At 41.1% G+C, this 72,089-nt stretch overlaps 1 protein-coding gene, 1 long non-coding RNA gene and 1 pseudogene across 2 annotated transcripts in view; all 3 read right to left on the reverse strand.

Moving 5' to 3' along the window:
• The window catches only part of LOC128579068 (small G protein signaling modulator 1-like), a 43,707-nt gene extending 36,700 nt beyond the window's left edge, over positions 1 to 7,007 (reverse strand). The window contains exon 1 of the mRNA XM_053581350.1: positions 6,866 to 7,007. Within this exon, the coding sequence (XP_053437325.1) occupies positions 6,866 to 7,007 (142 nt within the window). The remainder of the gene's footprint in view (positions 1 to 6,865) is intronic.
• Positions 7,008 to 9,624: 2,617 nt separating this feature from the next.
• Positions 9,625 to 35,163, reverse strand: LOC128579069 (laminin subunit alpha-1-like; annotated as a pseudogene).
• A 6,128-nt stretch (positions 35,164 to 41,291) lies between these two features.
• Positions 41,292 to 52,531, reverse strand: LOC128579117 (uncharacterized). Its single transcript, XR_008378048.1, has 7 exons — positions 52,425 to 52,531; positions 51,431 to 51,593; positions 49,542 to 49,750; positions 47,778 to 47,892; positions 44,291 to 44,475; positions 43,535 to 43,685; positions 41,292 to 41,409 (listed from the first exon to the last, which is right to left on the reverse strand). It is a non-coding gene; the product is annotated as an uncharacterized LOC128579117 (long non-coding RNA).
• Positions 52,532 to 72,089: the final 19,558 nt, after the last annotated feature.

The raw sequence follows: 72,089 nt of genomic DNA on the forward strand, positions 1-72,089 counted from the left end.
TTTGTTCCCATTTTGTTTTTTACTTCAAAATAAGATATGTGCAGTGTGCATAGGAATTTGTTCATAGTTTTGTGTTTTTTTAAACTATAGTCCAGCCCTCGAACGGTCTGAGGGACAGTGAATTGGCCCCCTGTTTAAAAAGTTTGAGGACACCTGGTTTAGACAAAGTCTCACTTTGCCGCTCTTGGTAGAGTGCCATGGTGTCATAGCTTACAGCATCCTTAAACTTTTGGACTGAAGTGATTCTCTTGCCTCAACCTCCTGAGTAGCTGGGACTGCAGGCACCCAACTGTAGTAATTTAAATTATAAATAATGCCTGGCTATTTTTAGAGATGGGTTCTTGCTGTTGGTCAGGCTGTTCTCAAACTCCTGAACTCAGGTGATCACCTGCCTCAGACTCCCAGAGTACTAGGATTACAGGTGTGAGCCACCACACCCATCCTAATGCCATTATTTTTGTACTTAGAATTGATAAGCTTGTAGTATCGCCTAATTATATGAAAGTGTACTTGAGGTGAACTAGTTGATTTACTTTTCTCGAAGAGAGATGATACTTTACTATCTAGAAGGTATATTCTAAAGCATAGGAAAGATGAATTAAGTCAGTGTGTTAAACTGTAGTTCAAGTGGTCCTGGTCCCCTGCTCACACTACATGCCTCAACACATACATAACTAAAGGAAATTCAAAGTACTTATTAATTTTTTATAAAAATAACTCTCACTGTATTGTTGTCCTTTTTTTTTTTCTGTCTTAATCTTAATCCACGTATTTAGTGAGGAACTACTAGGTTCTGGCCACTCTGTTCTTTCTTAACGTGCTCATCATTTCCTTAACAACAAAGAAATGTCTGTGGAAACTGTGGCGTAAATTCATGGTTTCTATGGAGATAAAGGGGTAGGGAATGGTGAATTATTTTTTTATGTAGTAATTTAAATGTTTAAAAATGTAACAGATGTATTTTGCTATTGCAAGTCAAAAAGTAATAACTTGTTTAATCTAAACACTTCTTCCTTTTTTGCTTATTGGGCCATGAACTTGGAAACTTTGTAGTCTGCTCTGTCACATTAGGCCAAGAATATGAAATTTATTTTTTTGTGCCATAGTTAAACTTAGTAGTTAATTAAAGTACTGAAAAATAACACAGCAGCCAGCCCCTCAGAGTAAACAGCCAGGAAGTTCTAGATCAGTATTTTTCAACTTTTTTTTTTTTTTTTTTATCTCAGAGCATACTTGAACCTATAGTTAAATTACCATGGCACACTTAAATTATGTTGAACAAGAAAAAGAGTGAAAATGACTCGTCGCCTGTAGCTCAGTGATTAGGGTGCCCGCCACATACACCGGGGCTGGTGGTTTTGAATCTGGCCCAGGCCTGCTAAACAATGACAACTACAACAAAAAAATAGCCGGGCGTTGTGGCGGGCGCCTGTAGTCCCAGCTACGCTGGAGGCTGAGGCAAGAGAATCGCTTAAGGCTGGGAGTTTGAGGTTGCTATGACAGCACGACACTCTACTGAGGGGGACAGAGTGAGACTCTGTCTCAAAAAAAAAAAAAGAAAGAAAAGGAAAAGAGTGAAAAAAGAATGTATTTATTGTGCTTTGAACTTCTTTTGAAAAACAATTTTCATATTACTCCTAAGATCCTTTCATGGCACACTGGTTGAAAATCATTGTTTGAGACTCTTTAGTGGAGGGTCTTAATTATTATTAGTATTGTTTTGGGGTTGTCAGAGTTAGCAAATAAAATACAGGCACCTAGTTCTAGTTACATTTGAATTTTAGATAATGAATACTTTTTTAGTCTAACATTGTCCCAGATACTTTGTGGGACAGGATTATACCCAAGAAATTATTTGTCATTTCTTTACATCACCAGTCCATTCACATTTAACTTGTGTCTGGTCTGGTCTTTTATTTGACCACCATAGTTATTTCTATTTTTAAAAAAATTTTTAATATTTTTACTTTTTTTGGAGACAGAGTCTTGCTCTGTCACTCTGGCTAGAGTACAGTGGTGTTATCATAGCTCACTACAACCTCAAACTCTTGGGCACCAGGGATCCTCCTGTCTTAGCCTCCCAAGTAGCTGGCGCTCTGGGTACATGCCAACACGCCTAGCTAATAACTCTTGCTCAGGCTGGTCTCAAACTCCTGACCTCAAGCAATCCTCCTGCCTTGGACTTTTAGAGTACTAGAATTATAGGTGTGAGCCACCCCACATAGCAGTTTTTATTTATTTTATGTTAGATGCCAAGCGGTTCAGGGATGATTAAGGAGTTTTTGAGGGTCTCAAAATCTAACTGGGAGAGGCAAGAAGGAAGAGATGTGGAGAAGAGAACACCAGAGAGGGGAAAACATCACGGGAATCTATGTGTTTGGTGCTGGGGGTCCGAGCCACAGTGGGGGTGAGGAGATTGTTACAGTGCCTTATCAATGCCGAGGAAGGTCATCAGCTTGTTTAGACCCACATGCCATCCGGGTCGGCAAACCGCGCCTGCAAGTGCCTTTGAGTGGATGATGGGAAGGGAGAGAGGAGGAAACTAGAGAGTAATAAAAATGATAAAAAGAAATGAGAATGGGAGAAATTAGAGGAAAATGAGAGAAAGAGTCGAGTCCATCCTTTTTCTTCGGTTGTGGTGTCTCAGAGAAGGAGCCCTGAGAACCCTCGGTGCCTGGCGTGGCGATTCCTTACCTTGAGAAACTAGCAGACTCTGCACCTCAGGCTCCTCACTGGTTAGATGAGGGGCTGGCTGAGACAGTCTCGGACGTGATCTGATTATCAGGCCGTCCACACAACAGAGGCCTAACCCCCGGCTTTCTGTCTTTGAAGAGGCATTATCCAGGTTTTGATACCCTTCCTCCCATTCCCTCAGTCTTGCTCTGTCCTTCCAGCCACTTTTTGGAGGTTACAACGGTGACTTCAAGCCCTTTGTTTGACCCCAACATTCAGTATCTTTGCAATGAAATTGGTTCAGACTGCCTCGAAGATATTTGTTTCTTAATTTTTTTTCTTTGCCCTGACACCAGTGTAGTTTAAAATAAACAGTTGATAAATAAAACCTTCTAATATATTTTAAAATTTCCTTTTGTTCATTGTTGATAATTCAGTTCAGATTGAATAAAATGAAGGCTTAGAGCTAAAGCCTTGTATTTTAACAGAGGCAGTTTGTGAGATTGGAAATATTCAAATGTGTTTTGATCTGTCCCTTGTATGCTTCACTAAACTACCACGTGGTGGGGAATTAGGGCAGGGGTTACTTGTGGCCATTACCTGTTTAATACTCCATTTAAGCCTAGGCTATAAACTCAAAAGTGACTGCCAGTGATGATGGAAGATTTAATAGAAATAAATTTACTATTTAAAGTAGTGTTTTTTAACCATTTTTAGATTTGGAAAGTGTTTTGAAAATCTGATGAAGGCAACCAGCCCTCTTATCTGTTGAAGATAATTCAGGGGATTTTAGAGACGTCCTCCTCTCACTGATGGATGACCAGATTTTAAATTCATGATTTTGGACCTCAACTGTATAGTTAAACTGGTCTGTTCATTCAGTTCTTAAATCATTCATTCATGAACTAAGCTTAGGTATTGTGGGAGGCTCTGATTTTTAACTCTCTCCAAGCAGCAATAATAGTATTAATATAAACAGATTCAAGAGACCATTTTCATCTTGAAATGAGAAGCGTTATCTCACATACTGTGTGTCTCTAGCACGTGCTTTCTAAAGATGTAAGACTTACTTGGTGTGTCCTAAGGGAAACACGTAGCAACAGCGACCTCCCTGGCTTGTTGTCCGTGGCCTTCTTGCTTCCTTTTAGTACCCGCATACGTTATTTATAGTTATAATCACATAGTATTCTCTCGCCTCCCCATCTAAATCTTTATTTATAGACTTTTTGTGCTTCCATATGACTGTTATCTTTTTTTTTTTCTTTTTTTGGGTCAAATATTAGTGTAATGTTAATTTACAAGAAAGTAAACCAAACCTCTCCAGCAGCTCATTACCAACTGGTAAAACATAGGGGTCAGTGTTCTAGAGCTTTAAAAGATAAATATCAATACAATTGAGGAACCCTCCTCTATAGATAAAATGGGATGCTGTATCCATATTGCCAGTGACATTCTCCCCAGGAAATGCAAGCAGCCACATCCACCCTCCTTCAGACTGTAGAGCCATTACATTGTCACTGAAGACTCGGACCCAGCCATCCTTTTGCGTGTGATAAGAGGTCAATCAAACCTCCTGCGCAGGCATCTCTGTTGGTTTGGTAGATGGCTCAATGGGTCAGATCATAGGAGTAACCTTGATCCATGACCTGATAAGCATATACAAAGCCAGAACTCAGAGAGAAGGTGTCTCCCTGAGGTCCAGTTCCCTTCACTATCCACATAGTAGAGGCCGGCAACAGCTCCATGTCTTTGTAAAGATGCGCCCTGTTGGCCAACAGCTTGGAGGCAGCTGAGACCGAGATGCCTCCCTTATTTCAAAGCTTGTAGATTTGATGCTGCTGAGCCAGTAACTACTCCCGGAATCTTCAGGCTGCTGCATTCCAGTCATGGTGCCCAGCAGGTACCTTCTTCACCACCCAGGAGGCTATGTAAGTACCCAGTATAGTCCTGGAGTTGGCTACAACTATGACTGTGACAGAACTTGAAGGTCAGAGTGGTGTTTCCATGAAGCATTTCAATTCCTGTTCCTCTGGGATACCCCAGCTGGGCATGACCAGCCTCAGCCTATCAGCCTGGACTCCTTGAGCCCAGATCCAACAGTCTGCACCACCCCCAGGTCTGAAAAACCCACGCCAGTAGCAGCCTCTAGAGTGCTTACCACACCACGTCTACTGAGGGCAAAAGGAACTGACTGCTATCTCTAATGCTGCGCCACACTCCACTGAGTTGATCTTCCTCTCTAACGCTGGCCATAGATGCTGTGTCCTATTTTACACTTTTTGGAGAACGTTGAAAGTAACAATTTTAAGTTGCTTTTTCAGTCTTGTCTTGGATTAGTTTTTTCTGAGGGTAGATTCTCAAGGATGGAAGTAATGGTTTATTCGTTAACGTTTTTATTAAGTAGCTACTATATATCAGGCTGGGTCAAAGGCTTGGCTATTTCCGTGACAGTTGATATGGTTTGCCATTCTTTCCCTGTGTATGGGAGAAATACTTAACCAGTCAAGTCAGCTCTGAATTATCTAACCCAATAGACATGTGTTTGGTGAATGTTTAGAAGTAAACAAAAAGCATGTCAGAAAGGTAAATTTGAAGAAATGTCAGTATATAGCTAAATGAGATGTGGGTGTTTTTAGAATGATCTGCTGTTTGGTTTATTGACCCAACTTGGCCTTCTTTTGATATGGTAACTGAGTCATGAAACTGATAAGATCAGAGGAGTAGAAACATACACAAAGTTAAACATCCTGATAAATAACCTAGATTTATTTAAATCACCCAGAAAACTTTAAATTGAGTATTGACTGGGCCAGGTGCAGTGGCTCATGTCTGTAATCCTAACGCTCTGAGAGGCCGAGGCCGGTGGATAGCTTGAGCGTACAGGTTCGAGACCAGCTTGAGTAAAAATTGAGACCCTGTCTCTACTAAAAATAGAAAAACTGAGGGAAGAGTATCGCTTGAGCCCAAGAGTTGGAGGTTGCTGTAAACTATGATGCCACGACACTCTACCCAGGGCAACAGCTTGAGATTCTGTCTCAAAATACAAACAAACGAACAAACAAAAACAGCAACTGAATTTTGATTAAAGCAAAACCATAGTACACAGCTTTATTAATATAGCCAAACTTCTATTTTTGAATATTTTTTGAACACAGTATGTTCTAGGAAAACAAATGTTGCCTATTCTTGATTATTTCTCGATTAGTGGGGAGAGACAAATATACAAACAGATAGTTGTGCAGCATGTGGCAGACACTGGAAGAGAGTTTGTATGTCAGAAAATAGAAAGGAGAAAAAGTTTCTGTTTACCCAGATTTTTTACTATAGAGAGGCCTTTCTTTTCCTTTCATGGTTTACTTTTATGTCTTTGGAGAGGAAAAACAACACTTGTTAAAGAGTATGGTAAATATAAGTAACTTAGTTGGGATGAAATTTCAACGAGTTTTTGACATACATGTATAATTTAATGAAGATTCAAAATTGCATAATTAAAGGACCTTTGACTTAATGGTTTGCGGTATGGCTGGCTGGTTGAAGAAAAGTCATGGGTTGATGGTTATCTGAAAAGTAGCTAGTTTCTTCATCAATATAATTTCTAATTATCTTTGGAAGAGAAAATAGAATTGTGCATGCTGTCATTAGCCATAGCAAAAACATATTCTAGGATCTTTTTTTTCTGTCATCTAAATTAAAGAGCAAAAGGGTTGGTTTACCTGCTCTTCTAGAACACTGTGGAGATCTCTGTGTCCTTGGTGGTAAATTGGGATATTAACAGCACACACTTGATAAGGCCGCCCAGTCCACTACTGTGCTGTGTTAGATACAGATACTGTACTGTGCTCATCTTTGTCAACCTCTGAGCAGCTTTTGTTACTCTTGACCCTTCTTTCATCTTAAAGACTCTTCTCATTTAGCTCCTGAGACTGCAAACTCTAATTCTTTTCTTCTACCCCCTGCTCCTTTTCATTTTCTCTTCTTGGCTCTTCTACTTAATTACTAAATGTTGGGTGCCAAGAACCTCTAATCTTTCTGTTTATTCCTTTCCAAGGTGATCCATTAGTCCCATGGTTTTCAGTATCATCTATATCCTGATGAATCTCCAGATATGACCTGTGCAACTCAGAAGTCCAGAGTCCAGTCTGATTACTTCTTAGCTGTTACTCCTTTAATCCATCTCTAAGTTGGTCTCTACATCTGTCCACCAAAACAGCAAACAGAGGTTCTCGTCCTCTGTAATCTCCATGTTCAGTAAATGGCCTCGGATCTGTGACTCGTCCATGATGTTTCCGTCTTTTCCAAGCCAGCGAGCGGCAAGTGCCGTCTCCAGAACGCATGTGTTTTGAATCCATCTATTTCTGTCTTCCCTACCACCATTGTAGTCCAAACCATCCCTTGCCACTCGGCCTTCTAATTTGTCCCTTTCCTGTCTATTCTGTATAGATCTCAAGTCACGTGACTTCCCTGTGTAAGATCCACTAATGACTTCCCATTGCAGTTAAAATTGAGTCTTTTTCCTTACACATCTGAGCTCGGTTTCCATAGCCAGGGAAATGGGGATAACTATAGCTTTAACTAGAATACATCCCTGAGGACATGGATTTTTTTTTTTTTTTTGAGACAGAGTCTCAGTATGTTGCCCTGGATAGAGTGCTGTGGTGTCACAGCTCACAGCAACCTCTAACTCCTGGGCTTATGCAACTCTCTGGCCTTAGCCTCCCTAGTAGCTGGGACTACAGGCGCCTGGCTATTTTTTGGTTGCAGTTGTCATTTTTGTTTAGCAGGCCGGGGCTGGGCTCAAACCTACCCCCTTCGGTGCATGTGGCTGGTGCCCTACTCACTGAGTTACGGGCGCCAAGCCGAGGACATGGATTTTTACCTGCTTTGTTCACTACCGTTTTCTCATTGTTTAGAATAATGTGTACATAGAATAGACAATAAGTATTTGTGGGATGAATAAACAGATGTAGATTGTCTGGAGCCCCCAAAGCCTTTTTTCTTTCCTCTTTGAGAGAAACATATTATAGCTGGTATTTTCCACATTACATGAAAGTCCATCAAAGGCTTCTCGTGCCAGTGTCTCCCTCCTTTGCCTTTCTCTACTTCTCTGCACACTCTCCTCCTGCCCTGCTTGTTTTATTCTTTAGACCTGAGGACATTAGGAGAAGTTGGGTTATTAGTAAGTATGGCAGGAAACAAATCGAAAAGGCACCGTAATATCAATGACAATTTATTTATTCATTTATGTATGTATTTAGACAGTCTTACTTTGTTGTCCTCGGTAGAGTGCCATGGTGTCACAGCTCACAGCAACCTCAGACTCTTGGGCTCAAGCCATCTTCTTGGCTCAGCCTTCCAAGTACTGGGACTACAGGTACCCCCTGCAACACCCAGCTATTTTTTTTTTTTTGTAGAGACAGAGTTTCACTTTATTACCCTCGGTAGAGTGCTGTGGCATCACACAGCTCACAGCAACCTCCAACTCCTGGGCTTAGGCGATTCTCCTGCCTCAGCCTCCGAGTAGCTGGGACTACAGGCGCCGGCCGCAACACCCGGCTAACACCCAGCTATTTTTAGAGATGAGGTCTCACTCTGGCTCAGGCTGGTCTCGAACCTGTGAGCTCAGGCAATCCACCTGCCTCGGCCTCCCAAGTGCTAGGATTATAGGCATGAGCTACCACGCCTGGCCTAACAACATTTTAAAAATAAGCATTTTATTATAGAAATCTTGTCATAAGTAGACAGAAATAGTAGATAATGTAATGAATCCTCATCTCTCTATCACATAGTTAGAAGAGTTACCAGTCATGGCTGTTGTGGCATGTAATTTGATGCCTACGGTAACGGAATGCCTAGAGCCCTGGCCTATAGAGGTTTATATCACAAACATAATCTTACCCTGGGCATCGTGGCCTGCCATTTTGTAAATGAACTTATTGAGGACAGATCAGGAATATTTTTAAGGGTAATAGAAAGGTTCTAAAATATCTCTCCTGATTCATTTTTGTGAATATCTAAAATTTCACCATTAGTTCAACCATAAATTTGCAAATTGTGAATAAGCCTGAGAAGGGAAGGACATGAAGCCCCTTGCAGTTACTTTTATCTTAGTGGAAATTGGCTAATTATAAGCAGGCTTGACAGGTAAGCAAGCAAGAGCAGGCTTTGATGGAAGGTAGAGAATCATGAGGACTTAAGGTGGAAAGGGCCAAATAGAGACAAGACATGCAGCATTCAAGACAGCAGGAGGGGCTGCTTTGCTCCCTTCCCACCTGGCCTCCAGGTGATCCTGTTGGCAAAGCCTGGAGCGAGGGGCCCTTATTCCAGTTGAGGGTGCCCCTCATGCTGTTACCTGGGTTCCCATTAGCTGGCTCCTCAGGACCTTATGTAAAGCTGTCCAGAAGATGCTTCCAGCTAACTCTGCTGCTTGTTTATTTTTAGGTATCTTGCAATATATTCAGAACTCTCCCTCCTAGTGACAGCAACGAATTTGATCCAGAAGAAGGTGAACCTACCCTTGAGGCGTCATGGCCACACTTACAGGTACTTTGAACTACCATTTGTTATAAAAGAAAGCTCCATTAACTCATTAGCTGATTCAGCATGGAAATTCCTTTGAAGGCCGTTATTCACCAAGATATCAAATTAGAGTACATCAATGGAAAATTGGAGAGTGCTTTTTATGTTTTTACTCTTGATAATCAGGATGCCAAAAGAATAAAATAATAGGTGTCAATGTAATGCTTTAGTGTGGGTCCCCCATGTTGCAGGGACAGGCATAGTTCTTACTCTTTTGATAGAGCTTCTCGAAGATCCTGCCCACTGAAGTCTCAAACAAGAACAGCTCTGTTTCCACATTATTATTAGTTGGATGTGATTAGGTAACAGAGTACATATCTCACTTTTAGCAGTCGGTACCCTGGGGACTTTGTATGCCTGTCTTCATGATGACCACTAATATGTTCCTTTAAGGACAAAAACTGCGATAGCTATTTCTTTCAGTGTTGTAAGGGAGAGCAGCAGCTGGGAGAAAGCCTGGGTGAAGGCCAGTTGTGTTCTATGGCCCTGAGAAGGCCATGCTTTGCCATCATACCTGTGTGCCAGGACAGAATGGGGCGTCTGCGTCTGCCTGTCCAGGACAGATCGGGGCATCTGCGTCTCCTTGTCCAGCACCAGGAACACCTGTACTGTAGGTAGTTACTCAGACTTGTTGCTTTGCAGCTCCTTTCTAGTTGCCTTCTCTATGTTGACATTTCTCAAAAGAATAGAACGAGGAAAATTGTACATATTGAGCCCCAAAGCCATCTTTCCATTCATTGAGTCAGAATGTCTTCAGAGGCTGGTTGACCAAACACAAGGACGGAGGATTGGAAGACAAGGACTATGACCTTGTGGGCCGTCTTCACCCCTAGGCAGAAGCCACTGCATCTCTGCAGAAGTGTGTTCACTTTGAAGAGCAAAAAACCACGCAGCAGGGAGCTAGAAGGCCTAGAGATATCTAGGAGTTAATTTTTTCCCCCACTTTGGAATTTTTGGCATAAATCTGCAACTTTGCCTGTCCTGCTTTGGCAACTCAGGGTTTCTACAGATACATGTGTGTGCTGTTTCCCTGGTTATACAGAGAGCCTTGGGGGGCTTTGTTTTCTTATCTCTTACTCAGGCACGTCATACATGGGTATATATTCCTGCTGCCAGTGCCAAGATTGGGTAAATTAGATAAAACACTACAGGTGATTTACTATCTTAGATGTTTAATTTTTTTCTTAAGGTGCTAGACATGTTATCTGCATTCTAAGAACTTTGTAAGACTATTTATGCTTTGCCCAGATTGTGACAAGTTCCAAAAAAGAGTTACTCTTTTGAATGGGCATGTCTTATTTGTAATTCTAGGTCATCAGATTACAGTTTAGTCTGGGAGAAACTTTAAAAAAAAAGAAAGATAATCTCCTCAGGAGATCCCCACATCCTATGGTGGAAGAGGCAAAGAGAGAGATGCCTTTAAACATTCAACTTACTTCCTTCTCTGTATCCCAAAGAAGACCACCTTGCCATTTGTAAGAATTTTTTCAATACCTTAAATCATGATCACCATAGACAACTTCCCTCTAAATTACAAGAAAGTTTAACTCAATATTTCAGTTAATCCTTCCTATACTTAATAACTCTATAAAATATAAGATCAAATTATTTTCTGAACCTATTAAACTAAATTCTGCCACCTGAAAAACTCTAGGACTGTTAATACTGTAGGAAAATTAATCATTAGTTGATCTAAAACCTGAATACCAAAGCGATGATGAGATCTGTGCTCTTTTGGCTATGAAGTCACAAATTTCATTACAAAACTGGCTCTTTCATCTGGGTTGATGTTCTCTTCAAGCCTGAGATCCTTCTGGCCCCTTCTTTAGCTCAGATCCCTAACTAGATCATTTTAAAATTCCCAAACCAACAGGCACGCTACTGCCTCCCGCCTGTTGTTCTGTGTAAATCTTGTGTAAGCTCCTGACTTGTCTCAAGAATCCTGTGTTTCCTTTATATATTCTTCTTCTTTTTTCAATAGTCACTTTTTATTATTATGAGTTTAAAATATATATATTTTTTCATAGCTGTGTACATGCAATCATGGGTCCTGTATATATTCTTAACTGCACAAATGAGTTACCTGTCCATTTGCACCATGGGGTGGTTTTAGCACTGTCAAGAGCATTCATGGAGTGTGTAAGAAATGGTTTTTGTTTACGTATTTTCTGAAATTAAGTCTGTCTTTTTAGTAAAATACGGTTTTGTGGGACTTCCATTTTACAATTAAGGAATTGTTGTTAATGCACTTGAGACTGAAAAATGGGAATGCTGAAATCTTTTTATTCAATTCCTTGGAGAATTCATCTGTGTGATCCTGAGAAGCAGTGTGTCCTTGGCCCTTTAGAAATCGTTCTCTTTAGAAATTTAAGAGAAATTTTTCATTCTGAGGTAATAATGTTTCTCTTAAGCTCAGAGAACATTTATTTATACTTATTAATAAATGTCTGAAGTGTTTCCACCAAACTGTTTTAAGCCACATCTGCTTTCAAGGGACCAGAGATACAGGAGAGCTCTGCCACCCTGCGTGCCTGGGAGATGAGACTCTCCCCATTTTGTGGGAATTAAAAGAGGGATAAAACCCACTTTGAATAAGGCTAACATTCTGTTTGTAAAACTGAGAGTTGGAAGATGCATAAATTAATAAAAGAACAATTCTATGAGGTGTTAGGACTCAAGCATTATTTTGACCAGAAGAACAACATATCAAACTCAGCAACACCCAGATCATTGGGAAAGAAATTTTTCTGACTTCAGAGTTTCAGAGAGAAAAACATAGTTTTATAAAGAAGTAAAACGCTAATGTGAATACCAAATTTAAGTTTTAAGTGGAGTCAGAAGTCACAAGGTCTGATATATAGGAAGCACATAAGTCAGCGGTATCTGTGGACAGGTAAGGGAAGCCCTAGACGTGATTTTCAGTGGCCTGCAAGGTTAAAACTACTTTAATGCTGGGTAGTACTCCCTATGCTGTTTGCCCATGTCACCATATTGACACTTGTACTATTCATTGTAAAACCAGTGGTGCTTCAAAGTGCTGCTGCCTTAGTGACAGGATGATAATTAAGGCATTTGTGCCAAACTGGTCAAGTTGTCATTGCATTCTTTTTTTTTTTTTTGAGGTAGAGTCTCAAGCTGTCGCCCTGGGTAGAGGGCTGTGGCGTCATATCTCACAGCAACCTCAAACTCTTGGACTTTAGTGATTCACTTGCCTCAGCCTCCCAAGTAGCTGGAACTACAGGCGCCCACCACAACACCTGGCTATTTTGTTGTTGTAGCTGTCATTGTTGTTTGGCAGGCCCGGGCTGGATTCGAACTCACCAGGCCTGGTGTATGTGCTCCCCGTCCTCGCCAAGAAAAGCCAGCTTAGGCCTTTGTGCAAGCAAGCAGGTGTCCAAGTCCGCTTGTTCAGAGCCAACTGCACTGGTGAAATCCAAAAGTCTAGGCACAAACAAGGGAGAGTTTCAAAATTAGGATACCACAAACCAGAAACTGTGTCATGTAATTAGTGTACAATTAAAATCCATAAGAAACAATGAATCTGTTTCTCTTGGAGTGATCAGAGTGACCATCCTTCAGCATGCCTGAGAGTCTGGATAGATCATGTTATACACAGGGATGTCCCAAAAGTCATCAAACATAAAAAAAGGAAATTATAGCTGAATGCATCTTTATTCATAAAATGTTCATTACACAATTTTACAAAATATTTACAAAATATTCTCTACATGTTGGCCACCTTTTTGTAAAATTTTGTAGTGAACATTTTCTAAACAAAGGTATATTTAGCTATGATTTTCCATTTTTCCTATGCATGGTGACTATTGGGACACCCGGTACTTTCTTGTTTGATGCTTCTTGAAACACTACCCCAGGCCCTTCCTGTGCGCCCTGCGAGAGCCGCTCCGGAGGTGACACACTTCCTGCAGCCTTCACTGGGCTGCCCTATGGCCACGTTCATGCTCTGGTTTCTACCTGTCTGCATAGTGACCTCAGCTGAACACTGATGTCCCCTCAAGGGAGGTTGTGGGCTTCCCTCGTCACACGCCCCTTCACTACGCAGCTCCAGCACCAAGTCCTGCACCTGCATGTGACCCTGTGGCACTTTCCTGGACATGCCTGGGAACCACAAGAGATGTGGAGTCCACAGCCTCACAGCTTTAAGGAGCATGAAGATGACTCTCCAGTGAGGGAAAGAATAAATAGACAACAGGTGACTAAATATAAGTCTATAGAAATAGCTAAACCAAGGCTCCGACATTGTAATCATGTTGAAATCCATGAATACATTTGTATTCTTGCCCGGTTCAGGGACCCGTAAGAGGTAATTTCATGGGGAAAGATGCTGTGATCTTGAAAGATCCAAGTCCTTGCTAAAGATCGAGTGGCAAGTCAGTGGTTCGGCGGGAGAGATCCCAATCTCATCAGCTCACATCCAGTTTCCCCCAAGCAGACAATGGCCCTGCAGGGCAGAGCATGTGTTGGGTCTGCTCAGCACGCTGACCGTGGGCAGAGGGTCAGCAAGGAGGAATGAATCATCACAAGCCCACCACACATGGGATGGAGGCTTCCAGTTCTTAATTATACAGTAATTGCTTTCAGGGGAACCATTAATAATCTGAAGCTGCTAGTAGCCTAATTGTAAAAACAATTCAGAAATTTGTATTACAAAATCTATCTTCTTTTAAGTGCTTATCAAAAATATATTTAACCCCAGCTATTTATGGATAATTGTGTGTGGAGCTAAGATTCCATCTTTTATTTGAAAGTAAGGTGACTGTACCTGTCAATCATTTGAATCCAATAAAGTCCATTTGTGGGGATTTCTATGATAGACAAACGGGGTTCGTATGTTCTTCAGGAACTTTTAAAATTTTAGGCAATTTCAAACAACAAAATTAGACTGCAGGTTAGCGTTAGCACTCACTGTTGAAGGTCAGAAAATGCAAAAACATGCAGAGAGCACAGTTTCACTTACTCCAGGTTAAAGATCAGATTTCTGATGCAGCCATGGAATGAACGAGCTTCTCATTCTGAGCACCAAGGTCCCCTCACCCTCAGGAATGCCCCCTATGTACAGGTTGGACACATTTATAGTCCTGCTTTCTGCTAATGGACCCAAGTTCATTTCCACAGGATTGGTCTCAGCCAATTTAACAGTGATAATTCTAAAAGATCAAAGGAGAAAATAAACGAAAATCTTTAACTATAATAAATCAATGGCCCATTTTAACACACAATCCCAGCAAAGTTCTTACTGAATAATAAAAGTTCCTGGAAGACAAATTTTAATATGACATGTCAGAACAAAAGGTGAATCTTAAAGATTAAAACTTACAACTGAAAATTCTTCAGTAATGAGTGCAATGTTAACAAAAATCATTGAATTTGACTGCTTTTTTGAGAACAGTATAATTTTACCTCTTTACCTATGATGAAAATGTCCAGTATACTTTTAAAATGTTTGCTCTAGAGTTCTGGAGGGAAATATACAGGAATGTTGACATAACCTACTTACTACTGAAATATTTACTATTGATATAATACTATTTATTGATACCACAATGCTCTTTGCCACAGAATTAATCCAATATAATTTATATTGAGTTTCAAAAAAGGGCAAGGATAAAGTTGTTCAATTATAGAAATAGCACAAACATCTCATAAGGAGCTGTCTGGCAAGGTTTGGCTTCTACAACTATTTGGAATGCTAATCATGCCAGTCATTTAACTGCACAGGGTGCCAGGACAATGTTTCTGCTGGAAGCCCTGGTGAGGTCCCCACCCCCTCATGACACACGCCTTGCTGTGGGGACAGTACCTCCGATTCCTACAAGGAGATGAAATGCGGCTGTCCATCGCTGTAGGTGCCTGTGGGAGAGTGTAGGAGGGCTTTCCTCAGGCTGGACCTGTCCCCAAGACTGATGTGAACCTCAACATGGCCCTGAATCAGCAGAATGGAGAAGGGCTGGGGGCAGGAGTGTGCAGAGAATTAGCCAGAAAAAAGCTCGTTAGTATAGGATTTAAAAAATTTCCATCTTACCAAGGTAACATGGGAATATTAACATCAAGCAAGCAATTCCTTAAGACTCTCATCATTGAACACAACTATTTTAAATTTATCGTGTTACTTTCTAATCCCTTCATGTAATTTACATTCTGCCTTATGCTGTTACCACTACACATACCACCACATGTTTCCATGTCTGCATTGCCGTCACAGGGATTCTTTATTGCTACATTATGTACAATAAGTAGACAGATTATAAATTTGTCACTTTAATCAATAACATTTAAAGTAGTTTCAATTTAATAATTGTTTATTATCATCCACATGAATATTTAAATTTTTTTGCCCATGAAATTGTTTCTAACATTTCTAAAAGTGGAACTAAAGTTTGACAATGTTTAAAGCTCTTAAAATCATTTTGCCATATTGAAAATAGGTATAACAATTCATAATGCCACCAGAAGAACTGGAATGGGGGTGTTTCACAATACCCTTGTTACTACTGGACGATACTACTCTGTTTTTGCTGGCTCAGAAACAGTCTGGCAGGTCTTCCAAAAGTCAAATATACAATTACCATATGACCAACAGCTCTTCTCCTAGGTATGCACTCAGAAGACTTGAAAACAGGGCCTCAAACACTTCCTGGCAGCATTAGTCATAATAGTCAAAAAGCAGAAATAATCCCATGTATCAAGGAAGCAAATGATAAACTGTGAGAGGTTCACACAGTGGGATACTAGTCAGCCAGAAAAAGGAACGAAGATCTGGGTGGCGCCTGTGGCTCAAAGGAGTAGGGTGCTGGCCCCATATGCTGGAGGTGGCAGGTTCAGACCCAGCCCCGGCCAAAAAAAAAAGAATGAAGAATTAAGACCTTACATATGACAGTGTGGACATACTCAAAGACGGGCTAGGTGAACGACACGATCACACGTGGTGTGACTCTATTCATATGGAACATCCAGAATAGGCAAATTCATCCTTAGAGACAAAACGCAGGGGTGGGGAGAGAGGGGCACAGGGAGTGACTGCTTAATGGTCCCAGACTGCTATTTTGGGTGATGAAAATGTTTAGAAATAAACAGAGAAGGTGGCCTTGTGGCACCGTGGGTGTGCTAAATGCTACTGACTTATTTACTCTACAATGATTAATTTTATATAAATTTCAGGCTGGTTGTGGTGGCTCATGCCTGTAATCCTAGCACTCTAGGAGGCTGAGGTGGGGGGATTGCTTGAGCTCATGAGTTCGAGACAAGCCTGAGCAAAAGGCGAGACCCCGTCTCTACTAAAATAGAAAAACTGAGGCACGAGGATCACTTGAGCCCAAGTTGAAGGTCGTTGTGAGCTGTGATGCCACGGCACTCTACCCAGGGTGACAGCTGAAACTGTCTCAAAACAAAAAAAAAGTTTTTCAGTTCAACTTTTTAAAGAAGAACTGAAAAAATATTTTAAAATGAAATGATCAATGGAGTCCCAAACCAATGTTAGTCCTTATCAGCCCTTCTTCGCCAAGTGGCTTGTGACATGCTTGGCGTCTATAAACAGATGTCACAACAGCTGTGTGACCTTGGGCACATAAACTGGGCTCTCTGAATCCATTTCTTCCTCAACAAAATGTAAGCATCAGCATCTGCCTTGCAGGTGGCTATAATCCTTATGCAGCAATGTCTGTAAAGTGTCTTGTACAGTAAAGAAGGTCCCCAGTACACTGCGGTTAAGACAGGCTCCACTTCGTTAACACAATACACTAGCAATCTCTAAGTTTCTCCAAATCATGTGACAGGTGCAAGTTTGAGCAGAGGGTAAGGTAAGTATCACCTACGCTCCTAAAATGGAATATAAATATGGCAACATGAACATGGAACCCTGTCCTCGCTCCTCTCCTGGCGCTTGCTCAATGTGCTCATCACAGGCTATGACTCTCTTCTGCTCTTTCTTTTTTTTTTTTTAGAGACAGAGTCTCACTTTATTGCCCTCACTAGAGCACCATGGTGTCACAGCTCACAGCAACCTCCAACTCCTGGGCATAGGTGATTCTCTTGCCTCAGCCTCCTGGGTAGCTGGAAGTACAGGCGCCCATCAAAAGCCCGGTTATTTTTTTGTTGCAGTTTGGCCGGAGCTGGGTTCAAACCCGCCACCCTTGTATATGGGGCCGGCACTCTACCCATGGAGCCACAGGTGCCGCCCCTTGCTGCTCTTTCGATCCTTTCAAATTGTTCAAGCAATGTGTTTCAACCTTTTTTTATCTCATGTCATACTTGAACCTATAGTTAAACTTCCACGGCATACTGAAATTATGTTGATCAAAAGAAAAGTAAAGAAAGAGAATATACTCACTGTGTTTTAAACTTCTTTGGGAAATAATTTAATTCATTATCTTTAAAATTTTTCACAGTACTCTGGTTGAAAATCACTACTATAGCAGATGAAGAAAACCCTGCCTTAGAGCAGTAGACTGAAGATCTGAACAGCACTGAAGGACTGCTGTTTCACCTTAGAATGAAAACTAAGGACCATGACGCATGGAGGACAACTCAGTGTGTGCTCGCCGAACGTGTTTTCACAAAAATTATAGGTGGATGGCAAGTGTCTTTTCCTAAGTCACTGGACAAGAAGGATGGATTGCACAGCACAGGACATCACTGATTCATAAGGGAATGGCACTCAGCGATGTAACTTTTACTTATTAAAAATACATACTCATAAACAACCAGGAACACACCAAAAGTTTAGGAGCATGCAGCCGGGCGGCAGGGGAACTACTCACCACGTGGGCCTGCCCAGGACCCTGAAGCTCCACGTCCCTGCCAAGGGCAGCCAGGATGATGCCACTGCTGTTCTTGGTGGCAAATATGGCCAGCAATTCCGATTCTGGGGTCAAAGACTTGGATGGCAACTCAACATAGCTGCCTCTTAAGAGGCTAACACTTCAGATGGGTTGGTCAGAGGGGATAAGAGGAGCCGTGAGTTTCCAGCCACAGGCCGACTCCCCATTGCCGCTGGGCTTCCCCATTTTCTCCATTCTATCCACCCCACTGGTTTAGATTTTGTTATGTTATTATTTTGCTACATCAGTGGATATTTATAAAAACTCATTCCAACATCAATTAAATGTTTCCTACCTCCAACATACAACCTTTTCTCACTCCATAGGAATTTCTGAGTAAATCAAAGGTCGACCTGGATATTTCCAGGTTCTTTTTTTTTTCTGTTGCATAATTAATGTATTCTTAAATATTGAGTAATAGTATGATAAACTTACATTTAAATCACTGTACAATATTGTAATCAATGTGATTATAATTTGGATTTTAGCTTCTAAATGGACTTTTCCTCATCTTTATTTCAGTTAATCAAGCTGTAATTGGTATTTTAATGCATAAAATATTAATTATAATGACCTTGATATTAATAATTATATACCTCAAAGTATTTTATGATTAAGAAAAATTAAGTTGAATTTAGCATAATGTTATTAGCATTAAAGGCATATTATATATATAATATTAATTTAAAATGGAAATTATTCTGGATAGAGTCAGAGAACATTCTCCCTAATAAAGTATCACAAGAATGGAAAAGCAAGTATCCAAATGTACTTAATACTAATATGAAACCCGTAGATGAACAAATACACGAGCACATGGAGAAAAACACAATTAAACTCAAGTGAGGGGGAGGAAAGGGATGGTGGGGGGAGTATGGAGGGAGATTGGTGTGCTCTCGCGTAACAGGCACAATGTAAGCGTATATTATGCCCTGGAGGAGGGGCACAACTACAACCTGGACTTTACCTAACAAATGCAAATAATGTAACCTAATTGTACCCTTTAAATCTAAAATTAAAAAAAATTAAATTAAAAAAATTAAATGTAATTTATATTCTACATATTTATTATTTTATTAACTATACTTAGTGCTCCGATTGTTCTAATAGAGAAAATTGAATTTATCACAAACTTAGGAGGAAAAATGCAAATTGGAAAGCATGAAATTTTTATTCTAATATAGCATCTAAATGTAAAAATGAGATAATAGGAGATAAGAAAAGGAAAAAATAAAAATTTCAACAAATTTTCATATTGTTAATCCTAGATGTACTACATGCTATTAATTTCAATGCCAAGTAGTTCATTCTACTTTCTAAACCTAATACCTAGAAGAAGGCTCAACGAAATTAATAGACCTTTTCATTTTAATGGAAATATATTACAATGAGAATGACTTTATGAATTCATTCTGCATGAATGATTAACACCTCATTCTTTTCACTTTCTCTGTAGGTAAAGCAATAAATATTTGGTGCTCACTGAGTAGTTTATAATAAAAATAATATAAAATATTACAATATCTACTTCTCTCTTTTATTTTATTATTATTATAAATGCCCACCAACCCAGGAATGGATTAACAAGCTGTGGCATATGTATTCCATGGAGTACTATTTAGCTATTAAAAAAAATGGAGACTTGGGCGGCGCCTGTGGCTCAGTCGGTAGGGCGCCGGCCCCATATGCCGAGGGTCGCAGGTTCAAACCCAGCCCCGGACAAATTGCAACAAAAAAAAATAGCTGGGCGTTGTGGCGGGCCCCTGTAGTACCAGCTTCTCGGGAGGCTGAGGCAAGAGAATCACTTAAGCCCAGGAGTTGGAGGTTGCTGTGAGCTGTGTGAGGCCACGGCACTCTACTGAGGGCCATAAAGTGAAACTCTGTCTCTACAAAAAAAAAAAAAAAAAAAAAAAAAAAATGGAGACTTTACATCCTTCATATTAACCTGGATGGAAGTGGAAGATATTATTCTTTTTTTTATTTTATTTATTTCTTTTTCTTAATTAAACCATAGCTGTGTACATTAGTATGATCATGGGGCACCATACACTTGGTTCATATATCGTTTGACACATTTTCATCACATTAGTTAACATAGCTTTTGTAGCATTTTCTTAGTTATTTTGCCAAGACCTTTACATTCCACATTTACTAGGATTCACATATACCCTTGTAAGATGCACCGCAGGTGTAATCCCATTAGTCCCCCTTCTTCCGCCTCCCTCCCCCCTCCCTCCCCTCCCTTTCCCCTTTCTCCCTATTCTTAGGTTATAACTGGGATATAGCTTTCATGTGAAGGTCCTACATTAGTTTCATAATAAAGGTGAGTACATTGGGTACTTTTTCTTCCATTCTTGAGACACTTTACTAAGAAGAATATGTTCCAGCTCCATCCATGTAAACATGAAAGAGGTAAAGTCTCCATCTTTCTTTAAGGCTGCATAAAATTCCATGGTGTACATATATTACAATTTATTGATCCATTCGTGGATCGATGGGCACTTGGGCTTTTTCCATGACTTAGCAATTATGAATAGGGCTGCAATAAATATTCTGATACAAATATCTTTGTTATGGTGTGATTTTTGGTCTTCTGGGTATATGCCCAGTAGGGGGATTACAGGATTGAATGGCAGATCTATTTTCAGATCTTTAAGTGTTCTCCATATCTCTTTCCAAAAGGAATGTATTAATTTGCATTCCCACCAGCAGTGCAAAAGTGTTCCCTTTTCTCCACATCCACGCCAACATCTCTGGTCTTGGGATTTTGTGATATAGGCTAGTCTCACTGGAGTTAGATGATATCTCAAAGTAGTTTTGACTTGCATTTCTCTGATGATTAAAGATGATGAGCATTTTTTCATATGTCTGAAGGCCATGCGCCTTTCTTCTTCAGAGAAGTTTCTCTTCAAGTCCCTTGCCCAGCCTGCGATGGGATCCCTTGTTCTTTTCTTGCTAATGCGTTTGAGTTCTCTGTGGATTCTGGTTATTAAACCTTTGTCGGAGACATAACCTGCAAATATCTTCTCCCATTCTGAGGGCTGTTTGCTTGCTTTACTTGTTCTTGGCTGTGCAGAAGTTTTTTAGTTTGATCAAGTCCCAATAGTGTATTTTTGAAGCAGCTTCAATTGCCCGGGGGGTCTTTCTCATAAAAAACTCGCCCAACCCAATTTCTTCAAGGGTTTTCCCTACACTCTCTTCTAGTATTTTAATAATTTCATGTCTTAGGTTTAAATCTTTAATCCAGTGAGAGTCTATCCTGGTTAATGGTGAGAGGTGTGGGTCCAGTTTCAGTCTTCTACAGGTTGCCAGCCAGTTCACCCAGCACCATTTGTTAAATAGGGAATCTTTTCCCCACTGAATGTTTTTAATTGGCTTGTCAAGGATTAAATACCGGTAAGTAGCTGGATTCATCTCTTGGTTCTCTATTCTGTTCCAGACATCTACTTCTCTGTTTTTGTGCCAGTAGCATGCTGTTTTGATCACTATCGATTTGTAGTATAGTCTGAGGTCTGGTAGCGTGATTCCTCCTGCTTTGTTTTTATTTCTGAGTAATGTCTTGGCTATTCGAGGTTTTTTCTGATTCCATATAAAACGAAGAATTATTTTTTCAAGATCTTCAAAGTATGACAGTGGAGCTTTAATGGGGATTGCGTTGAAATTATATATTGCTTTGGGTAGTATGGACATTTTAACAATGTTGATTCTTCCCAAACATGAGCATGGTATATTTTTCCATTTGTTAACATTCTCAGCTATCTCTTTTCTTAGAGTTTCAGAGTTCTCCTTATATAGATCTTTCACGTCCTTTGTTAGATAAACTCCCAAGTATTTCATCTTCTTTGGCACAACTGTGAATGGGATAGAGTCCTTAATTGTTTTTTCAACTTGACTATTGTTGGTATATATAAAGGCTACCGATTTATGAATGTTGATTTTGTAACCTGAGACACTGCTGTATTCCTTAATCACTTCTAGAGTTTTGTAGTAGAGTTCCTAGTATTTTCCAGATATACAATCATATCATCTGCGAAGAGTGAAAGTTTGATCTCTTCTGACCCTATGTGGATACCCTTGATCGCCTTTTCTTCCCTAATTGCGGTGGCTAAAACTTCCATTACAATGTTAAAGAGCAATGGAGACAATGGGCAGCCTTGTCTGGTTCCAGATCTCAGTGGAAATGATTCCAATTTAACTCCATTCAATATGATATTGGCTGTGGGTTTGCTGTAGATGGCCTCTATCAGTTTAAGAAATGTCCCTTCTATACCAATTTTCTTAAGTGTTCTAATCATGAATGGATGTTGGATGTTATCAAAAGCTTTTTCTGCATCGATTGAGAGAATCATATGGTCTTTGTTTTTTAATTTGTTTATGTGCTGGATTACCTTTATAGATTTATGTATATTGAACCAGCCTTGAGACCCTGGGATAAAACCGACTTGGTCATGATGTATGATTTGTTTGATATGTTGCTGGATTCTGTTTGTTAGAATCTTGTTGAATATTTTTGCATCTATATTCATTAGTGATATTGGTCTATAATTTTCTTTTCTTGTTGGGTCTTTTCCAGGTTTGGGGATCAGGGTGATATTTGCTTCATAGAATGTGTTGGGTAGTCTTCCTTCTTTTTCTACCTTTTGGAACAGGTTGAGTAGTATAGGTACTAATTCCTCTTTAAAGGTTTGGTAGAATTCTGACGTGAAACCATCTGGTCCCGGGCTTTTCTTTTTGGGGAGATTTTGTATGGTTTATGATATTTCTGAACTTGATATGGGCCTGTTCAACATTTCCACTTGTTTTTGATTAAATCTTGGAAGGTGACGTGTTTCCAAGTAACGGTCGATTTCCTTCAAATTTTCGTATTTCTGAGAGTATAGTTTCTTGTAATATTCATTAAGGATTTTTTGGATTTCTGAGGAGTCTGTTGTTATTTCATCTTTGTTATTTCTGATTGATGAGATTAGAGATTTTACTCTTTTTTTCCTGATTAGGTTGGCCAAAGGTTTATCTATTTTGTTGACCTTTTCAAAAAACCAGCTTTTTGATTTATTGATCTGTTGTATTATTCTTTTGTTTTCAATTTCATTTAGTTCTGCTCTGATTTTGGTTATTTCTTTTCTTTTACTGGATTTGGGGTTGGATTGTTCTTCCATTTCCAGTCTCTTGAGATGTCCCATTAAGTTGCTTACTTCCTCTTTTTCCATTCTTCTGAGGAAGGCTTGCAGTGCTATAAATTTCCCTCATAGAACTGCCTTTGCTGTGTCCCAGAGGTTCTGATAGTTCGTGTCTTCATTGTCGTTTTGTTCCAGAAATTTGGCAGTTTCCTTCTTGATCTCATCTCTGACCCAGCTATCATTCAGCATAAGGTTATTTAACTTCCATGTTTTTCTATGTGTATGCAGATTCCTGTTGTTACTCATCTCAAGTTTTATTCCATGATGGTCCGAGAAGATGCATGGAATAATTTCTATTCCTTTAAATTTACTGAGGTTAGACTTGTGACCTAAGATGTGATCGATTTTGGAGTAAGTTCCGTGGGCTGATGAGAAGTATGTGTATTCAGTTTTGTTGGGATGAAATGTTCTGTAGATGTCAGCTAAATCTAAATGCTGGATGGTTAGATTTAAATCTAGAATTTCTTTACTCAGCTTTTTGTTGGAGGATCGATCCATCACTGCCAAAGGAGTGTTAAAATCTCCGACTATTATAGAGTTGGAGGAAATCAAGTTGCTCATGTCTGTTAGAGTTTCTCTTATAAATTGAGGTGCATTCTGGTTGGGTGCATAGATATTCACAATTGAAATCTCATCATATTGAGTCTTACCCTTAACAAATATGAAGTGACCATTTTTGTCCTTCCTTACTTTTGTTGGTTTAAAGCCTATTGTGTCCGCAAATAAAATTGCAACTCCTGCTTTTTTCTGGATACCATTTGCCTGAATTATGGATGACCATCCTTTCACCCTGAGTCTGTATTTGTCTTTTAAGTTAAGATGTGACTCTTGTATGCAACAAATGTCTGGCCTGAGTTTTTGTATCCAGTCAGCTAACCTATGTCTCTTTAGAGGGCAGTTTAAGCCATTCACATTAATGGAGAGCATTGATAAGTTTGGTGAAATTTGGGGTATTGAGTTTTTTGAAAGTCCAGTGGGCATTTTTAATCCTTTTGCCATTGTGGAAGTTAGAGTTTGATCAGAAGTTTCTGAGTGAGTTTACTTTTGTAGTAGAGGATTGGGTTGGTTATTATGGAGGATAGGTCTGAGAATATCCTGAAGAGCTGGTTTGGTTATGGCAAATTTCTTTAGCATACGTATGTCATTAAAGTATTTAATTTCTCTGTTGTAAATGAAACTCAGTTTAGCTGGGTACAAGATCTGGGGTTGAAAGTTATTTTGCTTGAGGAGATTAAACGTTGATGACCACCCTCTTCTGGCTTGAAAAGTTTCAGCAGAGAGATCTGCAGTCATTCTAATGTTCTTCCCTTTGAAGGTAATAGATTTCTTTCTCCTGGCAGCTTTGAGAATTTTCTCCTTCATATTAACTTTAGTGAAGTTAATTATGATATGCCTGGGGGATGTCTTATTGGGGTTGAGTCGTGCTGGGGTTCTGAAGCTGTCTGCAATCTGAATTTCAGGTTCTCTAGGCATGTCTGGAAAATTCTCTTTCATAATTTCATACAGAAGGGCCTCTGCGCCCAGTGAGGCCACTTCATCTGTTTCAGGAATTCCTATGAGACGGATATTTGCCTTCTTCGAGTTATCCCAGAGCTCTCTGAGTGAGTGATCCATTTTTGCTCTCCATTTCTCTTCCTCTTTGAGAGTTTGGGAGCGTTCAAATGCTTTATCTTCGATGTCGGAGATCCTTTCTTCTGCTTGGTCCATTCTGTTACTAAGGGATTCCACTGTATTTTTCATATCTTTGAGGGCTGCAAATTCTCGTTTCAGTGTGTCTAAGTCTTTTGTGGTTTTGTCTTTAAATTCGTTAAATTCTTGAGACAGCTTTTGAATTTCTCCGCGAATTCCTAATTCCATTTTGTTAATCTTGTTTGCCATCCAAATTCTGAATTCGATTTCTGACATCTCAGCCAGTTGTTTGTGAATGGGATCTTCAATTACATCTGCTGTATCTTTCCTTGGGGGGGTTGATCTATTCTGGTTATTCATGTTACCAGTGTTTTTCTGCTGATTCCGCCCCATGATTGTTTTACTCCCTTTGATTTTCCTCTAGTGTTTTGTCGAGGACCCGTACAGTGCTGTGGCCTGAGAAACTGGGGCCCTGTTTGGTGTAGAGGGGCTAAGTGGTTCTGACTTGTTTTCAGCTGGTTTCTATGTGACCCTAGTGAAACAGTTACTCTGGGTTGAAGTCTCAGCTGTGGAGAAATACCAGCAATTAAGTCACCCCACCCACCACAGGCAACAAATGGAAAAGGAAAATCAAACCTTCCTACAACCACACACCCAGGGCACCACCTGGATAGTCCCCAGGTGAGTGACTCAGTTCAAAAAGTCCAAGTCAATTTTCTCAGTCAGCAGCTCCTCGGGTGGGAGAGTTCAAGAAGTCCCTGGGAACTGGGTCACAGGGTTCTGGTGGCTGCTCTAAAAGGCTTGCTCCAGTGCTGCGTGGAGTCAGGAAGAGCCACCAGTAAATAGATCAGTCTGGGAAGCATGATGCCTCCTTCCCCTCCTTGCAGCTCTGTCACACCCAGTCTCTGCTAGCCGCACAGGGCTGTGACCCAGTCAGTTGTCTGCAGTAAGCAGATACTCCAGGGGTTTGCACCTGCCTAAGTCACAGGGTAGTCTGTGTCTGCTCGACTAGGCCACTATTCTCTGTCTTTATCCAGTAGGGAGTGGTGTGGCCTGTCAACCTCGGGCACTTGATGGAGGCTGGAGGTGTTCACTCAGTTCCAGCCCCACCCTTAGTTTATGTTACTGGGTGAAGGGAACAACCCTGTGGGAGTTTGTTTCTGACCTTGCCAGATTCCTCTGCAGAGGAGAGGCTGATTTGAGTTCCCAGAACCTGTGTCTCAGGCCCTGTCTTTAGTCCTGCGGGTTTGTATTCGCAGCACGATCAGTTGTTGGCTGTAGCCTCTTGACCTCCTTTGTCTATGGGCTGGTGATCCCCTAAGGGCCAGGTGCGTCTTAGGTTCAGTAGAGCAGTTCTCTGGATCAGCCCTACCCTAGGAGTTTCCCGGCTCTGCGGGTGTGTTTTCTAGTCCCGGTGTTCCACCCAGGTCAGTACCGTCTCAGGAAAACCCTTTACTCACGGGGCCTGTGTTTCAGTCCCAGGCCCGTTCCATGGTGGTTGCCATCTGAGAAGATACTCGGCCTCATCTGGTTGCCCAGGAAGACAGGAGGAGAGGCTATGGGATATCTGGGGGTGGGCCTTGTTATTGCTGAAGATGGCTGTTGCTCTGCACCTCGGGGCACCACCGCTCCAGTCTAATTCCCTCTCAGCCGACCGTTGTCTTCTTGCTCCTTTGCTACAGTGTCAGCACTGGCCAGCTGCAGTCCAGGTCCTGTCTATACCTCTTGAGAGTTCAGCCAAGAATCTGGACTCCTGAGGGGGCAGGTCTCCAGATCACGGAGTGAGAGAGGAGGGGGGTGTTAGGAGCTCAGGGTTACAGGTCATAACACCAAGCTCATTGAGTCCAAATGAACAAATAAACAGATACAAAGGTTACCAGGCACATGGGCCCATAGATACAGAGATAGACGGAAACACATAAACATACAAGCAATAGCCACAACAACAGCAATATAAGAACAACTGCAATAAAAACAGTGATAATCGTAAAATAATTGAAAGAAAGGAAAAAAAAGAGAAAAAAGTGGTGTTAGAAGGAATGTTAAGTGAGAAGAAAGAAGAAATTAAAATTAGAAGATATAGAAATAAAAAATGTATCTATATAAAATGTAATAATAAAAAATTATCGAAATCTCCTCTAAGAAAATGGTGAGGAAAAATCAGACAAAAAGAAAACAACAGCAAAAAAAAAAAAACCCATGAAAACCAAAAAAAAAAAAGGCACCAACTGAAAAAATATTCTTGTGGTAGAAATATACCTATAAATGTCTATATATAGTCTGCTGTAGGGATCAACTTTCGTAGGAATATATTCATACTGCAATATACTTTCTGGACACCAGGTGGCTCTGAGAGTGGTTTTGAGACTTATACCTGGTTTATAGTTTATACCGTTACCATGGTAACCACCTTCTATGGCCGATCGCCATTTTGGAGTTTCTGTAAAAGTTTGTCGCCTAAGAATTGTGCAACCTCGGCTGTTCTCCTCGGGACAGCACTTGCGACCGACTCTCCCACTCAGTGCAGGTGTCCACGCTTCCTAAGTTCCTCCACTCTGCTCCCAGGTTCCCCTGCAAACTGGCGACTGCAATTGGCCATAAGGGGAGTGGTGCTGAGTTCCCACGGTGTCTCCTGTAGCTGGTTCCCGCGGCTTCAGTTGCTCCGTGGCCCCAGAAGCCAAAGCCGGTCCTGGGCTTCAAGCCGTTCCGTGGTTGGAGCGCTTGTGGGATTTATTCTGAGTTTTATGGTTCAGAGTTTTGGATGGGCGGCCACCAGTTCGCTGCACAGTCTGAACTGCCAGCCCCCTCCAACACCTGGGGGAAAGGTGCCTGCCCTTTTGGGTAGTTCAAAATGTCTGTTTCCCGGGCAGGATCCCTTCCCTTCAATTGTCCAGCAGTTTGCCCAGCTCCCTGTGGTTTTGAGTGGCTCTCCTTTCGGATGCCTCCCTCAGTTCAGGATTAATTACTTGTCAATTGGATTTTGTCAGCATTTACAAGCTGCTGACCTCCGTTGGGGAGGGGCCTGCTGGCCGGCACGGCCAAGCAGGGAAGATTCTCTACAACAGAGTGTGTGATTTTAAATTACCCCTCATATATAGCAAACTGCCAGTTCGCTGGGCTTCTCCAGCTGTCTGTCCACTCCAATAATCCACACACAGGGAAGGTCCAGACTGCCTTTCCTCACCTGGTGGCTTGGGAGAGGTGGGCTACACGTCCGTCCTGTCCGCCATCATGCTCCGCCTCGGAAGACATTATTCTTAGTAAAGCATCACAAGAATGGAGAAGCATGAATCCTATGTACTTAATTTTGATATGAGGACAATTAATGACAATTAAGGTCATTGTGGGGAGGAAAAACAGAGAGAGGGAAGGAGGGAGAGGGGTGGGGATTGATGTGTGCCACACCTTCTGGGGGCAAGACATGATTGTAAGAGGGACTTTACCTAACAAATGCAATCAGTGTAACCTGGCTTATTGTACCCTCAATGAATCCCCAACAATAAAAAAAAAAGTAATATAAAAAAAAGATATTTCCAGGTTCTTGATACAGCCCACATAGCTTTTGCTGGTGATTCCTTCCCTGCAGGGCAGGATGTGAGAAAAATCATAAGGAAATTTGGATTTCATAATGCCACTTTTGAAAGAAGGAATAAAAAAGGACCTATATTTATAAAAACATCTGTTTCCATGGGCCACGCAGCAGAAACGTCTAGGCCTCTCTTTAATAATGGTATTGATGGTGAGAACTTCAGGTCAAAGGAATACTCTCCTAAATACTAGAGAAAGGGCTTAGTTATACCAGTGAATGTGGCCACTTTGATGGCTGCCTACAAACAAATACATTTAATATTTTAAGAGGAACTCACTTTAAGTTGTGACAATTTAAATAAACTCATGAAAACACAGTCCAATTATAATAAAGGCAATACATTGTCATAAGTAAATTATAGCCCACAGGTTATAATCCACTTATCATGTAGAATAGAACATTTGCCTCTCATGAGGATAGGTGTAAGGGGTGCTAGGATCAGAGGCTAAAGACGTCACGAGTTTCTGTCCATACTATGCACCCATGAAGTCTGTCCTAAAGGAAATAATTGCATTTGGGAAAGTCTGAGATTGCCCAAGACCCTATTTCTTAGCCTCCAAGTCAAAAGCATATTTTTCTTTCCAGAAGTTGCCCCATGCCAGGCCGGGGTCAGGCTCTCATTTCCAAACACGGAGACTGCTGACCATCTCCAAACTTCACGCATCAGCTTGTTACAAGAAAGCTTTGAAGTGAGGTGGTTTTCTCTTACAATGACAGCTCTTTTTTTTTTTTTCTGTCTATGTTAAATAATCAGCTGGGGACCTTTAAGCAACTGCATGATGTGGGGCAAATTTCAACCTTTCTGGATCTTTGTTTCTTCCAACGTAAATAAGGAGGTGGGCCACGAAGATACTCAGGTGTCTTCTAACATGAACGTCTGGGGTCTGAACTCCTTTCCTTTTCTCCAGTGTCTACCCTGTGCCGTGTGGGCAAAGTACAGACGCACGTGACACTGATGAAGACTCGGATGTTGATTCCTTGTAGCCACCTCTCACGAGGCTAAACTAACCACAGAAGGAACAGGGAATGACACCTGGGGTGGGATTCAGAGACATCCACAGTCCTGGCTCTGACTTGGCAAGTGACCAGCTCCCCAGAGGTTTCCAGTATTCGCGTCTAAGACCAGGAAGTGACTGTGGTTGCAAACTGTTTCTCCTGAGCCCTTTTCCAGATGCCTGGCAGAGGGGAGGGGCACAGTGGGAAGTGGACCCTGGGCTGCTCACGGCCACTGTATGGCTGCTCCTCTGTGTCACACATCGGCCTTTTGTAAAAGAACTGGGTCTAAAGACAAGGCACTGCCATGGATAATTTGGAAGCCACTGGGCTGGGTGATCCAGATTGGACATTTGATGACTCTACTCCCCGGAAGCTATCTTGCCTTGATTGCTAGACTTACACAAATGACAAATGGGTTTAGGTAAATTATTAAAGTCACAAAGCTAAACGTGAATCACTGTTACAAAGGATTCCTTGTCTCTCCCCTGCCCCATTTCATCCGGGCTCTCGATGCTGGACTTTAAACTTCCACGTACATTATTCATTCTAGCTCACAAAAGGGGAATCCAGAGAAGTTTGCGGAAAGCAGGATTACTTTTTTCCTGTAATGAAATTCTACTTTCTGACTCAGCGCCGATAGCACAGTGGTTATGGCACAGCCACATACACCGAGAGTGGCAGCCCGGGCCAACTAAACAACCGCAACAAAAAAATAGCTGGGCGTTGTGGCAGGCGCCGGTAGTCCCAGCTACTTGGGAGGCTGAGGCAACAGAATCGCTTAAGCCCAAGAGTTTGAGGTTGCTGTGAGCTGTGATGCCTCGGTAGTGAGGACAACATAGTGAGACTCTATCTCAAAAAAAAAAAAAAAAGAAAGAAAGAAAGAAATTATACTGTTCTGTTATTCTGTACTGGCCATGGCAGCTCATGGGTGGCTCTCAGCACTTTAGAAGGTCAAGGTAAGAGGATTCCTTGTACCCAGGACTTCAACCCCAGACTGGGCAATAGTTAGACCCCCATCTCTACAAAAAGGAAAAAAAAGTAGGCGGCACGGTGATGCATGTCTGTTATTCCAGCTACTTAGGAGGCTGAGGCTCCTAAGCTCATCTGAATCCAAGAGTTTGAGTTTTCAGTGAGCTAGGCTGATGCCACTGTACTCTAGTCCAGGCAACAGAGTAAGACCTTGTCTAAGGAAAAAAAAAAAAGAGAGAGAGAGAGAGAGAGAGATTCTACTACTTTAAAATGTCCAGGGGCTGTTCCTGTGGCTCAGAGGGTAGGGTTCTGGCCCCATATACTGAGGGTGGCGGGTTCAAACCAGCCCCTGGCCAAACTGCAACAAAAACAGAAAAATAGCCAGGAGTTGTGGCGGGTGCCTGTAGTTTCAGCTACTCAGGAGACTGAGGCAAGAGAATCACCTAAGTCCAGGAGTTGGAGGCTGCTGTGAGCCATGTAACACCACGGCACTCTACCGAGGGCAATAAAGTGAGACTCTGTTTCTACAAAAATAAAAATAAAATAAAATGTCCAGATAGGGAGTGGAGTATGACAAGTGGGGTCCCCAAATATTGCACAGTAAACAATATTTAGATGTTCTACTGGTCAGCCAGGCTCCAGTAATCCTAACACTCTGGAGGCTGAGGCAGGTGGATTGTTTGAGGTCAGGAGTTGGAGACCAACTAAGCAAGAGTGAGACCTCTGTCTCTACTAAAAATAGAAAACCTAGCTGAGCATTGTAGCGGCACCTGCAGTCCAGCTACTCAAGAGGCTGAGGTGACAGGTTCACTTGATCCTGGGTCTTTGAGGTTGCTGTGAACAAGGCCGATGCCACAGCACTCTAGCTGGGGCAACAGAATAAGACTCTATTTCAACAACAACAACAACAAAAAAAAAAGGATATTCTAATGGCAATGAATATAAAATAATTAATGTTTTTGCAAAAGGCTTGCTTTATTTGCCAATTAATATGGTGTAGAGTACTTTGAATAAAAGCATGATGGGTTATGAGTCTGAACTGAATTGAATTGAATTGAATGGTGTCCTCTCAAAAGATGTTGCAGTTTTGGCCTCTTCATTCCCTCACAACCTGAGATTGTGATCTTATTTGGTAAAAGGGTCTTTGAGGAGTTACTCAAGTTAAAAATGAGGGAATTAGGGTAGGTCCTGATCCAGGATGACTGGGGATGACTGGGGTCCTTATCAAAGGGGAAATCTAGACACAGAGGGACCGTGGCACAGAGGTGAAGCCACAAAGAGAACGTCATCCACAGGCTGAAGATCCCTTGAAGCCACCAGAAGCCAGGAGGGTGGAGTGGGTTCTCTCCCACGGTCCTCCAAGGGACAAAGCCCTGACAACACCTCGATGTCAAAATGGAACGGGGAGAGATTAAATTTTTTTCTGTTTGTTCCTTTGGTGTTTTTTGAGACAGGGTCTCACTCTGTTGTAGAAATGAGGGACACAGAAGTGCTGCAGTTTAACATCATACCTTACAACTCTTGACCGAGGCAATCCACCCACATAATTGGGATCCTTATCTAGATGATTGCGGTCAGAAGATACTCCCAGAGTCTCGCCTTGCTTAGTCTCTTTGTAACTAGTGTTGTACGTGATGACCGCTAGGAGACCAAAAAGGAGGTTGAAAGGAAGAGGCAATGAAATGAAAATCACTTTCTATATTAAAGTAAAATGCACACATCTGCTGACAAAGTTCATTTACGAAGACATCAACTTTTAAATTCTGCAAATTTGACCAGCTGATGTTCTGGGCTATTAAAAGACAAGTGAAAAATCTTCTTGACCAAAGTCAATAAATCCAATATACACGTTGATAAATGACAGCAGTACGGGTGTGGAAGAAAACAGAATGGATTCAATGTTTGATCTCAATTCAGCATTTAATGTTAAATAATGTACGTGGGGGCTGCGCCTGTGGCTCAAGGAGTAGGTCCTGGCCCCATGTACTGGAGGTGGCTGGTTCAAACACGGCCCCAGACAAAAACTGCAACAACAACAAAAAAATGTAATTGGAATCCACAGCTAATTATTATACTATTCCTCCCGCAAACTGTGAATTTTGTTGCTTAATATACCAAAGACAATGGCTTTCAATTAGAATATTATTTAAGAATGCCTAGGAAACTAAAGTAGAATAAGGATTGCTGCTTTTAGAAGAATTTGACGGGCAGAAGCCAAATCCATTTGGGCACCTACCTTGTTTCCGGTTTCACTGAAAGGCAATTTTGTACCAGGTCATGTTGCTGTAACATCTGTCTGTAATAAGAGCAAGGGGTTCCGAACCCAGGTAAACAGTAACTTTCACTCTGCTGTGGACCAACTCGATGGATATAGTCTTTCTGTAAAGAAAAGAACACATTTCCCCATGGCTATATCTGGATCCAACGTGTCCCTTTCCCTTCAAGTCAGGAATGGCAGAAACCCAAAATCAAACTCAGAAAACTGGATCTGGCCCCATCACCAGACGTCTATGCTATAAAACTAAAAATGTCCATGAAGGTTTTCTGGAATACTACACAAATAAGAATGAAAACATCCTAGTTGCTATGAAAATCTACACAAATAAGAATGAAACCATCTTCGTTGCTATGAAAATTTACACAAATAAGAATGAAACCACTCTTGTTGCTATGAAAATCTATGCAAATAAGAATGAAACCATCCTCATTGCTATGAAAATCTACAATTTTCATAAGAGAAGTGGAATCTCTTTGGATCTTTTTTATTCAGACTGATAAATGGGCCAGTCCTAAAAAATAAAAGTAGAAGACGGAGAGATGGAAATTACCAGCACATGAGAGGAAGCTGGGATCATGACATTCCTATGAGTGCAATTTAAATAAGGTCCCTGTGGTTGCAGTGAACATAGAACAAAATATATTATTTGAACTCAAAACTTAATAACAAATGTTTAACTGATATGTGTAATGACTGGAAGACTGGTTTCCACTTGGTGCTCTTTTATACGTCCCAAAGGTTCTTTTTCTTTTTTTTTTTTTTTTTTGGCCAGGGCTGGGTTTGAACCCGCCACCTCTGGTATATGGGGCTGGCGTCCTACTCCTTTGAGCCACAGGTGCTGCCCAGTCCGAAAGGTTCTATAGCAGTGGTTCTCAACCTATGGGTTGAGACCCCTTGGGACTGTATTAAAGGTTTGCAGCATTAGGAAGGTTGAGAAGCTCTGTTCTACAGTAAATTCATATTAACATAATAAATAAATGATGCAAAATGGGGATATTGTATGACATACATACCTATATATTAGTATATGTTCATAAACTTGCATGGCGTACAAATGTATGATTTAATTAGAAAATCCTCACTAAACAAAAGTAAATTCATAGCAATACAAACGTGTGTACATGGGAGGGCTTTGTGCCCAGACTCTTACTGTGCCGTTGGAAGCCAGGTAGAGAAGAAGTCCATTGGGTGAAAAGGTACTGAAGAGCATTATTATCTGAGTCACAGTCGCCTGAAGCGTCTTCTCCACAAAAGAGTACCCACTCCCATCAAAATGGAAGGAAGAGTCTTCATTCTGGGAGCTGCAAAGCAGAAGAGACAAGATACAATCCATTTTCAAGACAGTTAAGAGAACAAACAATAGGTTTATTGATTTCTCCCTCACAAAATTTACGGTAGAGCTATTAGTCATAAATTGATAACATTAATACTTTGATCACATTAATTAGGTAAACCAGCATACATTAGAACCTCTTGAAGTTGACCACTCAAGGGAGTGTAACAAATTGGTCAACATACAGAGGTGGTCACCATAAGAAACTAGGCCTACTATACTGATATGTACATGTGGTGCATGTCCTGTGGTCCACCACCTCCCTACACTGACCACTCCCTTAAGTTGCCCTAATTTTCATACACCAGACATGCATCACAGGTACTCAATGTATAACAGGCCTAGGTCTTTATGTTGACCACCTCCGTATGTTGACGTGTTTGGTGCAGCCTCTTGAGTGGTCAACTTACAGAAGGTCTACTACCACATGCTTGCCTGAGTTTAAGCCAGTTGCTTTATAAGGAAAAGCAAGTTAATGTAGGCAGTGTTCACTCTAGTAAGAAGAAAGTTTTTCACAGGAGGATAATGCTATAAATATTTCTACTTATTTAGATTTGTTTGTTTGTTCTAGTTTTCTTCAATGTAACTATCTTTTCTTAATTCCAGTGCCCTCAACAGAACAATTTTTATATTGGCATTTATCATCTTGTGCCGTTTTATTTTTTAACTCACTTCATTTATTTATTTAGAGACAGAGACTCACTCTTTCCCCAAGCTAGATTGCCCTGGAAATACTTTAGCCTACAATCTCAAACTCCTGTACTTAAGTGATCCTCCTGCCTCAGCCTCTCCAGTAGCTGTGACTACTGGCTTCTGCCATCATGCCTGGCTAATTTTTCTATTTTTAGAAAAGGCAGGGTTTCTTCTTATTCAGGCCGGTCTTGAACTTCTAAGCTCAAGGGATCCTCCCACCTCAGCCTACCGGAGTGCTAGAATTGTAGGTGGGAGCCACCACGCCCAGCCACCCTCTGCTGGTTTTAACTAATACATCAGGTAAAATAGTATTATATGGAAAACAAACATGTACCAGAAGGATCATTAAAAAAATCATTGAGGCTTTGCACCCGTAGTGCAGTGGTTACGTCACCAGCCACATACACCGACATTGGCGGTTTTGAACTCGGCCTGGGCCAGCTGGACAACAATGACAACTGCAACAAGAACAAAATGGCCGGGTGTTGTGGCACCGCCTGAAGTCCCAGATACTCGGGAGGCTGAGGCAAGAGTTTGAGTGTGACGCCACAGCACTCTACCAAGGACAAGATAGTGAGACTCTGTCTCAAAAGAAAACAAGAAAAAATCATAGATATCCTCAAAAATCTGCCTGATGAGTTTAAAGACCTGCTTTACTTTGTGGGGTGAATGTATGGCTTACACAGACCTGCACCGGAGGGCCAGGGCACTGCTCAGATAAGTGTGTTCCACACCACAGCTGCACCGGAGGGCCAGGGCACAGCTCAGGTAAGCGTGTTCCACACCAGACCTGCACCGAGGGCCAGGGCACTGCTCAGGTAAGCATGTTCCACACCAGACCTGCACCGGAGGGCCAGGGCAATGCTCAGTTAAGTGTGTTCCCTGGTCTTCCTCCTATACTTCAAAAGGCTGACTGGACTCACTGTTCATTTAGAGTAATTCATCTGGGACACAACATAGTTATGTTTTAAAAATAATTTTTTGGACTGTAACATAGGGCTTGAGAGTAAAATCTGGATTAGGATGGTTTGGGGGTAAGAATTCACCTTCTCCCTAAGTGAAGGTGTAACAACCAAACCCAGTGCCTCATGTCCCAGCAAGACAGGACATCCAGTGAGAAGAAAGAGTCCCCAAGCTGAGGAAACAAAACAAAATAAAGAATAGCAGTGCTTTGTAAGCCTGAGATTTCACATTTACAGCTACCTGCATTCTTGCTTTTTCAAAAACTTCCATCATGTGATCTCTTTTAGGAGGTGTAATTCCCAGGAAATGCACTCTGCATAAATTCTTAAAACAGTGTGGTTTGATTCTGAAGTTTTTGTGCTAAAACTTTTGGCTGCAGTCACAGACTCCAGAACCAGATGCCTGGAGTTCACATCCCAGTTTCCCAATTTACTAGCTGTGAGAACTCAGAAAAGTTACTTAACCAGTGTCCCATTCTCTTCATCTGTAAAATTTCTAATAATAGAACCTCTCTGGGAGTGCTATGCATGAGTTAGAATACATAAAGTTCTTGAACCGGTGCCTGGCCCCCAGCAGATGCTCACACTACATGAGCTCTTCTGACTCTGCTGTGTTCCTAGCTCCTCCCTACACTCCCTTCATCAGGCCTATTAAAAGCTGAGCCACCTCAAAGAATACATGCCTTGCCACAGACACACCCCAAGAAACTGAAGTTTCAAAGAAAACTCTGGATATCTGTCTTGTCCCTGTGCAGACACCTGCTCTCCCAGACCCTGAAAGCAATCTTTTCTCAGGAAGGTGAGTCCTGAGCCCTTCCCTCAACAGGGCCTGTTCAAGCCAGGCAGCTGTGCAGGATGAATTCACATAAAATGATGACTGATGAGACTGTCTGCAAGCTCGTTCCCCTGGGGGCAGTGTCATGTTTCTGGGGCCTCCCCACGTCCCCGGGTTCTCAGGGGCTACTGCAGGATTTTGTTCTATGACCAGAGGCTCATATGAGTCTCCAGTTAGCCCCGGGGCCTGTACCCAAGGGGGCCATAGGAAGATGGCTCCAGCCTTGTGCCCAGTTGAGGGACACAAGACAGCACTTTGTGGATAGCTCTGTTCTTGAATTTGGAAATGTCCCCATTATTCTGAGGGCACATGTGGGAGCCACATAGTCAGCAAACCCAGCTATCAGTCCTGTGAGTCTGGAGGACTCACCAGCCCTCCCTAATCTCCAGCTTGTCATTCCTGAGATTCAGATAATCCTGTGTTGACCTTAGAGCAAGTGTGTGGGGGTGATGTGGGGTGTGAGATAATCCTGGGCCTTGTGTTCAGGCTGCTGCCTCTGCTGCCCTTCACACACCTTGGCACAGCCCCTCACAGCTGCTTTTTGTATACAGGCCATTTCCCTAACCATGAGCTATCCCAGGAGACAGACTGTGTGGCTGATGTAGACTCAGCCAGTGCCTAAGAAAAGGCCCTGGTCCAAGGTCAGCTGGTGGCCAACACTGTCACCACAGCCACTCTTTTTTTTTTTTTTTTTTTTTTTTTTTGTAGAGACAGAGTCTCACTGTACCGCCCTCGGGTAGAGTGCCGTGGCGTCACATGGCTCACAGCAACCTCTAACTCTTGGGCTTACGTGATTCTCTTGCCTCAGCCTCCCGAGCAGCTGGGACTACAGGCGCCCGCCACAACGCCCGGCTATTTTTCTGTTGCAGTTTGGCCGGGGCTGGGTCCGAACCCACCACCCTCGGCATATGGGGCCGGCGCCCTACTCACTGAGCCACAGGCGCCGCCCCACAGCCACTCTTAAGTAATGCAAGAATTGTGCCCATTAACTAAATAAAAATTTTTTCTATATTCATTTTAATGAGAACTGTTAGAATTAGTGATTAATTTTATAATATCCTTTTAGAATTTAAGGGATTGTTCACAATTATAAACAGTGATCCCACATAAAGAAGTGTAAAAATGTAGTCAAGGAGGAATAAAAAAGAAATCAGCATGTTGACTTGCTATGTGAGTTACACTTATGGGTTAACACTCATAAACTTTTTTTTTTTTTTTTTTTGTTACAGACAGAGTCTCACTTTGTCAACCTCAGTTGAGTGCTGTGGCATCTCAGCTCACAACAACTTCCAACTCCTGTGCTTAGGTGATTCTCTTGCCTCAGCCTCCCGAGTAGCTGGAACTACAGGTGCCCACCACAACACCCGGCTATTTTTTTGTTGCGGTTTGACCGGGCTGGGTTTGAACCAACCACCCTCGTTATATGGGGCCAGCGCCTTGCCCATTGAGCCACAGGCCCTGCCCCACTCATAAATTTTTTAAAAAATCTAAAGGATATCAATGGAGCACCCTCATGATTTCATAATGGTAAATTACACAAAGAGGAAAAATGCAAAATGAATTCTAATCACAGTCAGCCAAAGTGAATTATTATTAAAATTAGGTTGTTATTCCTTCTAAAGTTTTTGCCTAAGGTCAGGGGAAGGGAGTGGGGTTTATAATGAAGACAGCTCAATCCATTCACAAACAGACTCAAAGCCCCCCATCTGTGTCTATATCAGTACCTGCTAAAGTATTTTCTGCATGCTCCTTTTAAAAAAGGGTTCAGGGTCGATTCATTTGGAAAATTCTGCAACTCCGCCTTATCCTCAGGACTGGGTTACCATGCATATTAGCACACCAATGATAAATACAGGCTCAGATAGCCTTGCAGCAAAAAAAGTTTAATTTTTTAACTTAGTGCTTCCAAAACATTCGTGATCAGGATATCTATTATAGGCTATCTATTCATGTCCTACCAAACTGGTATTCTTTACAAATACCAATTACTGGAAATGTTGGCCAATAAACACAAGAATAGCCTGCTGACTTGTTCAGTCTGCAGAAAAGTGCAATTCACCAAGCCCTAGTTTTCTTTTTTTTTCTTATTTCTACTTTATTCTTTAATTTTTTTTTTTAGTAATCTCTGTAATTTTAAAGAGACCTTTGTACATTTTGTTTTTTTTCCAAAGACCTGGTTCTTGGATGTATTTTTTTTTTTATTAAATCATAACTGTATACATTGATATGATCATGGGGCATCATACACTCGCTTCATAAACCATTTGACACATCAATCCTGTAATTCCTCTGCTGGGCATATACCCAGAAGACCAAAAATCACAACATAACAAAGATATTTGTACCAGAATGTTTATTGCAGCCCAATTCATAATAGCTAAGTCATGGAAAAAGCCCAAGTGCCCATCAATCCACGAATGGATTAATAAATTGTGGTATATGTATACCATCGAATACTATGCAGCCTTAAAGAAAGATGGAGACTTTACCTCTTTCATGTTTACATGGATGGAGCTGGAACATATTCTTCTTAGTAAAGTATCCCAAGAATGGAAGAAAAAGTACCCAATGTACACAGCCCTACTATGAAACTAATTTGGGACTCTCACATGAAAGCTATAACCCAGCTACAACTTAACAATAGGGGGAAGTGGGAAGGCGGGGGTGGGTAGAGGGAGGGGGATCGGTGGGATCACACCTGTGGTGCATCTTACAGGGGTATTTGCGAAACTTGGTAAATGTAGAATGTAAATGTTTTGGCACAGTAACTGAGATAACGCCAGAAAGGCTATGTTAACCACTGTGATAAAAATGTGTCAAATGGTTTATGAAGCCCTAGTTTTCTTGAGCTGATAAGTCTCTGTGGTCCACCAGCTGAGTGTGGCAGCTGCCCTCTATCCACAAGCCAGGCCGTGTGTTATCAGGAGGACACAGCTTGTCAGGCTCCCTCCTCCTCCTCCTCATCAGTCAAAGGTCCTGGGTGGGTGGGAATCTGTGGGGCAGGTGTCTCAATGAGAACAAAACTGACCACACAGAAAACTGACTTCCTCCTTCCAACAAAAGACAAAAAGAGCCAGCAACCATCACCTTCACTCAGGGCTGTAACTGGAGGTCAGGGGATTCAAAATAACCCTGAAGATGACAATGAAAATAGGGGACATTGTAACAGCTAAAGTAGGGGGACATTTTCCAGATTAGAAACATTAAAATGTTCTGATTAGGAAACTGCTGTTAACAATTTTCCTTTCTAACCGTGAGGTTTCAGCAGGGGTGGGAAACCTGCAACCTTAGGGAAACTTGTGGCCTTCTAGATCCTTAAATGTGGCCTTTGGACTGAATCCAAATTCTACAGAACAAATCCTTTAATTAAAAGGGCTGCAGCAGGGAAAGATGATGCTTTTCTTAACTCCTTTGGTGCTTAAAAACAATCATGAAATCAGAAGGCTATAGGGTGGGGTTGGGGCATTTTTCACATTACAATTACTAAATTGCTGGAGAGTTCCTTGGTAGGAACTCTGTGTAAGAAAAAAGAGACAGAGTCTCACTATGTCCCCCTCAGTAGAGTGCTGTGGCATCACAGCTCACAGCAACCTCAAACTCTTGGGCTTAAAATGCCCTGCAGTTTTTCTATTTTTAGTAGAAATGAGGTCTCCCTGCTGCTTGGGCTGATCTCCAACTCCTGAGCTCAGGCGATCCATCCACTTGGCCTCCCAGAGTGCTAGGATTACAGGTGTGAGCCAACTCAAGTTGCTTTTAACTGATCTTGTTACACTTGCTGTTAATTACAGATATTTATCTGAACAGAGCAGCCCCTTAGATGAGATAACTTAGATGTCACAATTCTCTAATAGCAAAAGACAATTTATTGTCTTAATTATTACAGTGCTAGAAAGCAGACCTTACTTACTTAAGGGACTACAGCTACTTTATTACAAAATAACAGGGCAGGTATTGAGCTTGGTGAGATTGAGTTATTAAATGCCTCCTATTATACTAATATGTGCAAAAAGATGTTGTTCTCCACTTATAAATGCATTTCATTTCTAGAATTATACAACTTGGTTAGTAATAGGAAAGTATTTATCTGTAAAAATTGTGTACACACATACCCCTCATTCTTGGAGGAATAGTGTTTTTTTTTTTTTTTTTTTTTTTGAGACAGTCTCAAGCTATCGCCCTGGGTAGAGTGCCGTGGCCTCACAACTCACAGCAACCTCCAACTCCCGGGCTCAAGCGATTCTCTTGCCTCCACCTCCCAAGTAGCTAGGACTGCAGGTGCCCTCCACAATGCCTGGCTATTTTTTGGTTGCAGCCATCCTTGTTGTTTGGTGGGCCCAGGCTGGATTCAAACCTGCCAGCTCAGATATATGTGGCCGGCGCCTTAGCTGCTTGAGCCATAAGCACCGAGCCTCTTGGAGGTATTTTCAAAACAAAAATGTACAGTGATTTCCCCACAATTTAACTGTGGCTCATTGAGACAGAGGTTGTTTGAAGAAAAGTCTGAAGCTTTTAGAGTTTATGATCCACAAACAAAGCATATGGTACACATACAAGATGCAGCAAAAAGAGCACTTCTTTTTAAAGAGTTAAAAATTATGCCCAAGAGATAATCTATTTCATATCCTTTGCAATAAAATAAACAATAGCACAAACCCTCTGATGTGCATTAAGTTTTTTCCACAGCCCTCAGATGTTAACAGAATGACACATCACGTGTAAAATTGTGGTGACATCTCACCTTCCAAAGCAGCCGTGACATTTACCCTCCTTTTCTAGGTGGTTCCACAGGCTGATGGATTTTCCATTTAAGAAAGCTTCTCCCATGCAGTCTCTGAAATGGTTACCTTCACGACAGGAGATTTCTGATGTAAGGAAACAAACACATAAGCTACATTTAGTTTACTTGATGAAGTGAAAAAAATACTCCCAGAGCACAAAACTCCCTGAGAACGCAAATGGAACAAATTTAAATTTTGAGAGAGTAACATTCAGAAAAACGGCCAGTTTGTAATCACTGGATTTCCTTTTAGTTATGAAGTGGGATTTTAGAATGAGCAGGAACTAGACAGGATCTTAAGGATCATCTTGGTTACTGCTGGAGAAAGCTTCTTTTACATATGAGGAAACAGAGACCCGGGGGATGTGGTTGGTCTGCTGAGGGTCCCCTACACGATTCCAGGTCCAAGGAGCTCAACTGCATTTAACAGGGGAGGGTTAACAGATGAAATAAACATGGTAGGCCCCTTTGCTAAGCACCAATCAGTATCAGTCAACCATTAGCTAAAGAAACTTTATAGAAATTAACACGGAATATTGAATTTCCTGTTTTGCCATTAGAAAAGAAACCCAAAACAACAAAATGAGCCATTGGCTTCCTGTCATTGATTACATCATTGAACAAGCACCAGCCTAGGTCTGCAGGTGAGTTGTTACAAAGCAAAACAATAGAAGTAGACAAATCTTCATCTGCCTGATACCTACTCAACAATTTAAAATATTAATTTTGTAGATGGGTAAAGTCAGCCAATCGGTCCTGTTCAGATCAACTTTCAGAACGCTACCTTGATTTGTCCTCCTAGTCCTCCAACGAACATGAGTGTTGAATTGTTTATATCCAGAACCTTGGCTGTTCCAGGGGATTTACTTTTTTTTGATGGTGGCTTTTGATTTGAGCTCATTTCCTTTACACTCAGTGAGACAATGTTTACAAATGTACGGGTCACAAAGAATCATAAAAAGAACTTTCAATGGGAAGAATGATGTGTGTGTCACTGAATAATCTGACACTTCCCTTTTCCTTCTACAGATTAAAGTCGTTATGTCTGCGGACAGAGACTGCGTCAGGATTATTCAGTGACACACACAGCAAGCAGCAGGTCCAAAGTGCTATCCTATAATGAATTTTCCATGTGGGGCAGGCTGCTTCTCTTGATAATGCACACTACTTTGTGTTTCAAAAAGTGAGCAATCAGATGATGGTAAGAATGATTTTGTTTGGTAACATGTTTACATATGGGAAAATCCTCTTTTAATAGGGTATCATAGGAAACTGTCTCACTCACATGAGATTTAATTCTTTAAGGACAAGGAACTTATCACCTTGAAATCTTTCCACCTGAACAAAGAGGATATTTGATGATCATCTGGTAAATTGAGAGGCTCATTTGACAAATATTTATAGAACAATTACTGCACTTGCCACATTATTTCTTGGATTAGTAATGATTTGCATATGTATCTTACATTAACCTTAAAGATTCTAAGTTGGCATTAACTTTTGCATTCAGAGCTATCCTTTGGGCTGACATTTGTTTGTTTTTGCCACTGTAACTGAAGCAAATGGAAGCCAGAGGTCATGGAAACCCACATTTCTTTTCTGATAGTGAGGGCAGTGAGGAGGGGTCACAGAACGCCCAGAAAATCCCCTCCCCCAGAACACAGCCAGCACATGTCCTAAGGGTGGCTGTAAAAACTCTCCTGAGCTTTGAACTTCTCCAGATGCCCAGCAGCTTACGAATTTAGTGACCTGGATTTGTATGACATTTGTGTGTCTACAAACTGTCTCCTCAGACTCCTTTAGAGGACGAGGCCAAAGCCGCACAGACGTTCTGAAGAGTATTGTGATTATTAAAACTAAGTTGGTAGAATGAAGAAGCAGCACCATATAAAACCAATGAAACTCAGAGGGTCGGTAACACTTGTATCACCGCGTTCTGTTCCCTCGAGGCTGATGTAGCCGTAAATCTAGGCCTACCAATAGCTCTCCATAAAGACATGGAGGTTTCTTGGCTGATGATGTTTGGAAACATGCTAATAAAAAGCAAATCTCAAAGAAAATGAGTTGGGTCACTGGTTTAAATACACCAAGATGAGGCTGTGAGGACCTGGGGTTACTAGGACCTGGTGTGCAGGAATTCTGGGGATGGGGCGCGACCCAGCCAGGCTGCCAAGAGCCAGGGATACAGAGAGCCCGGGGCCCTGACTCACAGAAGCTGCTTGTTTCCGGGCCTGGCTGATCAGCAGTTTAATTTCGGAAAGGTTTCTGTTCAGATTCTCTTCTAAAATCTTCAAAGGTTTCAACTGATCAAATAGAAGGTTGGCTTGTGTTTCCACATCTTTTTTCTTTCCACTAACAGAGCTGGCAAATGCAACAGGGCAAGGGGTGAAAGGGAAGGAGGAGAGGGGGAGAAACAAGATAGTGAACTGTTCATCACTAATGCACCAGGAAAACAGAATATCCTAATAATCATTCTGTGAATTATTGGTAAATATTTGAAAAATGCACCAGTAGCATGCATTTACCCAAGGCTCTTCTTTATAAATGCTAATCATATGTTAGCACATTTTTCCTTTTAAGGACGGTTATGAGCAAGTCCCCGTTGCATGTTGAGTGAGCACGATGCAGATTTAAAAACTGCGAGGAAGGGCCAGGTGCCGTGGTGGCTCATGCCTGTAATCCCAGCACTGTAGAGGCGGGTGGATGGCTAGAGCTCAGGAGTTCAAGACCAGCCTGAGCAAGAGTTGAGACCTAGCTACCAAAACCAGAAAAATTAGACAGGAGATATGGTGGGCACCTGTAGTTCAACTACTCAAGAATCTGAGGTTAGAGGATCGCTTAAGCCCAGGAGTTTGAGGTTGTCATGAACTATGACCCCACAGCATTCTAACACCCATGGTGACACAGAGAGACTCTGTCTCAATAAAAACCCCCAAAAGACCCTCCAAGGAAGGACACTGACGTACTGGTCAGGTTCGAGTCATGCAGGAGCTTGTTTGTCTCTCGCAATGTGGCGTTGACCCCGGACAGGCCAGTCGACGTGTCGAGCAGCTTCCAGCTCAACCCCCTGCCACATCTGCCAGCGTGCTCACAGCGCTCCTGTTTACAGATGTGGCCAGCTCTTTAGTTCTGGCTCCTTGGTGTCCCACATCTAAAATAAATATATACGTGAGCACTCTGCTGATTACACACAGGGAAAAGAATAAAAATGTGACAAATACAACTTTACAGAAAAATATGTTATGGTAGTTTACTGATTGTTGAATACAAACTGAGCCTTCTTTGCTTTTTTTTCTTTTGGGCAGTGGTCAATGGTCTACAGAGCTTCTTGTTTTCCATGGAAATACACCTGCATATAACATGCTCTACTACTTCTCTGTAAAAGAAAATAAAAACCTCAATGTCACATCCCCACCATCCCCTACAACTAAAGTCTGTTTGATTCTGTGCTAAAAATGAATTACAAGTTTATCTGCACAGGGAGAAGACCAGAGAGAAGAAGGATCAGACTTGCTTCCTGAAATTAACATTCTTACTAAAATTAACAGAAAAATATCAATAACAGAAAATTATCTAACTCATAGTTTCTCAGTAAGGGATCAATCATATTACCCATGCCCCTCCCGCTCTCCCTTGCTGACAGGCATGGGGTGGGGGGGTGTCTCTGTTTTCACAACATCTGGGAAGAGCTAAACAGAAAGAAAAGAAATGTGCATTTTTAGACCTATTGACTTGAAACTACTTTTGAAATTCTGTTTTACAGCCTCAAACAGCTCCTGGGCAGACAGCTTAGGTGTGAGCTCCTACTCAAAAAAACAAACAAAAAAACCCACCAAAAACCCCCTACCACTACCTCTGGGGCAGAATTACTAAGATCACAACCACCACTGACAAACCTGTCCTTCCCTCTGCTGGGGGCCTGCCACTAGGAAGAGGGACGGAGCCGATGCTGGGTCCACAGCAGCCTGTGGATTCAGCTACAGCCATAAATCTTCTTCACCCGCTTTACAACAACTGAAGAAAAAGCCAGAATTCCTGGTTATCTCAGTCAACAATATCTCTCTGTCTTTCACTGTGTTGGCTATTTTTCCTGTCTACATAAAGTAAAATAAACTTTTTCTTCTTTCTATCCTGATCTTTGTCTGGAGAAATCATTCTCAAAACCGGCCTGCTCTAGAGCAAGGACATGTGTGGAACCGAGGCTTCCTTCACTCCCTCCCTCTTCTCATAGCTCCCTTGTCCTGCGTAAAAGGTACATATTCCTGGGGGTCACAAGAATGTGACTACTTTGTCTCACTACAGCTGCCCCCTCCCCACTTTTTTTTAATGCCCTACTCCCCTTTAAATCCTGAAAACTCCAAATTCCACTTTGGAAAAATAGCCACAAATCTAGAGGTGGTCTGTGTTTGTCCCAGGCATGTCTTCAACTTGGGCTTGAAAAGCCTCCATTGATTGGGATTTGTCCTTCAGTCACTTATTTGGATTCAATACTCTTTCAGGGACAAATTAAATATATATATATACATACATACATATATATATATATATATATTTTTTTTTTTTTTTTGAAGACCAAGTCTTACTTTGTCATCCTTGGTAGAGTGCTGGGGCATCTTAGCTCACAGTAATCTCAGATTCCTGGGCTCAAGTGATTCTCTTGCCTCAGCCTCCCAAGTAGCTGGGACGTGCCCACCACAATGCCCGGCTATTTTTAGAGACGGGGTCTTGCTCTGGCTCAGGCTGGTCTTGAACTTGTGAGCTCAGGCCATACACCCGCCTCAGCCTCCCAGAGTGTTGGAATTACAGGAGTGAGCCACCACACTTGGCCTAAATTAAATAATTTTTGATCCCAATTCTTTGGAATATGATTTCAATATACAATGAGATCATGAAAAGTATGGGCTAATAACCCCACGCTTGGTGTCTTATATATTAATAAGCTAAATTTCTTTACTTGGGTTCTTTTATCACCCCTTGTTGCCACAATTAAACACATTCTCCACCTCAATTCATATCTGGTTAAGAAAGCTTTGTAAAGAAAGTCTGCAGTCAAGAAGGACTTAGGATAGAGGACTGGCCTTTGCCACAGCATCAACTGGATGCAGAAATAATAGCAGAACAAAGACTAAATACCCATTCAAGGTAAACTGGAATCAGCTGTACTAAAAAAATCTGGGTAAGGATTTTTTTTAAAGCACTATTAATTTTTAAAGTGTTTTATCACAAATAAGGTGAAACATTAACAATAGAAGAAGCCAGATAAAGGGTATACAAAATGGCCTTTTTATCCTCCTTGCAATTTTTCTTTAAGTGTGAAATTATCTCCAAATGAAAAGTAATTAAATTGTTTAATTAAAATATTAGGTCAGGCACACTGGCTCACACCTGTAATCCTAGCATTCTGGGAGGCTGAGGCAGGTGGATTGCTTGAACTCAGGAGTTCAAGACGAGCCAGACAAAGAGAAAGACCCCATCTCTACTAAAAATAGAAAACTTAGCTGAGTATCATGGCAGGATTCTGTAGATGCAGCTATTTGGGAGGCTGAGGTAAAATGACTGCTTGAGCCCAAGAGTTTGAGGTTGCTGTGAGCTACGATACCACAGCACTCTAGCCTGAGGCAACAGAGTGAGACTCTATCTCAAAAATATATAGAGATCTACACCACATTATCCTTTAAAAAAAAGGAAAGGAAAAATGCACTTCCAGATCAGAAAATCCTCTATTGATTCAAAGTAAGAGATAATTCCAGGGCTCCCAGCACATCTCTGCTGGACACGCTCAGACTATGTCAGAAACTTAGCAGGCACACCTGGGAGCAGAGCTTCTGCACCTTGTTAAGACTTTCAAAAAATGCGTAGAAAGAACCAAGGAGAAGTTTGAAGTGGTATAAATAATGAACTGCAGCACAAATCATTCGTATTACACTTAAAAAACTATTCTACTTAAAATGCTAATGAATCCTGCATTACCAAACCATCAATATGAAGGTGATGGGTGGGCCTATTTCAGAATGTTTGATTGCCTCATGAAGGAAGATGACCAAGTCAGAATTCTTCCGCTTACTACATGTATAATAAACCTGGCATTTTCTCTTCAGGCAGGTAAAGGGCAATCTGGCTTCCTTCCTTACTCATCTTTTTGGATGCCTCTTCTTTTATCGAAGTGCTATGTCAAGCTCATTTCAAAAATAATCAATTAAGATGGCTCTATAAAGTCTCTGTTCTAATATTCTACTATGTCAGTGTAAATGTTCTGAAGTTATTTAAAAAGAAAGACCCGGTGATCTTCACTTCTCAATCATATTCCTTTACAGATAAAACCTTTATCAGTCTTGGTCTGATTTTCCAGTGGGGACTCTGGTTGGACTGCCTGAGGCAGGCCTGCCTGTGCTCCTGTGTGGTGCTCTTACAAGGAGAAGACATTGTTAGATCCATAAACTCCTTTCTACTTACCTTCAGGAATTGCTCTATGTATCGAGAGTGATTCATTGGTCTGCCTGGTAATTTTATCAGCGTTCTTTTGAAATGTTTGCTGTATTTCTCAATTTACTCAGTTCCGATGCAATACCTATTTAAAGAGAAGGGGGTGGAAATGTTCTCTTTTAGGTTAGCCTACTAAAAAGTTGCCTAGGAAACAGCTTTCTTTATCACTTCTGACCCATCTACTGAATCAATAGCTTAATATGGAGAATCGCAATATGGAAAGTTTTCCAGCAAGACTTAGCACCATCCATGATGGAGAGTAAGAGTGTGTTTTTAGCCAGCTTGGTCTTTTTTTCCACTTTGCTTATTGCACTTTCTCACTGATATTTCTTCTTAAATTTCATCCCCAGTTTTGAGCTAATAAAATGAAGAACTGTGTTTAAATCACGCAGTGTTAACCAGACTCACCAGCTCCCTGTTCACACTTTATCATGGTCACCTTTCTCCTCTGAGCTATGAACCCCAAACATGGGATTCTATCGGGAGCTCCTTGTCCTCTCTCTACTTCCCTGGCCATCCTGCTGCCCCTTCCGGACACCCAACTAGGACTCAACTCAACCTCCTTCTCAAGTTTGGTAAAAGATTTTACTTTTAAAATTTCTTTTTTTTTTTTTCTTGTGGTTTTTGGCCGGGGCTGGGTTTGAACCCGCCACCTACGGCATATGGGACCGGCACTCTACTCCTTGAGCCACAGGCGCCGCCACTTTTAAAATTTCTGTTCATAATATACAATCACATTTACATTTTGAACACAAGGTTAATGTAATTTCTTTCTTTTTTTTTTTTTCTTTGGAAACAGAGTCTCACTATGTTGCCCTCAGTAGAGTGTTATAACATCACAGCTCACAGCAAACTCAAACTCTTGGGCTTAGCGATTCTCTTGCTTCCCAGGTAGCTGGGACTACAGGTGCCTGCCACAATGCCTGGCTATTTTTTTGATCCAGTTGTCATGTCACTCAACCCAGGTCAACAGAGTTAAGACTGTCTCAAAAAAATAAATATATAATGGTACAGGGCACAGTGACTCACTGTGCTAGTAATCTTAGCACTGTGGAAGGCCAAATCAGGTCGATTGCCTGAGCTCAGGAGTTTGAGACTAGCCTGAGCTAGAGCAAGACCCCATTTCTAGTCCCTGTGGCTCAGTGGGTAGGGTGCTGGCCCCAAATAACAAGGTGGTAGGTTCAAGCCCAGCCCTGGTCAGCTAAAAAAAACAGCAATGACAACTACAATGGAAAAAAAAAAAAAGTGGGGCATTGTGGCGGGCTCCTGTAGTCCCAACTACTTGGGAGGCTGTGGCAAGAGAATCACTTAAGCCCAAAAGTTGGAGGTTCGAGGTTGCTGTGAGCTGTGACCCCACGACACTCTACTGAGGGTGACAAAGTGGGACTCTGTCTCAAAAAAAAAAAAAAGACCCCATTTCTAAAAACAGCTGGGCATTGTGCCGGGCACCTATAGTCCCAGCTATTTGGGAGACTGAGGCAAGAGGATCACTTGAGCCCAGGAGTTTGAGGTTGCCATGAGCTGTGATGTCACAGCACTCTACTGAGGGTGACGAAGTGAGACTCTGTTTAAAAAGAAAAAGAAAGAAAGAAAGAAAAACAGAAAGAAAGAAAAATATACAAGTAAGGTAAGTTAGTGTTGGGGTTCAAAGTTTTAAGAAGCTAAAAATGATGTTGACACAGGAGAATTTGATTGCCAGTTCTAACTATGCAGGATGGAACATGTCAGACTCACCTCAAACTCTCTCAGGTTGGCGCTGGCCACGAGCAGCAGACGGTCGCTTTCCTGGCTCTTTCCCTCTGCGTCCTTCACTAGTGTCCTGGCCGCCTGCAGCTGTCCACTGCTCGGCCAGGAGCCGGCTTGCTATTTCTTTCAACACTTCCAACTCTTCCTGTGGCTTCTGGTATGCTTTCTGAATTTATGACAGTAAGTCTTGAGCAGCCCTGATAAATGTGAATAGTCCCCACAGTAAGCAAATGAACAGCAAAACTTGTTCTTTCACATGACAGCAGAAGGAATTTTTACATATTCACACCATGTTTCTCCCTGAAATCGTGACACAGCATAACTGTTTAAGCATGGAAACTATTTTTCCAAGATAGCTACAGATATGGAAGATTTACACTTTATCCTTAACAAATTACTTTTATTCACAAAATTCCTAACACATTTTAGTAATGGAATCGAAATACATAGTCTCAGTGAATCTGGATTTAGAAAATTAGGACTGCAATCTGTGTTAATGTTAGGAACTGCAATCTTTCATCAGAATACGATCAGAGATTAACAGGAGGCTAATCAGTGATTTGCTGTGAATTCACCAGTTTATTTATATGATATAAACGGTTTTCTATATCTACTTAAGAAACAGATTTTATAAAAACTTTCAAATTCAAATTGCTAAAAAGATGTAATTTTTACCATGATAAAAGTAAGCATTAGGAAATGGAAAGATTTTCTCCTATTATAAGGAGAAAATGCTACCAAATTGTTTATAAGTATGCTACCAAATTGTTTATTTAAATTAACTTTGAATTCATGGCAGTGTGAATAAACTTCATACAACAAATTCTTGCAGTGGTTGAATACAGCCCATTAACTCTCTGCTTCAATTGGTCAGGAGAACTTGGAAAAACTGCATGGAAAATTCCTTATAAAACATCCTCACCTTTCACAGATACCAGATCTCTGGGTCAAGTCATATCTGACGGTATTTTTCAAGGATATATATTTTAACTCTGACATCATTAGAATAATATTAGGACTATTTACACATACTTATAACTTCTACTTATTATAAAGATGTTGGTCTATGAAACAGGTAATAAGATCTAAAATAGATACATGAAGAACACAAATAAAACCAATATATTTCTCTACTGTCTGATCATGAATCTGTCATTCCTTATCATTAAATAAGGTATCTTGGGTTGGGCATGGTGGCTCATGTCTGTAATCCTAGCACTGTGGGAGGCAGAGGTGGGAAGATGGCCTGAACTCAAGAGTTTGAGACCAGCCTGAGTTACAGTGAGACCCCCATCTCTAACATAGCTGAACATTGCGGTGGGCGCCCGTAGTCCAAGCTACTCGTGTGGCTGAGGCAAGAGAATCACTTGAGGCCAAGAGTTTGAAGTTGCTGTGAGCTATGATGCTACAGCACTCTACCCACATGAAAAGAGTGAGACTCTGTCTCAAATAAATATATAAATAAATAATAAAGAAAGAAAAAAATAAGGTATCTGTCTGAGCAAGTTTAAGATGAGGTCAAATTTTCACGTATGACGTGACTTTACTCTCTCAACTATAATGAGATGAAGTGACAGTCCTTCAGTGGCAGGGACAGGATTAATAAAACCCTCGGAACATTTTGTTGGCTTTTTCTTTTGTGTTCAGTTAACAGAATACAACAGTCTTTTTGAAACTGTGTTCCGCCACAACACTAGTGTCCCGCCACAACACTAGTGTCCCATATAGTTAGAGGGGTCTGTCCCCATCTAACTTACTTGAATACAGGGACCCTTTACCTCTCTTCCGACATCCCACCCCCAGGCCGCACTGTTCTTTCCATTATGCCTTCTTCTCCTTTGGAGATAACACCCAAGCTTCTGTCCCTGGGAACTTACTTGAGTTCCAGGGTGACATTTTGGTACAACTGCATGAAGTGCCTTTTCTGTATGGTTTTGAGCAAAGATGAAATGTTCTGCTGCATATTCTCAAGCATCAAGCTGGGCAGCTGGAAATCTTCATACAAAGTCTGATTCAAAGTTGTTGCCTTTTCAACTGTTTCTATGGAGAAAATCATCAATTATATAATAAATCTCTCAAAAGTGAACAGAAATAAATGAAAAACTTAGAGCCCTCTTTGATAAGTGATGTTCTGTTCACCTAAGCTGGGGTGGACCTCCAGGCCTGGCCAGGGACTTAGGATAACCAGTTTATTGAATGTGAGTCTTGCCAAGTACTCATCATCTCCCTAAGGGCAGGGTCCATTGTGTGTACCTGGCACAGACGTTGACACATAAAAGTTCTTAATAAATAATTATTTAACTTAATAGCACATGAAGAAACTACTGATACTTCACAGTATTATTAATATGATTTGTTTTAATAATTTTCTTACCTTTGTCCTACAAAGTCGGACTTGCATAGGATTCTATACTTTTAAGCCTTCTACCATAATCCAAAAAGAAAAGCAAAAATATGATTCTAGCAGCCAGAAAATTGAAAATAGCATGCTAAAAGCCAGATTAGATCCCACTGAGGAGTGACTAAATTTACTCCAATGTGGAGGATAAATGCTGGCACCAAATGGAAGCCCCAAATCGTACCAGCTCCTACTTTGTGCAAATGGATGGGGAGATATCTGACTTTACCATAATGGGGCTTGAGAATTAGCCATGATACAGAAAATTTAAAAAGAAACATGCATTTTTTAAAAGCTAAAATTCTCAAACACTACGGCCTGGACATTTCAAGATCCCCAAACTGTGGCATATGCCAGTCTTTTGGTTCCAGGAAGCCCAGCACAAGACACACACAGCTGTACATTTGAACGCAAATGTGACTCTTCTTTCTAGAATAGCACAGAGTCCCCAAACCAGACACTGCTCACACTACCTTGGACGTTCCTCTGCAGCCTCTCGATGAACGTGCCAGGTCCCGACTCTCTTTGAGGATTCGCTCAGTTTTCTTATTCTCCTTTTGGCTACTTGTTACCACTCTAGTGAGCTGGCAGAAAATTAAGGTCTCCCATTAGTTTGATTGTCAATAATATGGAAGGTTTGGTTTCCAGTCGTTGCCTCTTCCAAGCAAAAAAATTATATAATCCAGAATAGAGAGCAAAGATGTACACCGTCACGTGAACCAAGGTTAATATCTGGGATTACAAATGATTGACTAAGTGGTTAATGAAATACGTAATTTACAACCCACCCAGCATGAGAGAAGATGGTATACTTTTATTTCATTTTACTTATTTTTCTTGAGACAGAGTCTTACTTTGTCTCTCTTGGTAGAGTGCTGTGGTGTCGTAGCTCACAGTCGCCTGAGTAAGGCCTGAGTGAGGCCTCATCTCTAAAAATAGCTGGACGTTGTAGTGGGCACCTGTAGTCCCAGCTACTGGGAAGGCTGAGGCAAGGAGACCGCTTGAGCCCAAGAGTTTCAAGTTGCTTGAGCTCAAGCGAACGACCTGCCTTGGCCTCCCAGAGTGATAGGATTACAGGCATGAGCCACCATGCCAGGCCTGATGCTGTATTTTTAAAAGCAGTGGAATTGGCTGTCAAACCACAGATTTTTCCAGAGTCTATACTGAGAAGACCCTCTATTCACTTTAGGACCCAACTATGCAGAATACAGAAAGCAAATTTTACTAATTTGTATGGCCTATGAGACTATAGTCTCTAAGGGATTAAGAACATGGAGTCAGGCAAGGTAGAAGTTAGACCTGATTCTGCCAGGCCGAGGACCTGGGTTATCACCAAGCTCTATGTGTAACAATGGGGTGACAGTAACACTTGCCTCCTGGGGCCATCATGAGAACTCAGTGAGATGATGTGTAGAAGCTGGGGCTTAGCTGCCCTCAGCCGTTACTTTTATTAGGAATTTTATAATTGGTTGAAACAAAGATTGTTTGTAATTTCCAAGAATGTAAAGTAATTGAGATAGGGTCTAAAATTGTTTTCTTTTTTTTTTTTTTTTTTTTTTTTTTTTTTTTTTTTTTTTGGTTTTTGGCCGGGGCTAGGTTTGAACCCGCCACCTCCGGCATATGGGACCGGCGCCCTACTCCTTGAGCCACAGGCGCCACCCTAAAATTGTTTTCTTTTTGCATCACAGAAAACATTTTTCTTTCCTTGAAACTGTCATTAAAAAAAAGGAAAATAGGGCCAGGTGTGGTAGCTCACTCCTGGTTTTCTAGTTTAAGACCAAAGAGAATCTCCTTTAATAAACAGAATATGTTTTAATTAGCTTATCACTCCTACCAAATGTTTACTTGATAAGCTGCTTAAAGTCCACACTTAAACCCTCAGCCATTTTCCAAAGCATCAGTAATTCTGAATTAACAGGAGGCAAGCTAGTACTTTTTACGGCAGGTGGTAGTGTGTGTGTGTGTATGTGTGTATGTGTGTGTGCGCGCGCTGAGAGACGGACCAGATACACCCATGTGTATCCGTTTACACAGATACACTATCGCATTTTATACACAAAAATGTGCGTATGCATGTGTACACACATGATTCATAAGTGAAAAATTGTCCTTCCCTCCTCATCCGCAAAAGAGATTTGTTTTTAGGTCACTAAAAGCCATTCATGTGCCATAGGCTGAACAGAATAAGTAATTCCCCCAATGAAATAAAAATGAGCTCACTTGCCTTTCAAAGTCCTAAACTCCGAACTGCACTGAATCCTGAATGTTGCACAGACACCAAGTCCTAAGAACCGTGCCCTGCTGGCTCAGCCCAGAAGTCTCCAGAGTGCCTTACAGGTGTGTAGTGGTGTACCTCGTGCTCACCATGTGCTCAGTTACAGACTGAATTTAGCAGAAGAAATCCCAGTGATTTTCTAATCATGTCCCACCTCTATGTTGTGGTTCAGAGGGGAAATCAGAAGTCCACGAGCAGAGTAACTGCCCAACTCTTTCCTTAGCAGAGGTGACAATAGAAATTAAGGCAGAAACCTCTGAACAAAAAAGTTGCAGAGGATATAAACAAATATCCTGACTTAGTAGACACAATAATGTTAAAGCATCAATACTACCTAAAGTGATTAATAAATGCAATGCAATCTCCATCAATTTGCCAAAGTCATAATTCACAGATAAAGAAAAAAAATATTTTATACTTTGTTTGGAGCCATAAAAGAGCCTGAATCTTAAGCAAAAGAACAAATCTGTAGGACTCCCAGTGCCACACTTGCAGCCATACTATGAAACTATAGCCTTGTAGTTTAACAAAAACAGCATGGTATTTCTACAAAAATATGGAAATACACCAATGGAACAGAGGACCCAGATATAAAACCACCTACCTTCAACAAAGTTATCTTTGACAAAGCAGGCAATAACATACACTGGGGAAAAGAAGCCTTATTTAATAAATGGCTCTGGGAAAATTGGATTGTTACATGCACCAGAATGAAGTAGGACCACTAGTCCTCACCACTCAAACTCAGGATATACAAAAGATTTATGGCACAAAATCATAAGTATTCTGGAGGAAAATGTAGAAAAAGCTCTTCTAAATATGATTCTAGGCAAAGAATTTAAGAAAAAGACCCCAAAGGCAATCATGACAAAACCAAAACTGGGATTTGTTTCAGCTAAAAAGCGTCTGCACTGCTACAGACACAATTAACAGATCAAAATAGACAACCAAAAGAATGGAAGAAATATTCACAAATGACACTTCCAATAAAGGACTAGTAACTAGAATTTACAAATAACTCAAGCGACCAACAGGAAAAGACAAACCATCTTATAAACAAGTGGGCAAAAAACGTGAAAAGACAATTCTCAAAATAAGAAAAAATGGTCATTAAACATGTGAAAAAATATTCAATTTCATGACCTATTAGGGTAATGCAAATTAAATTCACAATTACATTTTCACCTTATTCCAGTTACAATGGAATTTATTAAAATTCCCAAATCAATAGGTGCTGACATGGACACAGAGAGAAAGGCATTTTTGTATGCTGTTGGTTAGAGTGCAAATTTGTAAAACTTCTATGAAAATGAGAATGACGTTTTCTCAAAGAACTAAAAGTAGACCTACAATTTGACCCAGCAGTCCCACTACTAGTTATTTTCCCCAAAAGAAGAGAAATTATTTTACCAAAAAGATACCTGCATTTGAACGATTATTGCAGCACAATTCATTATTGCCAATATGTGGAAACAAACCAAGTGCTGACAAATTCATGAGTGGACTAATTAAATGTTGTATATGTATTCCATGGACTACTACTCAACCACAAAAAATGATAAATTAATACCTTTTACAACAATCTGTATGGCACCAGAGACCATCCTTCTAAGTAAAATACCTCAAGAATGAAAAACAAACACCACATACAGTCACTATTAAATGGGAGCTACTGATGAGCTCACATGTGCATAGAAGGAAGTAAAAGTCTGTGGAAATCAACCAAGAGAAATGGGTAGAGGGAAGGAGGCAAATGGACTAAGCCAACCTAGTGGGTACTATGAATACCATATGAGTGATGGGCATACCTATAGTCAGGACTGTAGCATCACAAAAATGATCCATGTAACATGAAATATTTTTACACCAGTAATATGTTGAAACAAAATAATCCATTCATTTTTGTGAAAATATAAAAAATCTTCTAATCTATTTTCAGTCCATAAATACCCAGATGTGTTTTAAAAAGAATAAAGAAAGGGAGGCTCCATGATGACAGACTAGAGACATTTCTTCATCAGCTGATCTCAGTCAATTGATGAGCGGAGTCTCTAGGTGCCTCCATCTGGATTGTCCTGTCCAGAAACAACATTGCAAAGGCACAGTGAGACAGAATGGAGTACCAGGAGCAAAACGTTAAGAAGGGTGAGAGGCACACATGAAAAGCAGATGCAAAGGACTGCAGCAACCCAGGGAGAGAGAGAGCCTGCATGTGGAATCCCTGGGGGTTCAATTTTGCAGGTGATTTCCCCACACCGCACCATGGCATTCTGTAGGAGTGGACTGGGAATTGAACTGAACTCTGAGAGGGCCTGTCCATCCATGCCTGAAGACTGATACGAAACAAGCAGGAATATAGGTCCCACAGGACGTTCAGGTGCACAGAAGCTGCCTTTTGTTCAAGGCTTGGAGAGAGCATATTCCGCCTCTTAGGGACAAAGCCAGAGGCCTGAACCCAGGCTATCATTTTACTGCCACTGGCTGGGCAGATCTGGTCCTGGAGCCTGTTCAGTGGGAGGCCTGGCAGCCTGGTCCCCATTGCCTAGGGAGACTGACAGGGCAGGTGTGGATAATGCTAAAACCTTGAGCTGGCTGACACCCAAGGGAGCCAAGCTTGGAGCAGCCTCACAGTACCCCATTATGTTAATGCTTCTGACTCCAGCAGTTGGAGCTACCCCAGGGCTGACTTCCTTGGACACATGGGCAGAGGTGAGCAGATTATGCCTACGACACCGCTCCATCTGTGGCTGCAGGGATCTGTTTGGATGGCAGAGTCTTCCCTGCCTCCCCACCTCATAGTCTGGCATAAGCTTCAAGAATTTGCCTCTACCACCCCCATGGGGATTCATCTCTCATACAGTTAGCTACCAAGCCCAGAATAACATCAATGAATCAGGAAAACAAGACTGGATCTCTTTGGCAACTAGCTGATAACATCCCACCTCTACCACATGCAGAATACAGAGTACTGGGTTTTTTTTCCCCCCTCTTAACCAAGAAGTGGCACGTATTGTCATTAGGAAGAAAAGGTTTTTTCTTTTTCTTTTGCTTTTCCTAATCTGGGAGCATTACTTACAGACCATGCAATACATGTATTTTTGATTTTTTTCCTTTTTTTTAACTTTATACTATTTCTATTCTCTTCTCCATTTCTTTTTCTTTTTGTTTATTTTTCTACTTTTCTAATCTTTCTCTCATAACCTTAAGTAACAATCAAGATAATCTCTCTCTTTTGAGTGTGTTTTGTGTTTGGTTTTTTGGAAGACCATTTCTCTAAGGCCTCCATGGCAGTGTTGCAGCAATGGTCTGGCTCATGGTGGCCTTCAACACCTGGATTTGGAAATCCCTGCTTTGACCTCCTGAGGAGTTGCAACAGCTGTTCCTCACTAAAGTTCATGTTTTTGTTGGTTTGTTTGTTTTTTCCATATTTGATGGAAGTAGGGTCTCACTCTGGATAAGGCTGGTCAGAATCATCTAACTTTGGGTAATACACCTGCCCTAGAGCCGCCAGATCACTGATAATTGCTGGTATGCTTCACTATGCATGGCCTGTTACAATTATCATCATTAGCTTTCTTCTTTTTATCTCTCATTTTCTCATTCTTTTACTCTCCTTCCTTTTCATTTTTTAATCCTTGTACCAAAAGACAACTTTTTTTTTTTTTTTTTTTGTAGAGACAGAGTCTCACTGTACTGCCCTTGGTAGAGTGCCGTGGCATCACACGGCTCACAGCAACCTCTAACTCTCGGGCTTACGAGATTCTCTTGCCTCAGCCTCCCGAGTAGCTGGGACTACAGGCGCCCGCCACAACGCCTGGCTATTTTTTTTGTTGTTGTTGCAGTTTGGCCGGGGCCGGGTTTGAACCTGCCACCCTCGGCATATGGGGCCGGCGCCCTACTCACTGAGCCACAGGCGCCGCCCAAAAGACAACTTTAATCTCAAAGCACAGAAACAAAGAGGCTTAAGGACAACTAGGAAGTGCGAAAAGTTAAGTAGGGGAAGGAAATAACAAGAAGTAACAACACATGCAGCGGATCCAACAAATAAAAATTATATCAACTTGAAAAACTAGAATAGACCAATTCTGCAAGGGATTACCAAGCTGCTGTCAAAGATGAAAAGACAAAAAGAATTTAGATTATAGATGTCCAAAGTGATGAAGAGAATTAAAGGGCAAGTGGAAAGTCACCAAACAGAAATAAAAAAACTGACCCAAGAAACAATCAAAAGACATGATGAAATTAGAAAAGAGTTCAAAGTATTGAAGGAGTCATTCAAGGAGTTTAAAAATGCAATAGAAAATTTCAATAACTGCATAAACCTTGAAGAAGAAAGAATCTTAGAACTTGAAGACAAGGCTCTTGAGCTAACTCTCTTATTTAATGAGGCAGAAAAGAGGAGAGTAAAGGTCAGGTGTGATGGCACACACCTGTAATCCTAGCACTCTGTGAGGCCAAGGAGGGTGGATTGCTTGAGCTCACAGGTTTGAGACCAGCCTGAGCCAGAGTGAGACCTCATCTCTAAAAATAGGCATTGTGGTGGGCGCCTGTAGTCCCAGCTACTTGGGAGGCTGAGGCAAGAGGATTGCATGAGCCCGAGAGTTTGAGGTTCCTATTAGCTATGACACCACGGCACTCTACCTCAGGTGACAAAGTGACAGTCTATCTCAAAAAACAAAACAAACAAACAAATCCAGGAGAGTAAAAGAATAGCAATCTTAGAGAATTATGGGATTTTATAAAGTTTATAAACATACAAATTATAGGCACAGAAGACCTATTGGAGGATATCATAAATGAAAAATGTTTAAGTATTACCAAAGATTCAGAGAAAGTCCGTTGAGAAATATCAAAGCCCAGTTTATCTCAATTCAAACAGAGCATCTTCTAGACACATTGTAAAAAACTTGGCCAAAATGAAATAGAAAATTTTGAAGGCCACCAGGAATAAGCACCAGTTGACCTACAAGGACAATTCCATCAGAGTGACAGCAGATTTCTCAGCTGAAGAACAACAAGCTAGAATAGATAGGACTCTCATTTTCAATATACTCAAACACAACAACTCCCTGCCTAGGATTCTGTATTCTACGAAACTAAGTTCCATATTCAATGGATACATCGAATGTTTTCCTTGCAAGTAAGCATTGAAGAAATTTGCCACTATAAGACCACCTGTCCAGGAAGTATTCCAGAGTAATATTACACATCAAACATAACAATGTACCACAAGCAAAGACACACAGAAATTAAAGGTCATAGCCTAACTTCCTCAATGGTACAAGTGATAAATGTAGGTGGCAACCTTCACAAAAGACAAACACAAATCCATCATAGTCAAGCCATAGTGAATGGCTTGAATTACCCACTGATGAGACACAGACCAGATGACTGGATCAAAAGCACAAGCCAACTCTATGCTGTCCTCAGGTAACATATTTAACAGCTAAGGACAAAACAAGACTCAGGTCGAGGGATTAGAAATCAATATTTCAGGCAGATGGAAATCAAAAGAAAGCAGGGGTCACAATTTCAAGATACACTGGGCTTCAAACCACAAAAGGTAAGGAATGATAAAAATAAAGTACTCTATTTTCTTGTCAAGGGAACAATACCAGAAGACATCTCAATCCTAAGTCTTTATGCACCCAAATTAATTAAATGTTTCCAGATTTACAAAATGAACTCTAACAAGTCTGAACAATATAATATCCTATAACAGCATAATTTCTGGGGACTTCACACCCTATTGACAGAACTGGACAGACCCTCCAAACACAAACTGAGCAAAGAAACGATCGACTTTAACATGACTCTACAAAACATACCACCCCGATATTACCAAATACACATTCTCCTCATTAACTCATGAATAATTTTCCAAAACTGACCACATCCTAAGACAGAAATCAAACCTCGCCTAATTTAAAAGAATAGAAATTATACCTTGTAGCTTACAGATTACTATGGAATCAAGGTCGAACTCATTTCCAACAAAACCTTTCATTCCCAAAATCATAAAAACTAAATGATCTTACGCAAAACACAACTATTTCAAGGAGAAGACAAAGGAGAAAAATCATTAGATTTGTCTAACAAAATGATGATGAAAAACCTCTGGGATACTGAGAAAGCAGTCATAAGAGGGAAATTTATTGCATTACATGCCCACAGCCAATAATTTAAAAAGCACAAATCAACAATCTAATGCATCATTTCTAGGAACTGGAAAAGAAAGAGCCATCCAATCCCAAACCTAGCAGAAGGAAAGAACCAAAATCAGAGCAGAAGAAAATGAAATTGAGAACAAAAGAACCATTCAGGAGATTAAGAAAACAAAGAGTTGGTTCCTTAAAATAAATAAAATTGATAAAAATAAAAAAATGATAAAACTTTGGCTAGTCTAGAAACAGAAAAGTAAGATCTCTAATAACCACACCGAGAAATGAAAGAGGGAAAATAACAATAGATGTCGCAGAAATACAAGAGATTATCTCTGATTGCTACAAAAATTGCTATGCCCAGAAATTTAACATTGTGGAGGAAATGGACTAATACCTGGAATTATACTACCTACCTAGACCTAACCAGGAAGAATTAGAACTCTTGAACAGACCGATATCAAGCACAGTAATCGCAAAAATAAAACAGCTTCTAATAACGACAACAAAAAGTCCTGGACCAGATGATTTTACACCAGAATTTAAACAAACATTCAAAGAAGAGCTCATACCTATGCTGCAGAATCCATTCAAAAACATTGAGAAGGAAAGAACACTCCCAATTCATCCTCTGGAGCAAATATCTTCCTGAAACCAAAACCATAAAAAGGACCCATTAAGAAAAACACACGCACACCCCCCAATTTCACTAATGAATACAATCCAACAATACTCAAAATCCTAGCAAATAGAATACAGGTGTGGGACGGCGCCAGCGCCGGCGCGCTGCGGCGGGTGTCAACGGTCCCCACATCAGTCTCACCTCACCGGCTGCCGTGGTGACAACCGCTGCGGCTCCCCGGTGCCTCGCCGCCTCGGCCTCCAGCAGCCCCGCGTCGCGGCCAAGTCTCCGCCTCCGTCAGCCGCCGCCGGCCCGACTGCGCTCCACGTGACCGCGTCACCTGACCCAGCGCTGTGAGCTGTGCGTCTGGGACCCGTCCAGCCGGCCTGACCGCGCGCGACGACCGTTCCTGGCGCAGCATCCATCCCCAGCGCCACGCGCTGCGGGGCCCATAGTTTGGCCTCCTCCTCCCGGTCGACCTTCAGTTCCCGAGCCCTCCCGCGAAGCCTCAGCTGGCGGCGCCGGACCCTCCAGCCTCCGCCGCGCCTCGTCCAGATAGGCGGCCTGGGTCAGCGGTTGCAGTCGCTCGGCCTGCTGGGCACGCAGCGGCGCGGCTTGGTCGTGCAGTAGGGTCCAGGCGCAGCCGTCCGCCTCGGCCTCCCGCAGGGCCTGGCTCAGGCCGCGCAGCCGCGGCACCAGGCACAGTACCGCGCGCAACCGCGCGCGCACTTCGCCTAAGCTGGGCCTGGCGTGAGTGCGCTGCAGCACCCGGCAGGCTCGCCGCGGTGTCCCGAACACCGCCTCCAGCCACTGCCGGTCGCGCAGTCTCTGGAGGACCACGTTGGCGTCGGTCCCCGGGAAGGGCCGGCACTGGGGCTGCGGCGAGCACCGCCTCCTGGCCCAGGGCCACTGTGGAGCCCGCGCTGGCTTGAGGCGCCTCGGCTGTCCGACGTGCGCGGGGACGCCATCTTCCAGCGCCGGGTCACGTGACGCGGTCACGTTGTGCGCAGTCGGGCAGGCGGCGGCTGACGGAGGCGGAGAGTTGGCCGGGACGCGGGGCTGCTAGAGGCAAAGGCGGCGAGGAACGGGGGAGCCGCAGCGGTTGTCACCACGGCAGCCCGTGAGGTGAGACTGACGAGGGGACCGTTTTCACCCGCCGCAGCGTGCCCGGGCGCTGGCGCCGTCCCACACCTGTATTCTATTTGCTAGGATTTTGAGTATTGTTGGATTGTATTCATTAGTGAAATTGGGGTGTGTGCGTGTGTGTTTCTTAATGGGTCCTTTTTATGGTTTTGGTTTCAGGAAGATATTTGCTCCAGAGGATGAATGTTTTGACCTATTAGGAACATGGAATACTTATTTGGGGGAAAATGTAATCTTAAGACTCCAGAATGCGGGACACCTGGCTAAGGTCAAACTTCTCCTAGAGCCGTGTAAAAGACGTTTTAAGGTGCTGCTAATCGGTGCTTATTAGAAAAACATATGCTACTCTTCTTACACTCTCCTAAATCTGGAAAAAATGGAAATTCTTTTTCACGTGAGAAAAGGACAGACAGATTTGATTTTTTTCCCTCCTCTATGTTGGTACTCTAATGTCACAGACATCAGATCATCTATTTGGAATCCAATTAGTGAATATTTAGGGCTCTGATCTTCCCCTAGTAATCCTGAAAACATGACTGTTCTATATAGCAAGGATTTAACATGTATTTTCTAGCTGGCAAGTGTGCCAGAAATATCAGATTATCCATGACAACAGAAGCTTCCCGCTTTCCCAGCTGGGATCCTCCAGGACAGAAACTACCTGCTGTCCTTATTTGACTTTTTAGAAGCGCTGCACGAGGCCCCCAGACAGGTGATTCCAGGCCAGTGAGCTAACACCCTGGTCTTGTTTCCTGAGGCTTTCTGGTCGATTTATATCAAAGGTGTGACTGAAAACCTCCTACCAAAGACAGTTTTTTCACTTTGGCTGCTAAGTGTTTTCTGTCTTCTAGGAGTGCCTGAGATATAACTGAAGATCTTCTATTTCATTGGGTTAAAAACAATAAAAATAAAAATAGAACGAAGTCATATCATTGAAACATTACTTGCTTCATTTTAATTTTACAAGCAATTCTCAAGTTTCTATAGTGTATTTACTCTCCAAAGGTGAAAAGGAAATGCAAGTGATTTAGAAACTCCTTTACCCTCAAATTAGAGAGGCTATGTTCAGCAGTGAAAAGGAAGTCATCCTGTGGTTGAAGTGATCAAGATGAGTGCTGGGATAAACAGGGAAGTTTCCTGTCAGTAACAGAGGTTGTATTTTATTTTTTAAAAATTCTTTACTAAATCATAGCTGTGTATATTAATGCATTTATGAGCTACAATGTGCTGATTTGATATACAACGTGGAATGCTTACATCTTGCCCAAGTTATATGCTTTAAACATTGTCAGTTAAATTTTCCGAGGTCACACGATATTCTCATTTTCAAATACTGTGGGACATGTCTGTGGATCCTTCCACTGATGGGTAGAGTAGAATGTATAAACAAAAGGGCTGGGACAGTAAGAGGGAGATTATCAAGTGAGACTTGGCAGGATCTAGCTTGATTACCTTAGAGATTCATAACACAGAACAACAGGGTCCAAGAGCCTCTGTGAAAAAAGACAACTGTATTCCACATTTCTGACACCCATCCATTGAAGTGACACACCATGAAATTCACCTGGCTATTTCCATTTTTACCTTCCCTAAAAATAGAATTTCCCACATGGATGTGGTAATATGTGTCTCTAGAAACAAGATTGAACGCATCAACTTTTACTTCTCGTTTGGAACTAGTATACAGTATTTCCAATCAATTAACACTGAAATGATTTGATTCTGACATGCAAGCTGAGTTAAAAAAAAAAAAGTTGAATAAGGCATAAGTCTCAATAGAATTACATTTATACTATCTTATAAGGTCTAAAGGGACAGAGAACTCCTAACTCTGCTTTTAAGATAGGAATAAATGCTGATAACAAGACTGAAAATAAATGAGAATCTGCTAATGTAGTAAAAAGGGAAAGAGACTAAGACGTGTCTCTAACAAAAGCACCTGGAAAGTCTTCCAAAGGAGATAAATAAGGCTGTGAAGAGGAAAAGAATGTTGCCTCTCTTGTGAGTGGGTTTCTTTTGTTTGTGAATTATATTGCTTCAGAGAGACTGGGGGTGAAGCCTACATCTTTCCTCTGATTTTATCAAGACTTTTAAATATTTTAAACACGTTTTAGATTATGTAGAGTCTGAAAAGGTGGTAAGTGGGAAGAAAGCTAATCTCAATTAGAGGAAATGCTAGTAGAAGTAAAAGAATTGTTTAAATTATATAAATTGTATAAATTATAGAAAATAATCAGGGCATAAGTTAGAGAAAATTTCCTGTGTGTGATTTCTGTAGCACCCCTTGTAAAGCCTGAATAAGGCCATCCCTGGGAGGGTGAGAGTGAAAGAGGACCGGGACACTGGAAGGGTAAGAGGACAAAGCACCAATCAATGTGGACGAATTCGGGTGTCGGGCAGATCAGCTCTCTAGCACACACTGACATCACCAGCTGTGTGACCTCAGCTGCGCCGCTTACCTCTTAAGCCATATCATCTACACCTGTGAAAAGGAGCCCATACCCCAGAGGTTGTTTGGGAGTTAACATAGTGCTTGAAACACCCTTATCACAGTGTGTAGTAAGCTCTAAAGGAGTGTTGGGTATTATTACTGCTATGTTTACCACTATTCTGATCCCAGAAAAGAGGGGGCCTGTCATGTAAAAGCTGATTCCCTTGGCTACAGGTTTGAGGTGAATTGTTTGTAAATATTTGCTCCCTTGACTATCTCTGCAGTCACAAGTTTAGATTTGGTATCTGTGTGGCTGTGGATGCATCAGAGGGCAGGCAAGAGAAGATCGTGAGGGGCGGAAGATTTGCGCGGTTAAACTAAAGGTCTTATTACCTTTGCTCATACCCGTTTACTACTTTGGGCTGTGTAAACTATTTTTCACACACTAGAAAAATTACTGATCGTTGGTAAGAGGGTTTGTCACTTCTTCATGACCGAGTGTGTCTTTTATCCAGCTTCCCTTCGCTTACTCTAGAGAAAGCAGCATTGTTTAGTCAGTTTACTGAAAAGAGAGAGGTGTGCCGAGAAAAACTTAAGTCCTGCCTGAGTCGGGATCTGATAGCTTCCTAAGTGAGTTACCTTTTGCAAGTCACGTAGCCCTTTGGAGCATCCATTTCTCAAACGTAAAATGCAAATTAGTAACTTCTACTTTCCAGGTTGTTGCAGATAAAATGTTATATTGGATGTAAATCTAAGTGTTGAACAAATTCCAGCTCCCTCTTGGTTCTTCTCCATCAAGAAACAAAACAGCAAGAGCCCCTTCACACATGCTAGACAAGCTACCTCTCAGGGATTGAGGCCATTGTAGGGCTGTCCACACATTCGGTGTAAGAGGTGACATCTCTCAGCTGCAAGCTGTTGCTATTTTCCCTCAAAAATTCATAATACTTATTGGACTTATGGGTAAATACCTTTTCTGATAACGAGACTGGTTCTAAGGATGAATGGTTCTTAAAACTCAGAGAAGAAATAATAGCAAATTGGATTTGGAAATCTCTGTCTTATTATGATTGAATTTGAGAAAGAGCCAGAGTATTTTATTAAATGCTACCTTTAGAAGGATGGAAAAATATAAATCCTAAAAGCAGTTTAGTGTTTTCATGGCATTGACCACATTCTTAGTTCTTTTGAGTTCACTTCATGGTGACAGTGAGAAATTTTTTCAGGATCAACGCTGTTACTTGATTCTCAGTTGACAGCTGGGATGTTTTTAAGTGTGTCTACTGCTTTCAAGAAATTCTTGACCTACTTTAGAATTAGTTTTTCCAGTAAATTTGACCTTTAGTGATTATCTTAGCCCCAGATCTTTCTTCAGATGATTCTCAAAGATAAAATGTGTCTTGACCAGGCTTACTTTAGTTTAGTCAGGCATGTATTTTTTTCTTTTTGAAATTATATCAATCAAAAAATAAAAATGTGATCTTAAAAATTAGGATGAGTTTTCTGTTTGTGTTTTATTTTGTTTATATTTTTAGAAAACAGGTTATGTTATATTATTTCTCCATTATTTTGTTGTTTTCATTTTTTCAAATTAGATTCTTCTACCAGAGTATATTGGAGCTGAGTGCTAGAATATGATAAGCTACAATTCATATTATAATAAAGGCTTTATTTTATGTACATGTATATATTTAAGAACAAAAATAATGTTTGTGATTAACAGTTTTATTCCAGAATTTAGCATTCTTTTAAAAGGCTTTCCCCAATATTTGGCTTATTTTGAGGACCTTAACTTTAACACATTTGCATGTAACAATCTACCCAAGGGAGATCTGGGCTAAAAATTGGTAGAACTCAAGTTTCTAGTATCTGCCCTGAGCGCAAATCAAACCCATCTAAGAATAAGATTCAAAAGAACAGAATCTTTTGGAGGTAAATTTGAGAGAGAGAGCTGGAGAAATTGGCCAAGGTTTATATAGCCATACAGAATTTAATTGAACAAAGAAAACAAATGACCATGACCAAGGGCTTATATGTCAAGCACTATATTCTGTGCTTCCACATATTTAATTCAGTTAAATTCTCCTGAAAGTTTAGATGTTTAGACCCAACTTTATGCCTTCAGATATAACAAGATGAGATAAACTTCAAAGATCACAACATTAATAAGCAGTGACCCTAGTTTAGCAATCTAGATCTGCGATTTCACAGCTCCTGTTTTTTTTCCATATTATCTGTGAACTGTGAAGAAGCTGCTTTTATGCTGTTCTCTATGCTGTTGCAATCTATAAAGAAGTTTTGTAAACCTGCAATAACATTACAGGTTTTTAGTTGTTTTTGTCCCTAAACATGCTTGCATTCACTGATTTATTCTCTTAAATATTCATTGAGCACTCACTGTAACTATTTCACAATCTGGCACTAAATGAATGACACAAAGTCCCTGATCAGGGCACTTATGTCTTGCTGTGGGTGTACGGGCTTCTTACTGTAATACACAGTTTCTTCCTTAGGACCCCCAACTTTCAAGTGCCTGGAGTAACAATTCCAAGTACAGCTCAACGTTAGTTGAGTGATATGTGGGAGTCTAAGCTAGTCTAGCTGCTTTCAGGAAATTTCTCCCAGAAAGTGGTCTTGAGTTCTGTTGCCACTTTCTTTCTTTCTTCTTTTTGCTTGGAATGTGGGTTTACTGGATGGGACTCCATCCTGGAGAAAAAGGACGAGGGCCACACCCTCAGGGAGGCACAGCAAGAACTTGGAAGTAGCCCTGCTTTCAGACAATGAAGGAGCTTCCAGAGTAGTTCTGGACCACTCACATTTGGATTGTTTAGAAAAAGACATTCAATTCTATTTCATGTGGATTGCTGTTACTAGCAACTCAGCCTAATTTATAATAAAACATTATGTTTTGATTTTCAGTTAATTTTATTGTTTTTCATTGCTCAGAATGCCCAGAACGGTCTTAACCCCTTCTATACACTATAGTTATGGCTAGAGTTTTCTCAGGAAAACATTATGTGAGCTCCTGGATCCACCTGTATCTGGATTGACCCTCTAGATTTTTCAGTTTTGGTAACTAACATGTTCTCTTTTTTTCCTTCTTTTTGCCTAAACCAATTTCAGTTTGCTAGGGAAAGAGTTTTGACAGAACAATATGCATGTGTTTATTTATTAATGCATGTATTTATTATTTAGGTAGTGACATGATATATATTTATGTTACAAACATAGGCCAAAGATTGATGAACATATAAATATACCATGTAGTGATATACCACTAGTTTTCCCATTTTATAGGTGAAAAATCTGAGCTGATAGATTACTCTCAATTCTCAGGATTCCTTAAGTTCAATTGCAAATTGCATCTATTTCTTCCATGTCATCTTACTCAGTATACATCTAAATGTGCACTGGTATAATGCAAGTTCTATTTTCACTTTTATGAGTTGTACTAGTCTGGTTATCCTTGAGAGGAAAAATATAAAACCTAGTATATGTGAAGATAAAAAGAATTCTGAATTATCCTCCTCTCTCCATTATTTACAATTATATTGAACATTTGAAAAGTAGAAGAGAGTAACACCTCATGGAGCTCAGTTTCTTCCTGGTGCAGAACTGATTCCTTGAAAATCCTTCCTAATATGTTATCTTGTCTGGGCTTAAAAGCCCCCAATGTTTTGGCTTTTATCAAGTCCCTTGGAAGATTATATCTCACACAGAAGTTTGGAGCGTACCAAACAGTTCCTGAAACCCAAAGTAAGCTCATTTATTGCTGTCACTTGTGAGACTGCCGCTCAAACACGGCTCTTTTATCCCCCCCCCCCCACTTCATGAATGCCCTCGCTGACTTCTGGTTCTCTTCTTGTCTTTGAACATTCTTTGAGTTGTATATCCACATGGATTAAGTTCATTCTCTCTTAGTAAATCCATTTGACTTGTAACTGGGTTATTAATTCTTTCCAAATAATTGTGAAATAGTTGATAGAATTATTTCACATTTTGGAAGTAAAAAATATCACTTGGGCTGTAAATACAAACTTGACCTTGAGGGTATGACCCAACTAATTATCATATCCATTTATCTAATGTATATACTTATAGATTACATGTGTATTTCTAAATGTGGTTTTAAAAAGTGTGTTTAAACTTTGGTAGACCTGAAATCCTTTATGTTTATAATGTTTGGTTAAATGAAATAATTTTCATATTCTCCTTGGAAAAGTCTGAAATTATTTTTCCTGGTTAACCATTGAGTAAAAGTATCCAATAAGCTCCCCATTCCACTTCCACTTCAGATAAAATTCAAACTCCTTTCTGTGAACTATGTGGTCTAATCTGACCTGCCATGCGTGCCTTTCCAGCCTCTTCTGCTTCTGCTTTCTAGCCCGGTTGTCTGGTTGCCCTAAGTTTATGAATGTTATAACTGCATATGAAGTTTTCTCTGTTTCCAGTCTCAGCCTCTCAGCTATTCCTGCTCCAAGTCCATTTTATTCCCCCTTTTACCGTCTTTATTCCCTAATTATCGCCATTTGTTGTTATTAACATTGTGCTTCTTGGCACAGAGGTAGAGATTACATTCTGCCATCCATGTAATTTTTGTTTTTTGTATTAAAACTGTCCCATTCCCTATGATATATTGTTTACCTCATAGAATATGTTCTTACATTTGGGCAGCAAAGACAAGTATAAGTCAACACATCAGCTAAGAGTAAAAGAAAATAAATATATTTTAAAAAATATACATCGTATCTAATGAAATTCTGTTATAACAGTTGGTTATTATATAGATTAAAAGGATTACAAAATATTATTAAAAAAACAAGCACAATGACATTATCTATTTTAATAGCTCATCTAGATGAGGAAGCTGAAAGTCAAGGAGAATAAATAACTTGGCATAGGTCACATAGCTAATGAATGGCAGATGTCAGATGAAAGCTCTCATCTTTCGAAGACTTGATGCCTGTGTATGTCTCACTATACTTGTGTTTGAATTCCTCAGTATTTATTATGGCATTTTACTTGCATCAAAGAAACCATTAAGAATTAACTAAGGGTAACTGGTTACCCTCCGCTTTTCCTTTTTATGTGTTATACTGATAAGCAAATGTGACAATATAGATATCTTTTCCCTCTATTTTTATTAAGTACTATTTGTTGATAATGTATTTTTTTCTTGAAATCAGGACCTGGTGTGTATATATAATTTAGTATATAATTATATAATATATAAATTTATATATAATTTATATTTATATATATATTATATATATATAATTTTTTAAAAATTGGCTTTGGCGCTGAAAGAGCTCTGGCTTGGTAAATTCTCCCCCAGACCTCACTCTCCACACATTCTACTCTCACCTCCCCTAGCCTTGCACCACTCATCTACCTGAAGAAGGAAATGAACCAAAAAGAGGGCCAGCGAAGCTCTGTGCCTCTCTGAGTGAAATGTACCATTGTAGGTACAGCAAGTAAACAGGTGGGGACGCTGTAGCCTCTACCATGTTTGTGAACTGCTAGGAAGGGTGTGTGGCATTTAGCGTTGCAGGCAACTGGTGACACCATTTAGCGTTTAAAACCACTTTGAGCCTGGGGGAGGAACTTGTAAAAATAAATAAAGGGGTTACATTTATTCCATGTGGTAAAGAACATAGAGGGCTAAAGTTGAATTTGGAGGGAATGTTGAAGGTTGTATTCTTAAGGACACAATACTCCATCCCATTCGTTGATTTAAAAGTAGTATAACATACTAGAAGATCTAGAGATATTTAATGGCTTTTAAGGTAACTTTTAATAAGGTACATTCTAGTTTTATTTGATCATCAGTTAGGGAAACCACTCTTGCTGAACCATTAAGGCATAGACTAATAAAATAAAACAAAGCTTCTTGGTGGATGTAGCAATATTGTAAGGCTTGATGAGAATGAAGAGAATCTAAATTAAGCAATAACAATCGGGAAGTAAGACATTTCCGGGGGATTAATGACAGGCTGGGTGGAGTTGATGGACCATCGCTATTCTGTGGGCCATTAACCTCAGTTGATCATTAATTCCCAAGAAATACCTGATGGTGAGGTCATTACTACAATTATCACTTTAAAGGGGGAAAAGGATGGTAGATTAGAGAGTGGTAGAGTTAAGATAATGATGATTATTTCATATAAAGCAAGTGTTGTAGAGACCAAAGGGCTTATTGAGTCATTTCTCAGTTTGTGAATGAGGATAAAGCAGAAGGCACCCCTCTTTTTAGAGGATCGATTGGAGGAGTGGGATAAGGAGTCCTGTTAGAAATACACATGGTAAAGGATGTGACTTTTTTGTTCAAACTAGCATCTTGAAAAATGACAGCATTTCTGATGATGCAAGATTTCCGACACCAGAGTTAAGTAGCATTGGGATCTGATGTACATCCCACCACGTTTGTGCTGCTTTTATTTGACTAGATGTAATGGGAGTGATGAGGAGGACTGGGGGGAGGTGAAGGCTGCACTTCTCAGGGAGCATAATTTGGAGTCCTTACGTGTTTTTCATCTGTGGAGATAAAGGGATCGATCTGGGTGTCTCCAAAGGCCAATCCAGCTGTGTTGTTTATCTGATGCGTATTTAAGGAGACAAAGATTTTCCTGGGATAAGCTTTGAAATAGTGAGGTAAACCACTGGAAGAGGAGACCAAGGGCTTCTCCTAGAGGGATAAGCATCTCCCGGTGGGTGGGAGAGAAGCTATTTATTTATTTTTGAGAAATGACTCATTCTAGGTTGCCGCCACCTAGCAAAACAAAAATTATTTTAATGTCAATTCCCTACCGTTTTAATTGAAAATTGAATTTGAAAAGGAATCCTACAGGCAGCTGATTCCCTGTTCTCCTGTTGTGAGATCCAGTGATGCCAAAGGACGGCTTTACTGCTGGTTAATATTTAAAAACCAAAGACTTCTATATGTTAACGGAATTTGAATGATGCCAGGCTGGCTCACCCTCTTGACCTTAACATTATTCTGCTCATTCCCGTTCTCTCACCCACCGGGATTGTCTCAGTCGTTCATCAGCTCAATTATCTGTCCTTTCAGCACGTGTCAAGCACTTTCTATGTGCAAGGGACAGTGCTATGCGTTATGACACTAAAGGTAAATAAGACATAGCTCTTGGCCCTAAGGAATAACAATTTCATATAGGTAGATATAATGAAAAGAAGAAAAGGAAGATGATGAGTGGTTGTTATAAAAGAAGTAGACGCGCAAGGAAGGGGTCTTCCCTTCCCAGGGGTTTCATGAAGCTTGGGCGAGGTATTTCAGAACATCCTTGCTGTGAGTCTTAAAGGCGGAATGGGGACTACTCCACGGTGACTCAGGTGGAAGGTGGCTGACACCATAAAATCACACAAGAGCAGATCACAAGCAGAAGTGGCAAGTAATTCAACATGACTGGGACAAAGGGAGGGTGGCTGGAGATGAGGCTGAGGGATCAGGCCATGAAAGGCTTTTGCACCTACAGCGGATGAAAATCA

The sequence above is a fragment of the Nycticebus coucang genome, chromosome Y (genome assembly GCF_027406575.1).
Source record: "Nycticebus coucang isolate mNycCou1 chromosome Y, mNycCou1.pri, whole genome shotgun sequence".
NCBI classification, from domain to species: Eukaryota; Metazoa; Chordata; class Mammalia; order Primates; family Lorisidae; genus Nycticebus; species Nycticebus coucang.